This window comes from Rhinolophus sinicus, linkage group LG17 (assembly GCF_036562045.2).
Source record: "Rhinolophus sinicus isolate RSC01 linkage group LG17, ASM3656204v1, whole genome shotgun sequence".
NCBI classification, from domain to species: Eukaryota; Metazoa; Chordata; class Mammalia; order Chiroptera; family Rhinolophidae; genus Rhinolophus; species Rhinolophus sinicus.
The window spans coordinates 10167559-10229284 of record NC_133766.1 but is presented as its reverse complement, the minus strand read 5'-3'; the positions used below and the strand labels follow the sequence as shown (position 1 = coordinate 10229284).

The 61726-nt window shown below is 52.5% G+C and overlaps 1 protein-coding gene across 1 annotated transcript; it reads right to left on the bottom strand.

Annotated features, from left to right (window-relative positions):
• Window positions 1-18714: 18714 nt before the first annotated feature.
• QSOX1 (quiescin sulfhydryl oxidase 1) lies at window positions 18715-57198 on the bottom strand. The gene is made up of 12 exons (XM_019733137.2): window positions 56851-57198; window positions 47927-48027; window positions 39877-39922; window positions 39263-39365; window positions 37284-37374; window positions 34876-35021; window positions 33196-33330; window positions 31031-31160; window positions 27561-27683; window positions 26740-26887; window positions 22550-22729; window positions 18715-20620 (listed from the first exon to the last, which is right to left on the bottom strand). The coding sequence occupies exons 1-12, from the start codon at window positions 57110-57112 to the stop codon at window positions 19833-19835; spliced, it is 2253 nt and encodes a 750-aa protein (XP_019588696.2). The 5' UTR covers window positions 57113-57198; the 3' UTR covers window positions 18715-19832.
• Window positions 57199-61726: the final 4528 nt, after the last annotated feature.

Sequence of the window (61726 nt, the reverse complement as noted above, 5' to 3'; positions counted from 1 at the left end):
TATGTATCAAATCCATAAAATTTTCATACCCTTTAGCTCATGTAATTCCACTTTTGAGTGTCTATTCCACGGAAATAATAAAATTTGAAAAGAAAATCATACATGAAGATGCTATTACAGCATTACATTTTGGAGAAAAATAAATACTCAACAAAAGAAAAGTGGTTTAGTGAAGTATATTATATTTGCTTGGTAATATGTTATACAATTATTGAAACTATGAAATCAACAACATGGGAATGCTGGTGAAATACTAAATTTTTAAAAAGCAGGATGCAATATTATATGATTATAAGTAGTATGTAAAAATGTTAGTAAAAGATAAAAGCAGTGATAAGACCCATTGTTAGCTAGGGTGTTAGGAAACTACAAAACAATTTCCTGGTGGGAATGCAAAAAGGGACAATGTCTTCTGAGGGCATTTCAATAATATGTCTTACAGCCTAAAAATCTGACCCAATCCATATAGAAATTTAGCTACAGAAAATAATCAAGACTATTTATAAAAATGTAGTTACAAAGATGTTTAGAACATTTTAAAAAGATAATAACCTACATATCCAACAATAGGGGATTATTAAATAAATTAAATAAAATGGAATGTTATATAGTCATTAGAAAATACAACAAAGGATATTTAATAATGTAGAAAAGTGTTTGAGCTTTATTAGGAAGGGGGAAAAAGAGACTATGAAGCAATATGAACTTTAAGATAATAAAAAAAGAATAGAAAAATAATATGCTAAAATAAAAGTGGTTATCTGCATAGTGTATATTTTTATTTTCTTTTTGCTTTTTCTGGTTTTCTCAATAAGCACATTATTTTATAAAGCAGAGAAAAACTAATAAAAACGGTTTTGAAAAACATTGGGAAAAATCTGATGGAAAGCTATTCAAAAGTATGAAAGGGACAAAATATCTTAGGAAGATGTATTATGGAAATTTTTTCTTTTTTCTCTTTTCCAGATTTTCTGTAAAGTGGTTATATTTTTTCAGTAATATTATTAAAAGATAAAATATTTATATGCAGTGAAATGTAGAGCATATGTGGTAATTACTTTTATAATTTAAAATTATATTCAAAAAATGTTCTCTGCAGCTCCTGCTCCCCTGGTCCTCTTCCTACTGCACGTCACTAGCCTGTCACTGGGTGAGGGGCAGCACTGCTATGGTGGGGACTCGCCTGGGCCCAGCACTGATGCAGGAGATGCCATTTTCACTTCCATCCAATGGCAGAAGAGCCCTGGGAGGCCCACTTGGTCCTCTGTTCTTGAACTTATGAGCAACAGGTCAGCCAATAGATGCCCTTTCCACATTGCAAGACTTTCCTAGAGGCATTTGCCTCCTGGTAGGAACTGGGTGCTATTCCCAAGGTCTGCCACTGACACCTACATCGGCCAAGACATTTTACTTCCCGTCCAGGGGCCTCAGCTTTCCTATCTATGATGAAACCCCAATAAAAAGTTTTCCTTACATATATTTTTTTAGTGCCTACTGCTGCTGATAGTAATAATAACAATATAATAGCATACGGGGATAAAAAATCAACATTTTCTGAAAGTTTAAAACTATGCCAGGCCTCAAGATGAGTGCTTCTACCTGTGTAATTCTACCTAGCCCTCACAACAATTCAATAAGTGGTATTATTATACTTACTTGGTGTATGAAAAAAAAAACTGAGGCTAATGAAGCTAAGCTAGCCTCTCGCCCGCAGAGAATGGGAGACTGGCTGAATCCCACAGGAAGACCCCGGGTGGATTTGTTTGGACTTAAACCTCTGAACTGACTCAGCAGGTTTTTGTTTTTTTTTTGGGTTTTTTTTTCCACACCGAAGGATGCCCAGGGCTGGCAGGTGACCTCCCAGCAGCAACCTGACCTCAGACGTGTGACTTTTGGCTATAACTTGGTTGGCAGGTGGGCACCAGAGGATGGGCCAGTGGTGATGTGGCTTTCCCCAGGTCTATGCTCTGTCAGGGCAGGCAGTCAGTGGTCGGTAAGAGGGTTCAGTACTTTCTGAACATTTACACATTACATTTCTGGGAACCAAACCCAACATGTCAGTGGATCCAATTCTGAGGGAAGAATCTCCAGAAACCCAATTTAGGAAAATGATTATAGGTTGCATTTGTCTAGCACTTTACATTTTTCAAAGTTCCTCCTCATATTTTATTTCATTTGATCTTCATAATCATGCCTGGGCTTGGGGAGGATTATCGGGAAACAGAAAAATTAAGTGGTTTGCCTAAGGTCACACTGCTAATAAGTTGCAGAGCCAACTGGAAATTAAACCCAGCCTTTGACTCCCAATCTGGTGCTCTTTCTACTCCACACATCAGACACTCGTGTGTCTTCTAACCCTTACATTTTAGAAGCTTCACAGAGTGGGCAAGTTCACCCTCAGACGCCAGAAATCCTGAACCCTCACCTCTTTCTCCACTGAGGCACAAACTCTGCGCTCCTGCTCCCCCATCACCCCTTCTCCAATCATCTCCACCTTGGCCTCCTTCCTCTCCAACCCTCTTTCATCATTTGCATTTTGAAACTGTTTCCTTAATTATTCTCCTGCTGTTGGAAACCTGCTCTCCCCGTCTCTGTGGCATTCTTTGATTTATCTCTGTCTGGATAACAGCTCCCCGATTCTCCCTGGGGAATTCAATTTTCATTCATTTTTCTGCTGGGCTAGATTGATATAGACCCTCTGCCCCGGTCCATATTACTCATCCCAGCAGAGAGAGCCAAGGAGACCAACCCTCAGCACAGCCCCTGGGGAGCCACTGTCTTGTTCAGGGAACCACCAGGAGTTCTCCAATAAAAGGACAGGGGCCTTTGCTCTCCTCCATCGGTCCACCCAGTTCTTCCAGTCATTTGTCACAGGGCCCATTCGTGAGCCCACCACTTTGTCATTTGTCTCCTTCTCTTCCCAGAACCTTCCAGGGACCTCTCCCCCCTACGATGCTGATCAGAAAGCAGTTGCCGCTCATCTTAAACCTGCCCTGTATCCTTGACACAGGAATTTAAGGGACACAGGAAAGAGATAGTCCTTTACTTGGGCACCTAACTCTCAAGGTGAGATTCTGAGTCAGTCTCGAAGTGCTCCGTATAGATGAACTCATTTAATCCTCACAAAGCCTTCGAGGCAGGTATTATTATTATTATCCCCATTTTACAGATGAGGAAACTGAGGCACAGAGAGGTCAAGTGATGTGCCCAAAGTTGCACAGGTACTAACCAGTGGAACCAGGATATGGTCACAGGTAGTCTGGCTCTGTCTTTGCCAGCACCACCAGCATCATCAAATAACTCTTATTTGAAGGTTCCATAGCCAGGTGGTGGGTCCATATAGATGACATTACCTGACAAGGCCAAGTCCTCTGAGATCTATATGTGCAGCCATCACACCAATGGCCTGTGTGCATGGAGAACTGGGGAATAAATCAGGGAATTTCGTATTGTTCTAATCTCACGGTTTGTTCTCTTTGTTCCCCATTAAAAATCTATAGGATCTTAGGTCATTCCTTAATTCATGCATTCCCTGAGCATCTATTGTATGCCAGCACCTTGCTAGGCCCTGGAAGACAAGACCTGGCATGCCAAGTGCAGACAGTCTATAGCTTACTTGGCTCCAGGACTCCCAGCATTCCTCTGAAATAGTGTCAGCAAAGTGCCCCAGGTGCACCTGACTGCCTGGTGCTGGAGGGAGTAGAATGGGTTAGTGAACGCTTGGATCCTGGGCTCCCAGGACCTGCATTCAAATAGCAACTTGGAGGGCCGGCCCAGTGGCTCAGGCGGTTAGAGCTCCATGCTCCTAATTCCGAAGGCTGCCAGTTCGATTCCCACATGGGCCAGTGGGCTCTCAACCACAAGGTTGACAGTTCAACTCCTCGGATCCCGCAAGGGATGGTGGGCTGTGTCCCCTGAAACTAGAAATGGCAACTGGACCTGGAGCTGAGCTGTGCCCTCCACAACTAAGATTGAAAGGACAACAACTTGACTTGGAAAAAAGGCCTGGAAGTACACACTGTTCCCCAATAAAGTCCTGTTCCTGTTCCCCAATAAAATCTTTAAAAAAAAAAAAAAAAGATACCTATGAAAAAAATAGGAACTTGGACATACATTTGGCAGGTTCCTTCTCACTGGCTAAATGGGATAACAATCGTATGTACTCTCCTCATAGATGGTCCCCAGAATCACCGTATTATCCCGGGAAATGTCAGCTGGCATCATTAGGGTACCCCCACTAATATTTTGCCTGTTTTCTTTTTTTTGTTTTATACTGATGGAAGAAAGCAGGGGACATGAAATTCTCTTGGGTGTTTTCAAGCCAAGACTAGAGCTTGGGAGCTCTTCTTTCTCAAAAATGTTCATTGGGAAAGAGAGACACCCATGATCATGGGGCCATTTTGGTATTTTTCCCCTGGGGGGGTAGAGGAGACTTGCTCTTAACACATGGTCACAAGTGTTAAGGTGCCAAAACTGCTCCTTGGGTGAAGTTTTAGCTGTCATGTGAAGAGCTCTCACTCCATCATGGACACATGATGCGTGTACAAAGCAAAGGGGACAGGAAGGTACAGCAGAGTGGTGGCTTGGAGAGGGTTTCCCTGAGAAGAGGCTTCTGGTGTAATGAGTTGGACCATCAGGCTCAAACCCTGATACCTAGGGCAAGTTACTTAATCCTAGCAAATTCATTTTCCTCATCTGTAAAATGGGGATAACCCCCCTGCATTACAGGGTGCTTGTTGGATCAGAGATAATGTGTATCAACCCCCGAGTCCAGTGTGCAATGCACAGAAAGCACTCAAATGTCACTAGTGGTCGCGAATCACGGTGACCCATGATAGTAATCAGAGTCCAGCTCCTTCTGCCTGCTTCCCCAAACAGCCTTTCCTCGTCCCGCTGAAATACTCGATCCTGTACCTCCTCTTCCGACGCTACTCTGCCCACACAACCTGCAAGTATGCTCTTTGCTTTTGTTTGTTTTTAAAGTTGACTTGTTATCCAAGTTCATTTATAGAAAGTACTTGGACTCCAGAGGCGGCCCAGCTGATACCCTTGCTCCCTTCCCTACTTTCCCTCTTCCATCTCCAGGGCTTGGAGACACCTTGAATCCAAGAACGATGTTAGTCACCAACATTGTCACAGTGCTTTACCGTTGAAGGGCCTTCATGTACCTTCGTCCCCCCACGCCTCATGCGGTAGGTCAGGCACCTGACGACCGCGTTCCAGATGAGGAAACTGAAGGCAGGAAGGTGGAGCTGTCTGCACTCCACACCAGGGCTCGGTCCCAGAGCCTCTAAAGAGAAGGCTGTAAATGGAGAGGCATGGGGATGGAAAGCCCAGCTTGGCTCCATTTAAAAATAGCTGCAGGTGTCAAGGCTAATCACTAACAAACCACATCATCGTTTTGGCGAACGATTTTTACTGGAGGAGCTGAACTCAGCAGTTTCCTCTCAGGAACTGACTTACAACCCAAAAGCGTGGACGTGTTAGATGTGTGCAGAGGTGACCGGAGAAAGGCCCAGTCCTGGAGATTTGTGTGAGGAGAAGCATGAGGCAGGGGTCAGACTCCTGACTCTGGAACCAGAGGGACTTCAGTGTCAGTGCCGGCTGGGGTGTGACCCACTCTGAGCCCCCATTTACCGATTTGTATAGTGGGGACAGTAACAGTACCTGCCTGACAGGATTGTCACAGGAGGGCTACAGCTGTTAGCACAGTCCCCCTAAGTATCAGCTACCTTTAGTGGATAAGGACAGGAACTCGCACCATTTACATCTCTCACTTCCTGGTCTTCTCTCTTCACAGCTCTGGGTCACTAAGCAGGCGTTTGCTCTTAGTCACCAAAGCTTTCTGCTTGAAAACACTGGCCCACAGAGAAGGGACCAGGACACTGCGACTGTGGCCACTTTGGATGGTCAAAGAAGAAACACTGAGAGGTTTGGGGGTGGGGCGGGCAAAGGATTTGCCCAAGACCTCACCTGGGGAAGCATTCCATGGAAGACAAATCCTGGGTCTCTCTATACCTGAGTTTTGTGGCTGTGGGAATGTAAACTGTTCGCCTGTGTTAATTGGGTGTGGTAACCCTCAGATTATCCTCCTGAGAAGGAGGACCACATGAGATCCACCAGGAAAAGCTCCTAAGGCAAATGCTCCCTGAATGTCCATTCTATTCCCCTGCACCCAGCACCCGGCAGATTTATTATGCACGTCAATCTCCTGGGCAGGTGGTTTAAACACAGATTCTGATTCAGCAGGTCTGGGACCTGAGATTCTACATGTAGTCTAACAAGTCGCCAGGTGACACCGATGCTGCTGGCCTCTGAGCCACACTGCGTGTGGGAACGCTCCAGGCCTCCACTGACTACTATAGTACCCACTTGTCACAGGTGGCCACTGAGTACCAGAAATTAGATGTGCTATAAACCTAAGTTATATATTGGATGATGAGAACTTAGTACAAAGAAAAGAATGCAAAATATCTCGTTAAGGTTTTTTAAAACTTCTATTACAGGTTGAAATGATAGTATTTTGGATATATTGGGTTAAGTAAAATCTACTATTAATTTCACTGCTTTCTTCTGTTAGTATGGCTGCCAGAATATTTAACATTATGAAACTGGCTGGCATCATGTTTCTAGTAGACAATGCTTCTTCCAGGGTGTTTCAACTTGAGTGTCCTGAGCACACATGTACACACGTGCACACACCAGTCTCTTTTCCTCCTAGCACCTAGCACAGTTTCTGGCACCGAGTTAGAGTTTGCGGGGTGAATGAGGGGGGAGGATGTAGCCCCACAAGAAATAGGCCCCACACACGATGAGATCTCAGCTGCACAAGACAGTGGGCAGGGGCAGAGCAGGTGGCTGTGCCTGAAGAATGACCATCTCCCCCTTGCAGTTGACCCTGACCTGCCACCCATCCATTCTCCTTCATCCTCGGCCCCGCCCTCTGCTCTTTTCAAGGCCTTGATGGCCAAGAAAAAGGAATTCTAGTGCTCTCGCCCTAGGGCTGGCCAGAAAAAGAGGACAGTCATGGGACTGCCTGAAGTCCAGGGACCACTTTATGCCCTGGAGGCTTCCTGCCTTCCCTGAAAGCCACCTCAGCTAAAAGGTGGGGGGATCGGGAGGGGATGCCACCCCTTTCCTCTGCTCCCCTCCCCCAAGGTTCTCTTTGCGGTCTTTGCCCCATCTCTGCTGGGGGTGGGGTGAGGGGAAGCCCATGTCCCTGGGCACAGGCCAGGCATAGCCTGCACGGACCACCCTGAGCCCGGCACAGCCCCAGGGGGTCTCGGAAAACAAGATGGAAAGCAGCCTCTGAAGATGCTCCCCCGCTCCCACCCTGAAATTAGCAGAGAGGAAGAGAGGACAACTAAGCCCCAGATTCCCATATCTGATGCTCGCAGTGAGCAGAGTCAGGTTTCAAGGCACTGTAGTCTGGGATGTGGGAGTACGGGCTTCCCCAGGAGGGTCCCTAGGCTGCTCAGGAGCTGGGCTCTGCCCCAAACCACAGGGCTCGGGCTGGTTTCTACCCCCTCCATCGGGCCAAGTGTGTGTGCACCTGGGCCCATACCCTCCCCCTTCAATGCCTCCCACACCTTCCTCCGGACTACTTCCCCTCCAAGCCCCTGACACTAAGCTGGACAAAGAGAATTCTCGAAGCGTGAAGCACGTGAACTTACCAGAGGTCAGGGGAAGAATCTGCCTTCATGGTCAGGGTTTTGAGGCTGGGAACGGCTGTTGTCGCTGAGTGCAGGTAGCTCTAGAGGAAAGTCAGAGAGGGTCTGGGAGAGGAGCAGTGCCCCCATTTAGGGCAGGAGCTGGGGAAGGGGCGTGGTGGGTGGAGTGGGGGCTGTTCCAAAGGAATGGGTCTGGGACAGAGCCCAGTGGAGGCCCCTCTTCTCTTTTCTCTGAGAGAAGGTACTCTGCTCCCCCTTGGAAGCTGGGAAAATGAGGGTCTGTCTGGGGGAGGGTAGCAGAGGGGCTGGAGACCGCCTCAGAGAAAATTAAATTGCACTTGAGGGCAAATTCTATTAGGGAATAGAGCCTGTCTCTCAACAGCCTGCGTCCATTTAGGTGATTAGCTCAGCCCAGCACCTCTACCCCAGAGCCCGGCAAGCTCTGTCCCTCTGCTGGGGGAGCCAGGCTTGTGGCCTCTGGGGGCCCAGCCGCCTCTGCTGCCCTCTCCTGCCCCCCAGCTCACCCTGGGAGGACCCTTGTCTGACTACTCACAGCCCCCAGGCTCTTTCAAAGTCGCCAGGAGGGTATGATCACCCCCGCTGTTCACAGAGACAGATTTACCCTGCTTAAGTCTGGGGCTGGGATGAGGGAGGTCAGAGGTCAAATACGGGAGAGACCAGTGGGCACGGGGTGGTCAGCTGGCTGGAAGACCGGAAAGATCTGGTTAGGTGGAGAAGGGAGAAGAGAGAAAGCAATCTGGTGAGGGAAAAGGCAAAAATAAAAGTGAGGAGATGGATGGACAAGAGGCAAGGTTTGAATCTGCAGGATTTGGAAGCAGGGAGGAAGTGCAGAAAAAGACAAGTGGCTGACCTCTGGAGAATGTCAACGATAGCGATACATTAACATAATGTAATGGTTAAGTGGTAAAATACACTCATCTGTAAAATGGGCCCAATAAAAACATGTACCTTAAGGGGCTATTATGCTGCTGAGATGCACACACTAAGAGTTCCTCAGGTTGGGGGTTGTTATTAGCTATTGGTTGTTTTTTTCATACATTTGTGCTGTATCCAGGATTTGACAGAAGGGTCTAGATCTGAGGCCCTGTGAAGGCCCACTTATCAGCCCCCTATTTCCTAGCACCAATGGCACAAGTTCCCTGATTCGCAGGTTGGTCTTAATTGGCTGGCCCCTGCCCTGGACACTGCTGACCACCTGTCCCATGAAGAGACGGTCCCTCTTCTCCTCTAGACTGACCAGGGAAAGAGTTAGTTTGATTTCCCTCAGTTGCTGGACATACAATTACTTCATTTATTAAACAACACTTTTTGAAGCATCTGAAATGTATCCTGAAGAGAGCGGTGTGGTTTCCTGAACAAGGGGAAACATAAGTACATGCAACGCAAGAGGAGTGCTGAGAACACGTCCATGACGGTGTGTAAAGTATTGTCGCTGACTCGTGACATGAATTATTCTAGTGTAGGTGACCCCCCTCTCACAAGCTCTTCTCAAGCCACCAAGTGCCCTGGGGACACAGAATTTCAGCGTCTAGTGAGTGTCACCTTTAAAACAAGGGTGAGACAGTGTATTTACATGGCTGGCATGGTTGCACTTGCCCAAATAGCAAGGGGTTTGTGTTCTGTGGGGAGGACACAAGAAGGGGTGTTCAGAAAGGGAGTGTGTGGTGTGCTGGGGACAGGGATATTCCCGATTTCAAGGCTGCATGCAAGTTAATTGTGTTGTTTGTTTTGGCTGCAGGGAGAAGCCCAGGCCTCCTCTGCCCACGCCCCCCAGAGTCTCTCTCAGTGGGCTGCCCCTGGCCCTGGCCTCTGCCCAATGGTCAGGGCTCCGGTTTAGTATCTAAAGGTACTTGGTGAGTACTGGGAGCTGGCAGATAGCCTGCCTGCACCCCGGCCCCAATGGAGGCAGCTCATATCACCCAGGGTCCAGGTTTTCTGGCCTCAGACACACCAAATAGCCGCTGACAAGGCCCCTGCTTCCTGAGAACACCCTGCCCCCACCCACTCCCTTGGATAACAAGAGGCGGGTCCCTCCTTGGGGTTCCAGCCGTCATCATGACAAGAGCATCCCCGATAACACACACTTCTGTTCTTGACCGGACTTGGGTACCCCCACCTTGTTCCAGCCACCCTGTCACGGGGACCTCTCAGGCAGCTCTGAGAAGGCTCAAGATAAATCAGGGACGGTTGCTTCTCATTAGCTTCACTCTCCAAAGGCATCTTATTTACAAGAGGCCTCAGCACCAGAGACCTTGGGCAAGTTACTTAACCATAGGAAACGGAGAGTAACTCCTGCCTCTCAGGATGACACATGAAATCCTTGTTGTTCTATGCCTGGTCCTTCAGAGGCGCTCTGCAGACGGTGATAAACGTAGGCATGAAGTGCTCGCCCCTTTCTCTCCGCCTCTCCACTGACAGTAAAGAAGCTGTCTTGCTCACCATGACATTTCCAGTTCCAAGGACAGGGTCCAAGCCCTGTCCTAGGTAAATATTTGTTACATGAACGGATGAAGGCTGGAGAGAGTTTAGGAGAGAGCCACTGCTGCAGGGCACCCTCCCTGGGCAGTGCGGCTGCAGCGCTCCTGGAGTGGCCATCGGTGGCCCTGTCAGGCCTGGTTAGGCTGTCGGACCTGTTATTGGTGTGGTCACTGGCTGGATATTCATGGTTATGGCTGTCAGGGCCCCACTTCCTTCTTACTTCTAATGGTCCCTGGCTTTTTATGCACTTCCTGCTCTCCCATGGTACTCTGAGGACTTTATTACATAGGCCACGTGGTCCCTGCGATGAAAGCTCAAGAAGAAGGGGAAAGCCTGGGAGGATGACCCTGACAGGAAAAGCCACACCAGCCTCCTGCTTCAGCCGTTGTGGCTGTGGTGAGGCTGGGGGTCCCTGTCTGTGAGCCCTCAGCGTGTTGCCCCAGGCCTACGATGCTGCTTCTTCCCTCGTTCCCAAGTGCTGGCCCCTCCGAATCCCACCTTCGACACCTCTGACATCACACGACCAGAGCCTCAGACTGGAAGCTTCTAAGAGGACTTCCTAACCAGCCCCCATTCCTGCAGATTTATGTCTGTGAGCCCCTGCATGGCGGCTGGGCTCCTGGCCTCTGTGTGAACACAACTCACCAAAAAGGCCTCCCAACGCACAAGTTTTACGGTGCTTCTGAGACCTAAATATTTTGTTCAATCCTTTTGGGTATCTCTCCTCTCCCCAGGATGCAAAGTGCTGGGACAGGGAGGAGTTGAGTCCTAGCAAAGTCAGGAAGTGAGTTCGTTAATGGTGAGCCTGGAGGCAACGCTGTCATTCATCAGCCACTAACCGAGCAGCCAGAGTGACAGAGATACAGGGAAAAAACAGTGTTCGCTAGAGTGAGGGGAAATGAGATGTGTGTTATTGACTGCTGTGTTTGAAACAAGAATCCTTTCTTTTGCACCTTGAGCCCACGGCAGAGGGGTCACCTGGCTGTTGTCTCTTCCCCCATGTCCCTCGCTCCCACTGCAGTGCCAGGATTTAACCTGAGGCCTGGCACATGGTAGGTGATCAGTAGATACCTTTTGAATAAATGGGGGTACCTTCTAGGCTGTGCATCTCGCCAAGCACGTCGTTCTTTTCTTAATACTCTTTTCAGTGCTGCATGCAATGAGTCCTTTGAGCATCAAAGATGCTTAAAGATGTTAGGATGAGTGAATAACAAATTAGGGAGCAGCTACCACTATGGAAAAAAGGACATTTAAGGGTCCAGGAGACCTAAGTTTAAATCCTGCTGCTGCTCCTTACCAGGCACGTGACCTCGGCAAATGCTTCTCTGTGCCTGAGTTTCTTCTTCTGTAAAGAAGGGGTGGCTAACAGCACCCAGCACACAGCAGGCGGTCACTCTGTGTTATTATTAAAAGCACCAGCCTTCTCCCCTAATTGCCATGGGCCGGGCATTAGGATGTGGGGGGTTTCACTTTAAAGACCCAAGGACACCCAGGCAGCCAACACCTGTGGCCTCTGAGAGTGGTGTGAGCTGCTTCTGGCTACCGGGTGTTGCAAGTGGCCTGGCGTCCTGGGGAGACATGTGCCGCTCCAGAGAGGGGCTCAATACCAGTCCTCAAAGGCAGACCCACTATGTTTTCAAAGTCCTTTGTTCATGTCAAAGTCGTTTTGCATAGCGTGTTCTTTTAAAAACTTTTAATTTCACATATTGTTTTCAATAGGCAACACACGCTTAAGTATTCAAAAAAAAATCAAGAGGACATAGAATGAAAAGTCTTTCTCCCTGCTCTGTCTCCCCAGCCACTCAGGTCCCCTCCCTGGAAGCCAGAGTACTGCTAGTTTCTTGTGTATCCTTGGAGGCCTGTTTGATGCCTATACAAGGAAAGACACATCCTCTAAATACCATGTGGCACCACGTGTTTTGCACTTGACACCACACCTTGGAGACCCTTCCATTGATTGCTAAGTTAGTTTGGGGTGGGGGAAGAGCAAAGTAGGGGGCTTGAATTATGAGAATTCTTTTTTTTTAAGTGTGATTTTCCCGCACGAACAAATAAATAGACCCATGGATCATAATGAAAAGTTCCAAGGAAGATCCACGAGTATATGGAAATGTGAGATCTGATCCAGGTGGCATCGTAAATTGATGGGACAGTTGATGGTGATGGGGACACTGGCTTACTATATGGAGCAAAAGAAAATTGGACCTCTGCCTTGTACCAAAGATGGTCTCGCGATGGATGAAAAACCTAACCAGGCAAGATAAAAAATTATAAAACTAATAAAACATTGGAGAATACCAGCATTACAGTGAAGCGGTGGGATAGAGCTTCTTAAACAAGACCCCAAAAGCACAAACATCATAATGAATGAGTTTCTGTTCTATGGAGGATACTACAGGCAAGTAAGCAGACTGCAGACTGGGAACAGATATTTGCAATGTCTACAACTGCCCTCGTCATCATCAGTGCAGACCCAATGACAACCCTGGCGGGGAGGCCTGGCAGGAGATTCTCCTTGTCCCAATCAGGGAGGCACAGGGCTCTGAGGTGAATAGCTCGGATGGCACAGCAGGCAGGTGACTGTGCCAGGCCAGCAGCCAGGTGTGCCGGTCAGCAGGTCAGCTATCCAAGCCCTGCCCCAGCCAGGGCTGTGGGGTGCAGCACTTGATTTCTGAGACCAGTTTCATTCATGGCCAAACACAGGTCCGACTATGAGCACCAGCCCTGAAGTGTGTGTGGCAAAAGGGACAAATTACCCTGACGAGCTCCAATTTTCACCCTCCAGGAGCAATTCCCTGCAGGCCTATTGCAGAGTGACAAGTGTGAAATGTGGTCTTCATGGTGGATTACCAGCCTAAAGGAAGCTGTCACCTCCAGAGAGAGTGGGGCAAGTTCCCTTTCTCCCTGCGAGATTTCCTTTCTGTGTCTAGCCTGTGGCCCCAGCAACACTTCTTGTAACCACTGTCCTGTTTCTGCGACGGAATCAATGGTGTGTATATGCTTTGGGGGTGGGGTGATTTGCTACAGCAGGCCACAGTCACAGACACTTCAGACTGTGGGACAGGCAGCTTCCTGTGGAAGTGCTGGTCCTGACATTTTGTCCCCCTTCCGGAGTAAAGCTCTGGGGTGGAGCCTGAGGGACAGTAACATTCACAGCAAATGTTTATGTGAAGGAGCCCTGTCCTTAAGGAGCATGGAGTCGAGAAGGGGAGACCCACCTGTAAAGGGTTCCACTACAACTCAGCCTGGTAGAGGCCCCAGAGAATGGCCGGGGTGTTGCGGGGCTCCAAGCAGTCAGTGGGATAGACAAAAGCGGCACCTCTCACTTGGTTTTAATACTTTGGCCCATTATTTTCAATAGGGCTTTCGTGCTTTTCTTATTTACAATAGGACTTTAAAATCTTTTAATCCTGTTTACTTTCCTTGTCCTTTTTTTCTTTTCAAAAGAAATGTTTATTGCAAAAACTCAGAAACACACTTAAGTATGTAAGTCAAAGCCAGAACTAGGGTGAGGCTATGGAGGCACCTGGGCACCAAATTTAAGGAGACGCTCACCCTCAGGTGTTGACCTGCACTGGTGCGACCCTGGAGGTAAGTGTCTTTACATTGTGCACCCTAGGTACCTCCCTTGCCTCACCTTAGTCGCTGCCCTGATTTACTCTGAAGTCCACCCCACATGCCCTTTGCAGATATAACCACTGGTCATAGATTGGTGTATACTCTTCCAGACTTTTCCTAGACAAACATTAACACCATATATATATATACATACATACATATATATATCGTGCAAAAAAATGTACACACATTTTAAGAAAGGAAAAAAACTATTAAAATTATGCTGATGGTAACCACTTTGAGCACCTCTTGTAATTGCAGAAGTCAAACTTGCAGTGTCTTGTATTCATCTTTTCTTATCGGTATATATTGAGTGTTACAATTTTAATACAGTTTTTTTCTTTCTTAAAATGTGTATACATTTTTTGGCACCCTCTGTGTATACACACACACACACACATATACAGTGGACCCTTGAACAACACAGGTTTGAACTGTAAGGGTCGACTTATATTCGGATTTTTTTCAATAAATACTGTAAATATATTTTCTTTTCCTTATGATCTCCTTAATAACATTTTCTTTTCTCTAGCTTACTTTATTCTTTTCTCTAGCTTACTTTATTAAGTATGTAATACATATAACATACAAAATATGTGTTAACTGACTGTTTAAGTTATCAGAAAGGCTTCCAGGTAACAGTAGGCTGTTAGTAGTTAAGTTTCTGGAGGAGGCAGAAGTTCTATGACTGCATGGGGAGTCGACACCCCTAACACATGTGTTGTTCAAGGGTCAACTGTAGAACAGTGTTGTAAATTTTATTATTTATATATTTATATATGTTATTTATGTATGTTAATATATTACATTAATATATGTAAATATATTAATAATGCATGCTTAAAACATTTACATTAAATTACATTTAATAATCACATTCTTAAATGTATATTCAGTAATAAATAGTAATATTTATGTTTACAGATCTTGTATCAACTTGCAAACTGATCTCGTTTCAAGATCGCATATTTTGTAATAGTCATATCCCTTTATCATATTTATGGCTTATATTTTCCCAGGTTTTTAATATGTAGCTTGATTTTATTTTTAACTTATTTTTAAAAATTGGCGTTGTCAAGTAGATCAAACTCTTACCTTAGTAATAGTTTCCATTGTTCTGATGCTTACAAAAATAGTCAAGTATTCAGCTCTACTTTCCGATGCCTTATTTTTTACATCGCTGGGATTTATTTCAGTGTACGGTGTGAAGGCAGGATCCTTGCTGAATTTTTCCTAAATAATCAATATTCTCAACACCATTTGCTAAGCAATTCCTCCCTCTTCAAAGAAGTCTGACCATGGGAAGCGTTGAGGTTTGAGAACTTGACTGGGACACTGCAGGGCAGATTCAAGCTGGATAAGGTTTTTGGTCCCTCCCACCCCAAGCTGCAATTCTGTGATGACGAGGCTCCCAGCAGACACTGTGAGAGGCAGGTCATGCCACCATGGTGGCGGAGAAGGGGGTTGAACAGGCAGCACTGACGCCCACTTTCTTCTGGAAGAGGAGGAGCCCATAGCCCAGGGAAAGGCCTCTGCTCTCAGTATAGAGATGAGCAAGCCTTGCCAAAGAAGCACCTGGAGACTCGCCAGCCGTGCCAGGTAGATCTCACGCTAGAATCCACACAGACAGTCCTTCAGTCGTCCTCAGCACCCCCAAGTCCAGTGCCTCCATGGACGGTCTCCCTTAGCTTTATCTCCTCGTGTTGGCAGAAGCCCTCCCCCCATCTTTGCCTTGTGACTTCTAGACACTTTCCTCCCCGTGTGTGACTCATGCCTGCACACACACATCGGGCTGGGGTGAAAGCTAGCGGGAAGGGGCCGGGGAGGGTGAGCAGAGAGCCTGGGTGAGGATCCCCGGGCTCTCCAATGCCCCGCCTGGAGGCCATCACACCTGCTCACTGAGGCTACTGTCCTCCAGGGCAGAGAGCTAGGCTTTGAAAGGAGTCCTGGCTCCTCTGCGAGGAGCAGTCAGTCACCCAGGTTCCAGGAACTGGGATCCGGGGAGCTGGGAGCTAGCTCGTCCCTGGAGCCCAGTCAGAGGGCTAAGGCCCAGGGAAGGAGTGGGAGGAATGAGAGGGGCAGTTGTTTTCCCTCTGGGCTGTGAATGACCCCCCAGGGCAGCAGAGGAAGGGAGAAAGAAGGTGTCAGGGCCAGGCCAGGCTGGACAAGGAGAGAAGTCGGGACGGCACAGCTGCAGGACCAAGGAGGAGGCAAACCAGCCAGAAGCGGGTTGTTCTTCTTGGAGTTTGGTTTCATTCTTAAAGCTGAGTGTGAGTGTGCTGACGGAGGTGGGGGAATCCTCTCAACCTGTCCTCATAGGAAGTTGGCCGTGAAATGGGAGGTGAAGGGGGAGATGGGGATGCTAGGGAAGGGACGCGTGGGTTCTCCCTGGAGCACCCCTGGAAGCTGGAGGAGGCTCAGGGAGGCAGCCTTGGGGAGAATGAGGCCGTGCTGGGGCACAGGAGGCCTCCGCGTGCTGAATGAGCTTTCCCTTTCATCGTCATTCCATCAGTACACAAATCATAGGCTGTGATTTCCTTCAGTCAGTAGTCCTTTCTGGAAGGACCTGAAGGGACCACCCCTCACTGAGCTGACAGTAAAGCAGCTGGCATCACAGGAGGAGAGGTAAAGCCACCTTAGGCACCATGAAGCCCACCCTGTGGCCTTCATTTTACAGATGAGGAAACTGAGGCTCGAGAGGGGAACGGTTCACCCAAGTGTTACAATCCGCTGGTTAGTGGCCAGGCCAGGGAACCGAACCAGGTCTCCTCCTCCTCCAACTGCTAGGGACTTTCCTCCAGTGCCAAGGCGGTGAGGGTCCCCTGGAGCCCACTCCTCACCCCCCACCCAGAGGACGGGCTGCACCTGGGCTGCCCTACCCCCACCCTGTGCCAAGGCTGCTGGGGAGGAGTGAGGCCAAAGGGGGCCACCTCTCTGAGACCTCCTCAGCCTAGTGGCGGCTTCTAAATGAAGCCACCCTCAGACCGGTACTCCATCCTTGACCCCTCCCAGTCCAGGGCTTCTTATTCTTCAGGGCTGAGAGGCTGCCCCCAGCCCCCAGCCCCCCACCTCCCGCCCCCTGCTGAGCCCTGGGCTCCAGTACTTACTACAGTCTCAGTTCTTTCTCACGTTACCTCCAGAGTGTAAGCTCCATAATAGCATGGACCACGGGACCACATCTCTCTTCTCTGTTTATCCCCAAGCTTCTAGCCCAGTCCCATATTGAAAAAAATCCTTTAAAACATTTTTTAAAGTTTTTTGCTTAGAATTTCTTGTATTCAGTTTTTCTTTCCTGGACGTGGCACGTGCTTTCCCCTCTGCCTGCGATGCCTCTTTCTTCCTCATTTTCCTCACTAACACTCACCCATCTTTCAAACCCAGCTTAGCTGTCTCCTCCCTTAGGAAATCCTTCCTGATTGCTCACTAGATAACATCCCAGGCAGAGGCAAGGGTTTCTGTCCCTCCCCAAAGCAAGGCGTCTTTGCTGTGCAGGGCTCCCCTGAGGACCCTCTCCTGTGCGGGAGCTCTACAAAGTGCAGAGAACAACCTAGAACGGAGGTGGCAGGCGGTGTTCAAGTCACAGAAGCCCCAGCTCCCGGCTTGGCAGACCGGCTGGGGGAGGGGACCAGCTGGTGGGCGAAACAGGTTTATCGATGCTGCTGAGAGCCCTGGGGAAATCAAGGTGAAAGGCAGCAGTCCTGCTAAGGAGGAGACCCACCCCTTGTTTATCAATCAGAGGGGCTGCGACAGGGCAGAAAGATGCAGGAGGCAGCTGGGAGGAAGGAGACCCACCCCCACGGCCAAGCCCCCAAGTGAGGCCCTGCCTCCTGCCTCTGTGGGCAGACCCCTGGAGCTGGGGCTGCCCACTCAGCACTTCCAGCCTAGCCCTAAGTCTGAATACCCGAATATGCGGGCACTGGAGCGCTAAGGTCTGGAGGATAAAAATACTCTGCATTTGGCATCGTGTCAGGTACCAGGTAGTGGGGGAGAAGGCGTCCTCAAGTGGTCTTGGCCCATGGGAGTCCCTTTCACCCTCTTGTGGGCCAGGACCACATTGCCAACGGTGGGCTGGCCTGTCAGTCTCAGCCTCCCAGCCAGGGCCCGGTGGGGCACGGGCAGGTGAGCAGAGCAGGCCTAGGAGGTGGAGGGGGCAGGTAAATGACTAGGGCAGGGGACAAGAGGCCTGCAGAGAGGCCCCAGGCTGGGAGGAATCATGCAGCTAGAGAGGAACCATAGGGCAGACACAAGGAAGGGGGTTTGAGCCCCGCCAGTCCCCCCACCACAGCTTCCTAGGAGAGGGGGTGTGCTTGGCATCCCACACACTCCACCCAGAGCCAGGCCATCTGAGCAGAGTGAGCTCAAAAAGAAAACCCCAAATCGGATTGAGGCTCCTGCTCCCCCTTAATGAGGTTCATTATCAGCTGCTCTGATCCTTGTAAAGCCCAGCAGGCCGGATTAGGGGCAGGCCCTCTAATCGGACTGACTCCTCCCTGCTGAGCAGCCAGCCAAGGCCCCACTTACAAACAAGCCCCCTTCTCCCAAGGGAGCTGGAGCTGCAGGCCACCTGGCGGGGCGGGCCAGGCAGGTGTAGATGAAGGTACCTCCAGCAGAACTGAGAGCACCCAGGCAGGTGTTTCCTGGGGTGGTGGGGGAGCAGGACATGGCGGGACTGCACTGCCCCAGAGGCCTGTCCTGGTGCACGTGGAGACTGATGGGGCCTGCAGCCCAGAGACCTCTGTGGGCAGTGGGGGGCCCCGTCCAGGAGCAAGTGACTGTCACCAGGGCACCTTGTCTCCTGCAGGCCAGGAATGACAGAAGCCAGAGGAAATCACATCTGGCTGGATCCCAGGTAAGGCAGGAGCTTGCACATTCTGTCCGGACCTGAACACTAGCTCTCCAGGCAGCAAGTGAAAGGACACACGAGTGCTTGCCTTAACAAAAATAATTTATTCCATAGCCCTCCCAAGCAGTGAGCAGAGTGAAAATCAAGCATGTGTACAGCGTCACCCACCCCTCCACCCCTGTATGACAGGAGGACCCTCGGGACAGATGACCCTCCCATCACTCCAGCACCCCCACATTAAAAGATTAGCATCTATCTTGGAGACAAAAACCAAAAGACAAAGACCCAGCTCCAAGAGGGCTGAGCCCAAGGGGGAAGAGGCAAAGCACATTTGAAGCAACCCTCTTTTTCCTGAAACTTCACTCTGCCTCTCACAGCTAAGCCCAGAGCAAGGCACTATAGATCCCAACATCTTCCCTAAACCAGGTCCCCCCTAAATCAGCACCACCCTTCATCAGGGCCTGCTAAGCCAGACACCCCCCAGCCCAATGACCATCACCCACCCAGCTGGGCACAGCTGCATGAACCCCACCCTGCGCAGAGGTTTGGGAAGGAGCCAGCCAGAGGCTCTCCTCCCACAAACCTCATCTGGGAGGCCAGCACGACTTCCAGAAGCTTCCAGACTCTACCCTAGAGCCAAACCCTACCCAGGACGTCTGAGAGGCTGGAGGGTGGGCAGGCCACAGAGGGCCAGGAGCAGTCCTTCCTTCTCTGGTGTGACGGCCTCTTCATATCCAGAAGGGAGCAGGATGGACGGAGGCCTGGGATGCAGTGAAGAGTTCCACTCTAGCCCACTCAGCCTGGGGACCCCTCCTTTGGATGGGAGCCTTGGAAACTGGGGCTCACTTGTGCCAATTTAGGGCCAAAACCAAGCAGGAGACATTGCAGCTTCAGCAAAAATGAGGCAGGACTTCAAATAAGCTGAAAAAGAGGGATTTGGTGCTGAGAGATCAGAGACTGAGCCTCCCACCCTCGCTGCCCAAGGCTTTCGTCCCCGCGCTGTTAGATGGACCTGGACCCTGCGCATATCTTTGTGTCTGTAGAACACTCCTTCCAGAAGGCCCAAGGAGGTTCCCTGGAGCAGCTGGTTTTCCTGGATCTCCCTGGACAAGGAGTGGGGGGCGGGGGAGGGAGGGACAGAGGGCTGGAAGAGCCCCAGGGATAGCAGCTCCCTTTCCTGCCGCCCTCCCAAGGTGGACGGTTTAGGCTGCGGGGTGGCTGGCATGGCCCTTCAGCGCCCTCATCCTGGCCCGGAAGTAGGTGTACACGGCCAGCAGGCCCATGAAGGACAGGGAGTACAGCACCACACAGAGGCTGATGTCCAGGTGGGAGAAGTCCCCTTCCAGCACCTGCAGCCACTGGCCTCGGCCCCGCAGGGCCCCAGCCACTGGCTGCCCCTCAGGGACGCTGGGCAGCTGCTTGGAGCTGCGGCCCACTCGTCTCAGCTCTGCGAGGCCTCTGGGGAGGTTCTTCTCAGCCAGGAACTCAGCCAGGAATCCAGCAGCTCCTGTGTCTCGCTTGGTCAAAGGCCGCTGCCCTTTTGGCTGCTCCATCTTATCCCTCTGAAGCTGTGCTATGTGCTCGAGAGAGCCCCGGTCTAGCTCAGATCTGGTCATACCGAGGCCAGCCTGCATCTCCTGGGGGAGACTGTCCTCAAGGCCCTCGGCTGCAGCATCCAGGACGACAGTGCCGGGGGGCTTTGTCTCTGGGCCCACCACGACCTCAGCCTTCTCAGGACCCACAGTCAAATTTCCCGTCACTAGCTCCAGCTGTTGGGTGGCTGCCATCCTCTGTGCACCCCTCCGCGAGCCCGACCCATGTGAGGGATGGTCCAGGACAACATTGCTCCGGGAGAAGTGCGTCCGGAAGAAGCTGAGGGTGTTGCCCACGTCCCACACAGGCGACCCCCGGAGTTCATTGTGGCAGGCAGAACAGAGTTCACGGGGTGGCCACTGCACCTTGGGGAACTGGGGGTCCTCGCTGGGGTCACCTGGGGAGAAACGCACACAGGTGAGCTGTGATACACGGGGCCCACCCAGACCTCATTCTCCCACTCAGAACGCCAGCTTCCTCCTCTGCATAAAGGGCTCGCTGCTGCCTTTGGAAAGGACGAGAAGTATGAGGGAAGGCAGACAAAAATCTAGCTAGCACAGGGCGTGGCCCACAGCCAGCCCAACAGTGGTGCCTCTGGGTGAGGGGGCACTTCTACCGACCCCCACCCCCAGCGCTCCAGTTTCCCAGAGCAGTGAGAACAGCTCCCCTCCAGACACTTCCTCATATTAACCCACGTCTCCCTTTGTCAACTTCACTGCCAATTTGTGCCCTTGGACCAGACGCGAGAAGCCTCAGCTCTGTCTTGCAGTCTTTGGCTGGTCCGCTGGTATTTATCTTCTTTGCATTTTTCTAATATTTTCTGTTTTATACAGTGGAGATATATTACTTTTGTAATTAAAGGAAAAATGGTTTTTAAAATAAGAGTTCGTGGCACATGGTCATTCCACCACAGCCCTCTGGGGTAGGTAGGAATTAGTGGAATTTCCCTCCCAGACGGGCTCCAAGGGGTGGTTGTGGGGCAGCCTGGGGCCTGGACAGGGGAAGAGGACACTCAGGAGAGTCAGGAAGTTGCCCTGACCACCAGGCTGCTGGGACCCCATGCGGGCGGCACTGGGGGCAGAGCCCAGGCTGAACCCCAGAGGGCCTGCAGGCTACTGGCCCCTCGCCCAATGTGGCCAGAGAATGCAAATCAGCCCATCTTTCTTGCAGGAGGCACCTCTCCTAAAGAGTTTAATAGGAAAAAAACAGTTGCTGGCCAGAATGAAGCAGAGCAAGTGATGTAGAAGTCAGAATGGTCATTTTGGGGAGGAGTCAACAAGTAGATTCCAAGGGTCCGGTGAGAAGCGAGTGAGCAGGCCTTGCAAAGTGAGCACTCAGTTTGTACCTGCTCATTATTGTGATTAGTTTGCTCTGAAAGGCCCCCACCAGAGAGGGTCGAGTGCCGCCTTCCTTTAGGTCCCTGGGAGAGAGGCCTTGGCTCCTGGCGCAACGGTGGCAGCTGGGCCTGGAGGAAAGCTGGGAGCCCACTGAGGTCAGAGGGCTAGAGGGTCAAATGGAGCATTTGGTGGCAGGGGTAGGGCAGGGAGGGAAGTGGTGGGAGGACAGACAGGCACATGCTTTCTTTTCAAAGTCCACCAAGAGGCCCCAGGAGACCCAGACCACCTGCTCCGTTCAGCTCCTTTAACCTCGCCTGCCCCGGGCCTTCCCCCCACCTCCTACCCCTGGGAGGTCCATCCCAGACACGCGCACTCCTCTCTCCCCACAGACAAGCCCAGGCTCTTGTCCACAGATGGCTCCCTCCCCACCCACCAGCTCTGGTCACCACTGCTTTCGCCTGTTGGACCCATCAGAGCCCTGTGCCCAGGGAACACAGACAATGAGGGGAACTCAGAAGACAAGGCCTCCCCGTGGGAGTAGTCCCTGGTATTTCTTTGCCAGCACATTTTATCATTAGACCCCTCCCTCCCAGGGGGTGGAAAAGCCCAGCCGTCTCCTCCTTATTGGTTTGAGTAAGGGGCCAATAGCCAGAAGGCAGAACAGGGGAGGCAGGAAAGGGACCCCAACAGGCCACAGGGAGGGGCCCTGGTGCAGGGGAAAGAGAGCAAGAGCACTGGAAGACCAGGATGTTAGAGTGTCACAGCCTCAGTTTCCTCATCTGAAAAATGGGACTAACGATACAGACATACATCACAGGGCTGGTAAGGCATGTGAAAGGACTGTGTGTGCTGTGAAATGCTGCAATACACGGGGTGTTACCCGGGGGACAATGAGTGTCCCCTCTCCTACCTCTGGTCCAAGACTCCCAAGTTCCCCCCCCATCCTCCCTCTGCAGATGACTCCAGCCGTGGAGGTGGCCCTTCCTTACCTGCGAGGCGAGCATTGACCTTGTTGTGGCTAGACCAGAGCCAGAGAACAGCATCGTCCAAGCTCTGCACCCGGTGCATGGAGGCAGCAGCCATCTGCTCAAAGTGGCCGGCGCAGTCTCGGCAGCCAAAGAAGTAGCGGACGTAGCCCCGGATGGCCTGGAGGACTTCCTGAGCCTTGGCTACAGGGAGAGGAGACGTGGTCACAGGGGCCCTCAGACTGCCTGCCTCCCCTCTGCGGGCCCCCTCCAAAGCCCCCCACAGGCCGCCATGGTCACCTCTGCACTGGGGCCCCACACACCTGCCCGTGCAAGGAGGGGCCCAGGGTCTCCTTGGTCTACTTTTCCACCTTCCAGCTGACTTCACCTCCCCTCAAACTCCTAAACCCCAACTTCCCTTCTTTGCCACTCATTCAGGCCCTTGTCACTTACTGACACTCCAGATAAAGTCCAACCTTGTCAGCAAGACACTCAGGCTCCTGGAGACGTGGCTGGAAAGGGAGGCAGGGGCCAGAGTCCCACCACCCAACCCCCGGGCCCCTCCGCGGCCCCATCTTCTTTAGGCTTCCTGCTCGCACTGGCTCCCCATCAGGCCTCCTTCCTCGAGCACTGCAGCAGGAGTCCGTGCTGATCTGCCCTGCACATCCTCTCATTCGTCTCCATCTCCCCCGCCCATCCCCTCCCACTGGGCCCTCTGGACTGGTCAGCGATGACCTCTGAGCACTCCCCCCACTTTCCCGCTCTGACTGATATGGGGCTCCTCCCTGAAGACGCTACCCCCCTAGGCTCCTCTCAAACCCTTTTGTCTCACACACTCCATGTACGTCAGGGCTGGAGGTGGTGGAAATATCCTCGTGCTTGTTGTTTCCAAACTCTCTCTTTCCTGCTGCAAAACCTCCAGCCCTTTAAAAGCCAATCTCCTGGTCTCAGCCCTCTCCACCCACTATGACACCAGCAGCCTGTGCTGTCCCGTTGACCACCACGCCCCATGCCATCGTTCCTGGCAATTTCGGCGCCCACACCAACCCGTGCCTTGCCTCTCACGTCCTCAGCCCCCTCAGCTGCACTTCTCCTGCATCCACCCCAATCGCCCGCCTGCCCACCACCTGCTCTGCCGCTGTCCTGGCCTCCTCTGCCTGCCCTCCGGCTCTGGCCCTCACCCCTTCTCGCCCCCTCCAGGATTTTACCCCTGTAAATGTTTTCTTTTGTCATTACATCACCCATTTCTCCCTTACTATGGGATCATACTGACTGGTAATATCTGCAATAACGAAATCCCTTCTCTGACCTGTTATACCCCAGTGACTTTCCCATTATCTCCAGTTTCTTCCCTGCTCTTCTCTCTTCAGCCCAATCCAACCAGGCCGTTCTCACCACTAATTCACAGACACGGCTCTTGCCAGAGAGGTCCCCAGCTAAAGCAGCACAGCAGCACCCATTCGGCCAACTACGTCCTCCTCCTTGAAATGCTCTATTGGGGGGGGTGGCTCTTGAGATCGCAATGGCTGCTCCTTCTGAGTCTCCTTTGCTGGCCCTGCTCCTCCAGCAGAGGTCCAAATACTGCAGAGCCCAGGGCTCAGGCCTCAGCACTCTTCTCTGCCCACCCACTCATGGGCCCATCAGAGCCAAGGTTTGATCTGTCATCTCGGTGCCAATGAGATACCACAGGATGTGTATCTCTATCCCGGACTGCTCCCCGGAACTCCAGATTCAACCGTCTACCTCTCCATCACCAGGTGCTCAGGCCCAACAACCCCGGGGTCCACCCCGAGCCTCGATCCTGCAGACTCTTCATCCATTCTATCACCGAGTCCTGTCAGCTCTACCTTCAAACTGTCCCCCAAATCCGACCGCTTCTCCCACGTGCACACCTCCAGCTCTAGTCCGGGCTCCGCCGCCTCTCCTGGACTGACTAGTTCCACAGCTTCCAGCTGGCTGCCCTGCCTCCACCCTCCCCGCCGAAGCCCGCCCTCCACCCGGTAATCTTTCTAAAGCATTCATCATTTGCATCATGCCTCTGCTTCGACCCTCCATTGGAATCTCAGCGCTGAAACAGAAACTCAAACCCCTCGCTCACCTCCTCTCCCGCCTCCCGCCTCCCAGGCCCTGACACATGGGCCTCCTTTGGTGCCACACGCACTCCAGACCTGCTCTCTGCACTGGCTAGTCTCTGACCTGTGTTACGGGCTGAAATGTGTCCTCTACAATTCATACTAAATTTCATGTGGAAGTCCTAAGCCCCAGGACCTCAGGATGTGACTGCCCTTGGACCACAGGGTCTTTAAAGAGGTCGTGAGTTAAAATGAGGTGAGGGTGTGTCCTAATCCAATCTGACTGGTGTCCTCCCCAGAAGAGGGTATTTGGTCACAGGAATGACCGTGTGAAGACACCAGGAGAAGAAGGTCATCTATAAACCAGGGAGAGGCCTCAGCAGAAGACAACCCTGCTGACACCTTCATCTTCTACTTTCAGGCTCCAGAAGGTGAGAAAATAAAATCCTGTTGTTTAGGCCGCCCAGCGCATAGCACTTGGTCATGGCAAACCTATTGAAAGCAAACCGATTCAGCCTGGACGGCTGTCTTCCGAGGTGTCTCACAGCTGCTTCGCTCTCACCATCCACGTCTCAGCCCAGTGTCAGCTCCTCAGAGAAGCCGCCCCAGCCCCCTCTCTAAACACAGCACCACCCCCCAGGTCCTCTTACAGCACACTTTGCTCTGTCTTCTTCACAACATTTATCACCATTCCTGAAATGATGTGTTTACTGTCTGTCTCTTGCCACTGAAACACTGTCCCCTTGAGGCAGGGACTTCTTGGCTCGTTTTACTGTACGTGCCACAACCCTAGAGCAGGGCCTGGCACTTTGGAGATGCTTCACTGGCTGTGGCTGACACAGTGACTGGCAGACTATCCCCACACCCAGCAGCTCCCCTCATTCCCTCTGCCTCTGGGGGCCTTCCCTCTGTCAGGGATGGGACGCTCTTCTCTCCTAGCTCAACTCCTGCTCTTCCAACCACTCTCAACTGTAAAAAATAACTACAAAACAAAATAAATGGAGCTACTTTAAAATGGAGTCGGCGCTGCCATCCCAGAGGACCTGCCTTGCACGTCTTCTGCCTCAAACCTCTGGGATGATAAAATAGGGCAAAATCACCTTTGGACTGGGCTTAGGGCACCATTAGGTCCCAAAGAACTGGGCAAAGATGACAGAGAGGCAGTGAGTATGACCACTGGACTGACGGCTATCAGACTGAAAATTAAAAACACTGTTTGGAATTAACATCACTATGTTAGCTCACCTGCACCAACAGAAGTGCCTTCCGTCTACAGGTGTCATTGTTCCCCTTCCCTTTCTCATAAATTCCCTTTACCTTTGTGTCCTAATCAGAACACTGTTTGGGTTTCTGCCTGAATCAGTGCTTCCCCAACAGCTATCCTTTTTTTTTTCCTTTCATCTCAAATGAATGCTTGTTGCCTCTCACTTTGGCCTTTTATTTTTAGGTTAACACGACTCACGTCCTCTTGCCCTTCCCAACAGCATGGAGCATTCCCTCTTTTACTGGACATCCTTCTCTCCCCCTTGGCTCTGGGCCCTGGGGCACCGCAGGGCAGCCCTGCACCCATCCCCCAGCCCACTGAGAGCAGGGACTGTCTCTCTTTCTCCCCTGTCTCCTGCACACTGAGCAGGGCCTGATATACCCCTGATCCCTCAGTAAACATGGCCTGAACTGACTGCCCACCCTTTCGGTCATTAAGCGAAGGTGAGGCAGTGTGGGTCGTGGAGAGCGGCCAGGGCAGGAGGGGCGAGGTGTTTCCCCAGGCTTGCCCTAGAAAACGATTTTTCAGTGGGAAACAATAAAATTGTTCAACGTACTGGGATCGGCCATCCATGTAAACCGTGTACCTGACACCGTTGTTTTCTTTATAGAAGTACAAAATACGGAACCACACATTTTTCATGAAGACTACAAAGCAAGCTTGTGGCCCCGAGAAAGCCAGGGAGAAGAGACTCACACGCCCGAGTTTGTGGGGCACCACCCTGACAGGGTGTAGGAGTGGGTGGCTTCTCCAGGTCCCCCCCTTCTGAATAATGCTGGTCGTGTGTGGCTAGTGGCAAACACAGAACCCCCTCAAGACGGGCCTGCAGCAGGGAGCCAAAGGAGGCAGGAAGGGCTGGGCTGAGGCCTCGGACTCACCCGTTTCTTGCATGTGGTCTACATTTCGCCCAGCTGCCTGCACAGTCAGGAAGTGAAAGAGGACCCACAGGGAGCAGGGAAAGCCCCGAAAGTGTGGCTCGCTCCCCTGGCAGCCGACCCAGCTCACCTTCTTGGCAATCACAGCGCCCTAAGGGACACAGATGAGCGTGAGTGCATATATGTAGAAGAGAAAGAATGGGAGGCGAGGTGACTCCAAGGTCTGCACACGGTCCTAAGACAAATGAGGTCCCTCTCACGTTATCACTTCGAAGGTGGTATTTCCCTTCCTCTGGCTGCACCCACCAAAGAGCACCAGACCTGTCCTCACTCTGGCCTCGACTTCCCAATTTAGACAATGAGGGGCTGATCCCTGAGGTTCCTTCCAGCTCGGATATCCATGAGTTATGGCTTTGTGCCTCTGCGGGCTGCAGTGGCCCACCTTTGCAAATGGCGGGAGCCGAAAGGCACCCTGGGAGAGGGCCAGAGAAGTGACGCTGAGCGCCACGATGTACTTGGAAGCAACAGAGAGCAGTAGTTAAACACCCTCTCACAGGTGGTGTCTGACAATCGGCTTTACATCCCAGCCCAACCACTTACTGGCTTAGACAAGTTACTTAAACTCAGTTTCTTCATCTGCTCAATGGGGATAATATCCACCTTCCACTAGTGTGGAGGGGATTAAATGAGATATGCACGTAGAGAGCTCATAAATAGTGACTGGTGAATTATTACTAGAAGGACCCAACCATCCTGGTCAGTCAGCTCAGTGTTAACCCCTTCACTCCCACAGTCACTGAGATGGGAGAGGCTGCCAGACTCACCTCATTCCTGCTTTCCAGAGCAGTCTGAAAGAAACCGTAGGGAATTTTCTTTCTCTGCTGCTTCTTGAGCCAGTCATTCATGGAGTGCAGGAAGTTCTGGACTAAGGGCTGGCCAGGGAAGTACTATGGGGAGGAACAAGTTCAAGTTGGAGTGAGAAACAAATCCCTCAGAGGCCCCCAGCCCCTGGGATGTGAAGGGGCAGGGCAGACAGGGGGCCAAGGCAGGAAAATCTTCCACCTAAGACACAAATGTGGGTTCCTCACTATCTTGGCTCTGGGACACCTGGCGAGGCGAGGGGAGGGATGGGGAGAGGAGGGAGGTGCTAAGGGGGGCCGGGCAGGGCTCCTGTGTTTGCCAGACCACACGCTGCCATGGGGAGGGGAGCTGACCACCTACCTGGTCACTTCCCAGAGCTGCTGGGAACCCTGGGCCACACAGAACTCTCTACAGCTGATCTTTTGACAGAGCAGCTGATTTGCTGACTAACTGACTGGCTGGGCTAGGCTGGCAAACAGCCTTTCATTTGTATTCCATGTGCTGCCAGTGGGGATAGGCAACCCGGGGGCTTCTAGCCAAGATCCCAATCTTGATGGTAAATCCCAGTACTCTCGGAGGAACATGAAAAGCTACTCTGACAATAAGTCAGCTCAAATCTGATTAGTATCAGCACTTTAAAACCACAAGGACTCCCGGGAGGAAGACAGATATATGCGTGTGTGCACGTGTGCGAGTGCACAAAAACACCAGGGGCTCGGGGCAGGAGGAAGAGGGAGGGAGGGAGGCAGCAGCAGAGCTGGTGAGGGGTTGACACTGAGAAACTTGGGGAAGAAAAAGAGCAAAGAAAACCATTTAACAGAAGAAGGGTTCCGGAGATGGAAATGATCTCTAAGGAGAAAAACCTGCCAAGGATCCAGTCCTCTGGGAAAGCCATTACCTAATTTTATCAAACGTCCTGGGCTGCACACCATCCCCCAGGGGGAGAAGTGGCCAGAAAGAATCTTGGGCTTTGACACGCTACCTCTTGGTCAGCTCACACGGGCCTCTGGGCTCTCAACACAGATTTACAGCTTCCGGTCAGCATTTCTCACTGACCTTTGGCCGTCATCCGGACTTGGAACCGTCTGCCTTCTGAGGCCACGGTGTCAGAAGGATGAGTTAAGGAGCTCTGCACTACAGGAGTCACCCTCCTGGTAGGAGCAGGGAAACACTGGTGACCACACGCCACCCAGTGGCCAGTCCTGAGAGCCACTCATGTGAGGGAGCGAGACAGCAGGGAGTCCCCGCTAGGTGGGTGGGGACAGGCAGGGTTGGGAGATCGCCCGCAGGACACGCAATGCCTCCCAACGGGCACAGCAGGGGCTGACAGGTCCTCAGGGCAGAGAGGCAGAGTGAGCCCCATCACCTTTCAGGCTCCCAGTGGCCCAGGCACATGTGCGTGAGGACATGGCTTAGAAGAGACGTGGGAGCAAGTCTCAGCTCGGCCACCCGCTGGCTGGAGGGCCAGGACAAGGAGCCTCCATTTCCTCTCCGTGTGACAGGATATTGCTCTATGCACCCCGTGGAGTTTGTGATGAAAAAAACGATAGGCTCGTACACAACGAGCACTTTGCAGAGTCTGGCACCCTGTCAGAGCCCAAGAAATGGTGGCTGCTACTATTATTCCCACCCAGGAAGAAGCTGCCCAAACAAGGGCAGGGCCAAGATACTCCGCAGTCTCCAGGGGATGAGGCAAGGCTCAAACAGGCCCTCCGAGCCCGTGCCCTCTGCTCCTAGTCTTGTGTTTGCCTGGCTTCCCTGTGTCCTCTGTCCCGAGGCCAGCCCTGTCCTCCGAGGGGCCTGGCTTCTGGCACAAAGGCCTCCTCCCCAAACTCACTTTCAGCACCTGCTGAGGGTGGGCGCTCAGCTGGTACCACCACGAGGGTGCTGCTTAAGCCTCTGCCAGATTGGCCATTTCCTGGGTCTCATTCTTCTCCTCACATTGGCTGCAAACCGTCCCACTGGCAGCCAAACCGAAAGCGGCTCTGAGTCTGGCTGAGAGATGCAAGCAGCTCACAAGAAACAATTTCCCGGGAGATTCCTTCGCAGTGGGCTGCACTGGGAGGCAGGGTGTCCTTCTCTTCTCCTTCTGAGGGACGCCTGGGAAGCACTCTGGGTGTCAGGCGTGTGTCAGCAGGAAGACAGAACACAGAACTGCTCAAAGACTTTCTCCCTGTGATTCTCTGGGCCAGCCACCCCAGACCTCAGCGACTTGGGGACAAAGTGGCTCACAGGGCCTCAGAGGAAAGGCCTCTATCATCAGGGGCTCAGTCTGGTGGGACCCCCGGGATGGGCCGAAGGCTGTCTTGCCTTACATGGTAACAGCACTCTGTGACACCTCACAGGGTCCTCTCGGTGTAATCATACACGCACGTGACTAAGCCAAGTGGGCCAGAGGGCCAGGCTGGTGAGAGGGCAGAGGGACTAGGCTGACAGGCAGTTCCTGAGGCAGAGGCGCACGTCACCCCAGGGTTACGCCCAGCTGCCCACAGACCTGCTCCCAGAAGCTCAGACCTGGCACCCAGGGCTGTGGGTGGCTGAGTCAGCAGTGAGGTTCTAAGAGGACCAGAGCCCGGATCTGAGTCAGCATCCTCAGCAGCCAGAGCCTAGGCTTTTAAGTAGAGCAGCAGATCTAGAACCAGAGGGAAGGACGCAGGGACAGGGCAGGAGGCAGGTGTACAAGGAGAAGGCGGCCCGCATCCCACCTCCAGAGATGAGGAAGGAGCATGGCGGGGAAAGGGGCACAGGCTCTGGAGCCTGAGACCTCAGGTCAAATCTCCATTGCACCCACGAGGGAGGTTAGAGGCCTCAGGCACATGCTCTGAGCCTCCTGACCTCTGAAATGGGGGTAATACTCGCCACCCTGCAGTGAAGTTAGGAGGATTAAATGGCTGACACACTCCAGGACCTAGGTATGGAGCAGCTACACTTCATGAAGTAGCCACGTGGGCAGGAAACTACAACGGCATAAGGACGGCCTGGCCAGGGCCAGGGACCTAGGTCAAACTCTGCTCAGTGTGTGGGACGGGAGAGAGCAGATTCCGAAAAGGCTTCTTTCCTTCTTCACTGTGGCGTCTATGGGTCCTACTTTCCTAATGACCACACGAGGAGTGAGAGGCCACGCTCCAGGCTCATTCTGAGGTGGACTCCAGCAGGCAAAGTCACAGTCACTGATCAGCTGGGACTATCCCTGGGGCATCTGGCCCCGGCCCCACCCACGCCCCACACAGGGTTGTCCCTGGCATTGCAGGGCTGGCAGGGGGCATGGCTGAGGCTGGAGGGTAGCAGCCCATGGAGGCCTGGGACAGTTGTGGGGCCAGATGTCCAGCCAGACCACGAGCTCCCGGAAGAGGGCCGGGGCTGACTGCTGCAGGCAGGGGTGTACATGACACCCCAGAATTGCATGGACGAGGGAGGCCAGGGGCCTGCTCACCTGGGCCAGCACTGCCATAAACTTTTTCAGGGCCACCAGGCGCTGCCCCTCCAGGACAGAAAACTTGCCCACTTCTACCCGCAGGATGTAGTGCAGCGCAGATTCCAGGTCGGCCATGTAGATCTTAGAGCTGAGGAGCCAGACAAAGGCAGAGAGAGAAAGGGTATTAACCACGGGGCAGGGCTGGGGAGGAGTGCCCAGGGCCGAAGGGAGAGAAGAGGATGGCCCCTGCGGGCCGGCCCAGAGTCCTGTAAGTTGGCACTTGGCTCTGTAACTAGCTGTGTGACCTTGGATATATTAACTTCTCTGAGCCTCATCTGTAAGATGGGCATAATAATAAATTGCTCACAGGTAGGTGGCTGAGAAAATTAAACAAAAGCACACATGTACACACCCCTCAGCAGCTCCTGGCATAGAGCAGGGGTTCCCCCTCTGCAGGCCCAGGGCCAGGCCCTCCCGTAACTCACTAAAGGTGCTTTAATCAGGCTACTAGTGGAAGGTTGAGCTTCATTCTCTGTTCTGACCAAAGACCCATAGGGACAAACAGACCAACAGGTGTACCCACACCTCATGGCTCTGGAAAAACGGGACCCTCTTTGAAAGACCAAGGGTTTGGCTGCTCACTAAGCTGGGCGTGGCGGGGTCAGGCAGGAAGGAAAGTGGTATGTGTGTTTATTTGGGGGCTGACGTTCTCGGCTGCCACACCTCGGGTGTGAGGCGGGGCTCCATCTCACATCTCCTGGGCTGACCTAGCCCCGGAGGAAGGGCTGCAGGCTCTAGATGCCCCCTTGGGGCCTGGGCTCTGGGCTCTCATGGGAAGGACCCCCCAGGTTCTGGCTGCTTCTCCAGCTGCCTCCTGAGACCTGAGTTCTGGCCTCAGATCTACAGGGAGCTGGTGCTGGGAGCTGGGCCAACTCAATCTATCTCTTTGGGCCTCAGTGACATCCCTGTAAACTGACAACTCCTGTCCCACCTACCTTTTAAGATTGGGGGGAGTCAAAGAGGTCAGCTAAAGGGATGGGCACTGTGACCACCCGGCAACAGCCTCCCTCTGCTCCACTCTGGTAGCCCTGGGCCTCATTTACCTCTCCATTCTTGTGTTCTGCCTGAAGGAGTGCCCTCATGACTAAGAGATAATATATGAACGGTACCCAGCACAGAGTTTGGCACATACGGTCAGTAAGTGTCAGCTATTATAATAATTTGAATGATCTGAATAATCATAATTTGAATGATCATAATGACCATTTCCAACGCTTAGTCTCTTTCCTTCTCCCCTGATTGACTAAAAATCTCTCCATTACCACCTTCCACCCTTCAAGTCTGGGATGCAAATTCCTTCTGGAAATCAAATGACCTTTCCCCCAATTCTCTGTGCAGCCCCCTCTAGAGGCTGCCTTCCCGATGCAGCTCTGAGCTCTCAGGTCAGCCAGTTCCACTTGGTACACCGCTGGGTGCCAGCACAGGAGGGCTATGACCTTATCTCCTGGCCTCCCAAAAGCAGGAATTCTACCATGAAGGCAGAGCCTCGGAGCCGCAGAGAAGAGTAGCTTTTTCATGCTCACAAAAGTGCACAAAGGTACAGGCTACTTCAAAACATAGTGAGCCCCTCAGACACAGCCAAGTGAGGTCGGGTGCCCTCCTAGAAGGCACGCTGTGAATGGACTGTAATCTGTGTGTGGGTAGGGACTCCTCTGCCCTGCACAATCTGCATTCCTGGTGCCTCGCACGTAGTAGGCACGCACAACTACTTGCTGAAGAAATCATTGTTTGGGTGGGAAGCTGGTTTGGAGGCCACAGATTATCTTCCCCAAGTTGATGCTACTTGTTTATGAATAGAGTTAAGCTTAAGGAACATGGGCACTGGAAGGCATTCATTCCATCATGAAGGATACAAGTAAATGTTGTGTGGCGTCACCGACAGTCAGCAGACACTGGGGAGGCCACCAGTTGGCTGCGGCTACTGCCACACGTGTAGGACTCTCCCATGCATGGCCAGCAGCTGGAAGGGCCCCCAAAAGCCAAGGCCAGCCCTCAGGGGGTCTGGGCTCAGGATGGCACATGCTAAGCCCATGACAGGGAACAGAGTGGTATGAAGGTCGGATTCTGTGAACAGAGGAAAAGCTGGGGTGGGGAAGGGACGAGGAGAACTGGCACGGGCTTACCGATCTGCAACCTTCCACACAGTGGGAGCTATCGTGTTAGGAGTGGTTGGCGCGACCGTGGTCTGGGCAGCCTCCCGGGTGGCCCCGGCGAACCTCTGCAGGTAAGCAGTGTAGAAGGACCTGGATTCCACAAGCCTGCGAGGGAAGTGAGCCACGGAGGAGAGGCAGTGAGTATGGAGAAAACAGCCGCAGAACTAAATATTTGAACTTGGTTCTGTCTTATCCTCACGAGGTCAAAATCGGGGTCCTCGTGCCTCACGTTAACCTTTCTAGTCACTGCTCAAGCTGTGGAAAGGCTCTCTGGCACCAGTCTGATATGACAATCCCATCTGGAAAAGCAGCTAACCTGCCCTGGAGGGGCTATGGGACAGCACCTCTGGCGACACTGCTAGCTCTGCCCGTGGACAGGATGGCTGGGTCTGACCACCTTCCCCAGAGACCAAAGCACACAGTGGCAGCTGATTTCAAGGAGGCTGCCTGCTCATAAGCTTGCGCTGAGATACCAGAGGGGACATTAGTCCCCAAGGAAATCAAGGGGGTTTGATAAGTGATTTTTTAAAAACAGCAACAACAACAACAAAAAAAACCCTAAAATTCTCAAATCCTTTTACAATCCTTTTGGTTTCTTCCTCTCTTCTGACAGAGAGGAGTCCTCAAGGGCGGGAGGCGTCTCCTGGTCAGGGCCCTGGGGAGGGAGGGAGGTGAGGACGAGCAGCAGTGTGATGGCCACCCCAGGGGGACTGACTCTGGGAAGCAGTGCTTTCCACTCGGCTGTCCTGGCCTGATGTTTATCGATGAGCAGATGGCTCAGAAGCAGCATCGTCACAAACAATTTTCCCCTCCACCAACTCCAAGTGAGGAAAACAATGCCACCTCTCCCCACCAGGACTGTCCTTTCTGGGCCTGCACAGAGAGTGAGTCCCTCCCGCCCCCCCTCCGGCCATCATGCTACCTCCCCAGCAGAACCCTCTGATAAGGCTCAGCACTGCCTGGAGATGGGGCTGGTCAGGGCAGGTGGCTGCCCTGCTCAGCCTCACTGCAGGATGGCACGGATGGCCCTGGGCATGGCGGCAAGCCTTCGTCTCCCTGTCCTGCTTGCAGGGCCAGGCTGACATCAATCACATGCCCGGGGAGGGCACCGAGGCACCATCTGGCCCCATTTAACGGGCCATTCAGCAGCAGGGGCCTGACAGAGGGGCTGCGGCTGGCCTGATTGTTTTCTCTTGGCATTTTGGAAATGGCTATTGTCTGGCTTCTAATGAACTTTTCTGCAATTAGAAAACCAAAGGGAGGGAGGGTCAGGCACATAAGTGTGTGCCAGGCCCGCAGCCTGCCAACTAGTCTGTGAACACAGGCAGACCGGGAACAGGGCCAGGGCTGCGGTGCGGACAGTGCAGACCCGCCAACGCTGGTGCACCAGGAGGCAGGACTCCTGCGCTGGGCTTGGGGCTGGGGGCAGCGTTCTGGGCCCCGTCTCCTGGCTCCTGTCCCACACCCCACAGGCACACATCTGCTTCTCCTGCAGAGGGTGCTCCTCATCTGCCCATGGATGCCTCCCTTAGAGGAACTGTGGGAGAAAGAACTTGTCAGCCCCTGTGAAAGGCTGGCAGCCTCTCTAGGCAGAAGAAAGGATGGGAGCCTAGGGAGGGAAGAGACGGAGCAGAGAGACACAGCACTCACACGGGAACCCGGGAGACAGAGCCATTCCGAAACAGCAGGTAGCAAGACGGGAAGTCGGTGACACCGAACTTGCTCACCACGTCGCCCTCCGTGTTCAGGACCCTGCGTGCCGCAAGGCCTTGGCGCTGGGACAGGTCCAGAGTCACCTGCAGAGACAGCAGACATCTGGGGACCAAGCCACTGGGCAGCGGGAGCCCTGGGAAGACACCTGGGTGGCAGCTGTGCTCCATCCACTCGAAACTGTTCAAAGAACACACTATTGCGATGAGTGAGAGTCTCATGCCACCAACCATATCTTACCCCACAGGGAACAAGAGGCTAACACTGCCCCGAAGGGGGGGCCATGGAACTGTGCACCCCACAACATGAATCTGCTAGGAGAGCCCCAACTCAATACGATTTTCTTTCCGATGGAAGCAATTTGTAAAAGACATAATAAAATGTGGATTCACTTTCGTTCTTATATTCATCTATAAGACTTTTTATTTCTAGTCCAAATCAGAGATAACATACTGAGTCAGACATGACGATTTTATTTTTAGAATGAAATGGAAAAGGGAGAAAGGATATTAGCTAACATTTATTATGCATAATTAATATGTGCTACAAAAAGATTGCTTCATTTAATCTTCAGAATAACACTATGAAACAGGAACTATCATTAGGAAACCAGGTGAGGGGGCCCAGTTTACTAGGACTGCCTGGGTTTGAATCCTGGCCCCACCGGCTTAAACCTCTCCCTGACCCATTTTCCTTACTTGCAAAATTGTAGTGATAATACCAACCTCAGAGGATTAAATGGGTTAATTTTTAAAAAGAGCTCATAACTATGACCTATTGAAGGTACACGTATGCATTCACTTAAAAAATAAAAACTCTTATTGTAGATGAAGAAACAGAGGCTTAGAAGTGAAACCATGTGTCCAGGTCACACAGCTAGCAAGTGCCTGAATTGGGCTGTATCAATCCAGTTCAGTCCGGCTGCAGAGCCTGGGCTCTTGGCCACAGTGCCCCCCCCCCCCCCATCGCCTCTCACTAACCATCCCTGAGCACCTCTATATGGACACAGTCTACAGGGGCCCCTGTCCTTTACTCAGGTGACTCGGGGTTGGGGTAAGGGCAGGGAGGGGAGCTCTGATTCCAATGAACATTTACCCCTCACTTCTATGTGAGGGGCATGACCCCGAGGCCTGGGCTGGGACACCGGAGGGGTCAGGGAGCTGCAGCAAAGCTCTGCCTCCTCCCCAGCTCCCTGAGCTTCCCTTCTCAGGGCTGAGAACCTGGAGACAGGGCAGAGCTCTCCACTGTGCTTGAGGAGTTTCAGGAGGAAAACCATTCAGAGCTAGCAGTGGTGTTTAATTTCATCCCCTCTCTCACGTCTCATCTGTCCCCTTGCACTGCCTTGGAACGACTCCCATGCACTGGCCCGTCCCACCTTTGTGTCTGGGAAAAGCCCGCACATGGTCTGGAGAAGTCCGTGAGCCAGTGGTGGAACAGTCAGCTCTCTGCACCAGGCCACGGCAATGGATCTTTATAAAGCACCCACTCTGTGCCAGTTACTAATTCAGGGCCTTGACCAAAATCGCCTCCTTTGACTTTCTCAACAATACGCTGAAGGAAGGTAATTATCACTATTTTACAGACAGGGAAATGAAGCTCAAAAAGTTGAGTAACTTGATCAGGACATATCATGTAAGTGATAGAGCGGAAATTCAAACCTGCCTGGTTCTGTTATCTGCCTCACCTGGCAAGGGAACCCATTTCCTCATGAGGGAATGGATGATCTCTGATGTTATCTCCCTCCCATTTCTTTTTATTCCAATTCTAGGGGGGCTGGAGGGGGGCCAGAGTGGAAACACCATGGGCTCTGGAGGCAGACAGACCTGGTTCAAACCCCTGCTCTATGAAGTCACTGGCTGTGGGATCTTGGACATGTTACCTGGTCATCTTCGTTCATTGCGAAGATTAGCCACTATGCGTGCTAGCAATCTAATCCAATGCTCAATAAACAGCAGGTGTTATCATATTTGGTTTCGATGAGGGAGATAAAAACAGATACAGGACATGTAATGCACAACACAGTCAGGAACAGTGTATCACGTAACTCTGTACACTGACAGGTGGCAACCAGACATACTGTGGTGAGCAATGTATACAAACGTCTACCTGAAACTAAGACAGTACTGTATGCCAATTACATGTCAATAAAAAAATATACACAAAGGTTTTAAACAGAAAGGTCTAGCTCCTACACTTCCCGATTCTCCCAGCAGGGGTCAGGCCAGTGCTGGGCTCCAAAGGGCACACGGCAGAGACCCGAGAATTTGCCGGAACAGGCCTGCTCCTGAACTGGCTAGGGTGTCTCTCAAGGGCTACCCAGGAGTTGCAGGGACCCGAGGGAGGCTCACCTCTCTACCCAGGTAGGAGCCTTCCTTTTCAAAGATCAGGGCCAGGTACTCTTCATCGTTTCTTGCAAAGAACCCATTAATCTCCTCCAGCCTGCAAGAGACAATGCTGGCAGTCACTCTCCATCCACAGTTGATGGGAATGAAGCAAAACTGCTGGTGACACCAGATGTGGCTGACACCGTGCTACGAGCACATCCACACAAACCTCTTCTGTTTCCACACAAGGCTTCATGGAAGTCACCCTCCTCCTGCCCTCCAGTGGGAGTAAACCAAACCCTAAGTCTCAAAGAATAGTCCCCCTTAGCCAATCCTGGTTCATCTCACCCACCTAGTTGATTTGCTTTTTCATACTGTTTCTTTTAAGAGTCAGGAATGAGTAGGACGTGGTCTGGGGAGGAAGACTGGGAAGGGACACTCTGAGGCCATTTGTGTCTGTGTTCTGGGTAAGGCCCAGGCTTAGTGAATATGGATTTCATTGGTCCCCTAAGAGACTGGCGATCAGTACCCACCAGATACACAAGCCTCGATCTGTGGCAAGTCATTACCAACTGGGAGGTTTCCTTTTTCCTCTCCTGGAGCAGGCATATACAAGGAATTAAAAAATCAAAGTCCTGGGTACAGGAGACCTTAGAAGCCCTCTCATTCAGCCTCCTTATTTCAAGATGAGGAAACTTGAGGCCCAGAGCATAGGTAGAAATTAAGAAGGTGGCACATTTTATTATCCCCCCAAACCAGAGAATTAGGCTACCAATTGTTTTCATAACTCGAAATTTCAACAGAAAATAACTGCATGATACAAAAATGATCTGCTTCCTTACTCTATCTAATTAAACCCAAAACATCACAAATGCTTAAGAGGCCAGCAGGGGAGATGGCATTAAGGAACTGCTTCTTCCTTTTATCCCCCACCTGAGGACCTAGTTCCCTCTACGGGGTCCAGTGACGTGGCGGTGGTCACCTCGAAACAGAAGATGCAACATGGGGCCCGTACTAGGGTGCAGCCCAATGACAGCACGATGGAGATGCCAGAGAGGTGGGGGCCAGAGCGTACCCGTCAGTGGATGAAAAGAGGTGTGCACTCTGGCCCCCATCTCCCTAGCATATCCGTTTGTGCTGTCCTCGACTGGGCTCCAGTACTGGCCCCATGTTTCATGGTGTCATGCCCTAATTCTCCCACAGAGGGGGACATGTGGATGAAAACTGCACTGATGAATCCAACTCACAATGACTCTTTTATCATTTTTCCTAATTCTCCATCCTCCAGAGGGCCTCACAGAGACCCTGGACCCAGCCTGTAGTCTCGGTGTGGTTTGGGGGTTCCACAACCAGACGCAGGAAACACCCATGCCAACCTGTACCCTGCTCCTTACTTCTTCCATTTCTCAATGACTGTGTCTCTGTCTTGTTTGCTTACATCTCTCATGGTGCATTTTCAGCACCTCATTTTCCTGGAAAAGAGGTAATCCTGGAGGCGAATATAGGACACCAGCCACTGTGTCTGACGCTCTGCGGCTTGGGGAGCAGCGTCACAGCCCCGTCCCCCAGCCACAGCCATGGCTCAGGAAAATGACCACCCTCATTCTACAGAGACAGGGCTTTCCTCTTCTCAGTCCCCTGCCCCCTTTGTTTCTAAATGGTACTTGATCTCCTTTTCCGCTCCATGCCCACTCTTCCCAGTGAGCATTTCCAGTGAAATTCTGCTGTATCTCCAAACGTTCCTGGGAAGCAGCAGCAGGCATGACCTGAAGAACTCCGGTCCCTTTTCCTTCCCACACGGCGGGGCAGGTCAGCCCCAGGAAGACAGGGCACCTGGGTAGGCCCTCCAGTAACAGGAGGGCCTCTGACCCACTGAGATGTCTGCCCCAAAGGCAACAGGAAGAACCAACCTGGGTCCCCTTTCCTGCTGCCCCCACCGCCCGCTTGCCTCCAGGTCTGTGATTGCGGCCCATGCGGCACAAGCCTGCCCCAGCCCCCAATACCTGGCAGGCTCCAGTGGAGGACAGGCAGGGGGCCACGTGTCACTATGAGACTCCAGTGCATCAATGAGCCTCTCCCGCAGCGTCTGCACATCAGCACCAGCCACTGCAAATGAAGACACAGGGAGGGAGGTGAGGAGAGCAGAAGGAACCCAGTGCTCCTGTCAGCGTCACACATAAGAAATAAAGGGCCCAGGGCCACTGGTTCTGAGAGAAACAGGGCATGGTCAGTCCACTGCACTGGGGGAGGGGGGGGCGTATAATGCCCTACTCTATGCAAGGGGACCCAATGCTTGGCGGGAGGGCAGTAGAGTCCCCCAGACCTGGGCCTGTGAGGCTCCCAGGAGCTGTCTGGCATGGCTCTCTGGATGCCAGGCCTACTGTGACATGATGGGCTATTCTGGTAACATGGCGACACTCCCCGCTCCCAAGACCCTGGATGGGCCACAAGGAAAGGGCCTGTCAGCCTCGTTTCCTTAAGGCGTCTTCCAGTCTGGCTGGGAAGTACAGTTAGGAAAACATACTCAGCTTTCAGTGGGGAACGGGTGGGGCTTTCACCCCAGTAGAAACCCAGGTAAAAGAGGCAGGGCGAGGACCATGGGAGCCAAGAAACCCACCTGGCAGTGTTGTCCCTGAGCCATTCTTGGAAAAGGCCTTGAAGAACTGGAAGTAAACACACAGGCAAGAGTCAGTGACGGGGGAGGGGGCGCTGAGAACACAGCACCTGCATCTGACACCCAGCTGCTTCCTTAATGGGCTGACTCTGGGCAAACCACTTAAGTTTTGTGAACCTTAGTTTCTTCATGTGTAAAATGAGAACAGGGAGGTTTTGGTTCTTGTTGCTGGATGCTGCTTCCTTCCCCCACTGTCCTGGCATATAATCCCTCACCCCACAGCCGGGAGGAACCACACTGTGGCAGCTAATCCACTTTACTACAGGTGGGCTGTTGCTACAAAGCACCAGAACCCAGCACAACTGGAAACCATACAGTGTATGAATGAAACTGGAAGACCACTGCTGTTTTTCCTTGTAGATACATCTGAAAATATAAAGTGAAGTCACTTCATATGCCTCCTGGGAAATGCTAGCTGCTCCCTGGGGCAATCTGTCCTTGTTCCTCATCTTGGAAAAGGGGCTTGGAGGGTGTTGTCTCTGTCCACTCAGAACACCCAGCCTGGCCCAACAGACACCCCATGAAGGGAGGGGTCACCAGGTTGGTCCTATTAAAGGGTGGGCCTGAGCCTCTGAAGAAGCAAGTCTTGTTACAGACAGGCTCATTTAACTCATAGCTTTGTTCTTTTCCCAGTTACGTGACACTCCAGGCCCAGTCTGTCACTGCTGGGGTGAGAGAACAGAGGACAGACAACTCCTTGTTATCTGGGCTTCTGTCTAAGTAGACAGGCAGCTACCAGAGCTCAGGAGGGTACAGAGTGCAGCTGTCCTGACAGACAGCCACTTCACTGCCTGGGGAAGAGGCTGCAGGCTGGGAAGAGGCCTCTTCCTGAGCTCTCTAACCTTGGGACCACTTGTATCTGCCTACCTTTGGCCCCCGCCTCCAACACCACGGCCATCTGGCCTTATCCCAAGCTGGTGGTTGAGTGAGGGCCCTGGGGTCTGCCAGACCTGGGTTCATGGCCTGACGCTGCTACACTTGGGCTGTGTGACCTCGGGCAATCATTAATTTCTCCGAACCATCTCTTTAAAACGAGGATGACACCATCTCCCTGGAACAACTGCTACGAGGAGTCCATGACAACACATCTAAAGTGCTTAGCGTGGTGCTGGTCCATACAGTACATACAGGAGGGATCACTAAACGTTCATCCCCTTGTTCCTACATTTTAAATGCTAGGAAACACCGATTACCTGGCACTTGTTTGTTCCAGGCATCTGTGGGCACCAAACTCAAACCCAGGGGCCACCTGCCCCCATCTCCCACCGGAGGAACAAAGATGCAAAGAAGCCACCTGTCTCTCCCCACCTGCAATCTTCTGCTGCCTTGGTCCTCACCTGGACCCTAATTCTGCTCACTGCTTTATTCTCTCTCTTTTTAGAGCATTAATATAAACATTTATTCTGGGTGAAAACCATCCACTGATACACCTTTGTTTGCAGTGATTGGACATATCTGGAATTAATGAAATCATATGTTAGCCTCATACTTGTGAAAACGATCACGTGTCCTGGATCGTGACATGAGATCAAGCAGCTACAGCGGGTTAAGGCATTTATGCACTGACACTGTTTCTCAGACACAAGATTCAAAATGGCAGCTACTTGGGGTTTGGTTTGCTCACAAATAATGGCCCAGAGGATGATCGTCATGGCGGCGACTGGCCTCAGCGAAGGCGCCTGTTTATGGACAGTCAGAAGTGACCTCAACGTGTTTCTACAGACTTAAACCCTCCTGACGTCACCAAGCCTTACCCTGTGTGGCTTTCCCATAGCTATGGCTGTCATTTTCAGTTACTGAAAAGTAACACAGGAATTTTTTTCTTCGTCAACCATCAAGTTACCCAGATAGACACTTATTAAAAGAGGCTGGCATTACCTCCATCAAAAGGCAGCCCCAATTGTAACGCTGTGTACCTGAAACTTATATGCTATTATACACCAATATTACCCATATAAAAAAAAATAAGGTGGCATCCCTGGACCACAGCTGAGCCTTCTGAAGGCCCCAGCCACGCAGCGTGGAGTCAGACAGGAGCCTCAGTTAGCAAGAGTGACCCAGGGGCATGCAGAGCCCCCACACCCCGACCCCCCACCATGAGGTGTTGGGCCACAGGGTGCCGGGCCCACCTCCTTCCGACAACCTCTGGGCTGTCACACAGCCTTCCCTTCTGTCCTCAGAAGCTTCCCATCTACCTTCTAGAATAAGTCAGCACCTGGGCTCTGGCTCCCACACCTCATGGTCTTGAGGAACCTTTTCCTATCAATTAATCTCTTTTTTCCTGTTTCCCCCTTTCTGCCAGCTTCTTCCCTATGCCCGCCAATAGATTCAAACCCTCCTAATCAAAATTGAAAAAAAGAAAAGGACGAGAAGCAAAAGGCGACGGGAATAGAATAGAGAGAGGCCCCCACTTCCTTCCCCAGTTACTGCATTTCCCGGTCCCCTGCAGGGCCACATTTCTCCAAACAGAATCTCCTTCACTGCCCCCGACGCCCCTGTCTCTTCACTCCCATGAGCCGCCTGTTGTGGCTCATGCTCCCACCACTCAGCTGACCTGCTCTTCGGCCAATCCAATGACCTTCCCTGCCCCTCTTGCTTCCGAGCAGTGTCTGGGTATTATCACTGCCTGCTTCCCCTCCGGCCAGGGAGTGTCATTTTTTGTGCCACATTTCCCTGACACTCTCTCTCTGCCTTCATGTCACCACCCTCCCCTGGTTTGCCTGACACTGACCAGGCCTTCCTGGCCACCTTCACAGGCTTCCCTTGGCCCTTGACTCGTCTCCTCTGTCCGCAGCCCTCGCCGTCTCCGGCCTGCAGCCTCTCTCTCCTACAACCACACAGCAGATCATGACACTCTTCTGTTTACACAGCCCTGGAAGGCGGTGTCAAAACAGGGGCTCAGTCTGCGCTTTTGAAGGGAAGAGTGAATGAGGGAAGGAACAAACAGACCTATTGTCGTCTCCCTGGCTCATGCCACCTCCTCTGCCTAAATAATTTGCAATCTGATCCTTCTGTCCCAGACTCTTTCTTCCTGGTACCCTCCACACTGTAGGTGTCACCCCAAGACTGAGTCACCCCTCCCCCAACCTGTTTCTCCACCTTGGTCCTTATTGCACCCGTGATCCTCCTTCTCCCTGTCACCCAGACCAGCACGGTTCTCACCCTCAGCCCCATCATCCAGTCAGTTGACAAACTCTGTGAATTTGACCTTGGTGACCCTTCTTCAGCTGTCCTCTAGACTTGTCCTCTGGAGCCTTGTCTAGACCAGGGCCAAGCACCCATTTCCTGGCCTAGTGCACAGTCCTTACCTGCTGTCCCTTCGCGCCCTCAGAAATGTTAACATGCTCAATCTTTTCATTCTCCAACCACTGTCCTCACTGCCACTTTGCTTGGTGACCTGAGGCACAGTTCCGGTCTGAGGTCGCCCCTCGGGTCTCCTCCATGACTCCCCACTACCAGCGAATCATGTCCACGCTCACGGCATCCGAGGCCTTCCGGGATCTGACCCCAAACTCACCTCCCACTGCCGCCCATTCCCTACACTTCAGCGTCACTTTCCACCCACCTCCGTGACTTGGGGGGCAGGACTCGAGCTTTTCCATCTCTGCCAGCCCCACCGTGCCTGGCCCAGTGTCTAGGACACGGAAGTACTCAAAAGACATCTGTGCAGTTAGCCTGAGAATCTCGGCCCTTTGATCATCTTGGAAGCTCATGTAAAAATCACAGTAAAATCTAGTCACGGCACATTTTTGTCCTCTTGTTAAAAGGCATCTGTATTAAGTCAGCTGTAGGAGGCGTGTGCCCTTCTCAAGGGAAACCAACACAACGCCCTGGAAACGGGCGATTAAGACTTCTCGTTACTGCAGTAACTGCAGGGAGCTTTCTTTTCTCCGGGAGCAGTAAGCACCTGGTCCCTTTCCTTTCGTCACTTTGCACAGGAGCTTCTGCCTCCCCCAATTTTGGAGCCCCCAAAAGCAGGAGACCAGAGGACATCAGGCAGGTCTTTACCACCCTAACCAGGAGTAACCACCTTTTGGGGGGCAGGTAAGGGTGAATGGAAAGCACTTTCCAGGGCTGGCCATCAATAGCACTGAAGCCAAGCTTTCAGGAAAATGACCTGGTCTCCAAATATCTAATGGTGAGCCCATGAGGATCCCCAAATGTAACCATTCCTACACTGTGCACTGTCAGCGGAGAAGGTGGCCGGATGACAGCAGGCGACTGCTGAGAGGGGGGCCCATCTTATTTCAGAGAGGTGCAGGAGACATCTTTCTGAGTCCTGCCCCCCTCCTTGACATCTCACCCTCTAGCAAGAGACCAGTCTCTGTACCCCCACAGGGGGTCCACACTCCCTGCCTTGAATTCAAGGACCCGCCATTACTGGGCTCCCTCCTTCCCAGCCCTGTCTCAACCCTGCACTTGAGCCTCTGCTCCAGCCAGACCAGTCCTCTCAGCACAACACCACACAGCTCTCCCCACACACGGCCTTTGCTCTCACCTCCTCCCTGCCCACGCTCCTTTCCTCTCCTAGCCAAACCCCATCCATCCTTCAACACCAAGCAGAAGTCCCCTCCCACACAAAGTCTTCTCTGACGCATGAGGGAAAAGCTCACTGAGCCCAGCAAACCTCCCAGCGTTCACTGGTACAGATCTCTCACTGCCTGTCGACTAGCTGCTGAGGTCTGAGTGTCCCGTAGACGGGACCTCTGTGTCTGGCCTCTCATGTTTCTGGCCATGTCTGACCTCTCTGGCCTCTCCCACAATGGTGAGTACAGGGCTGTGTACCCAGCAAACATTCTCTCCGTAGCTGCTGGCGGGCGACACGAGCCCCGTGGGGCAATGGGAAGGAAGACAAGTAACATTTAGTGAACGCCAAGTAACACCACACAGCATCCTGGCACTTTCACACGTAAGACCTCATTTCAAACTTGGCAACAATCCATCATGTAGATATTATCATCCCATTTTTATAGACAGGGAAACGGAGGCCTGTGGCTGGGGCACTGTTAAGTGACTTCCCGAGTCACATACAGTAAGCAGGGGAGCCAGGATTTGAACCCACATCAATTTTATCGCCTCAGAATCCTGCAAAGAGGAGATTTCTGCCCCCTCCTAGCCCAATGCTGCTGTTCCCTGGAAACTTGGGCCACCAAAGTTTGGTGGCCTTGGGCCACCAAAGGTTCTGGTCCATTACCTGTTGAGGGGCACCCCGGTGGGCCATGGCAAAGCCCTTCCCCCAGAAGTTCCAGCCTCTAGGTCCCCAAGCACCACCCAGAACCTGCTGCAAACCAGTCCCTCCCCTGCACTTTTGTTTTCTTTCAGTTGGGCTCCAGTTCCAGTCTGATGGGGACTTGACACAGCCGGCCCGCCCTGCAGGGCAGGGTGTTTGCTAAACAGGCTGAGCTGGTGGAGGCTCCCTGTTTGCTTACAGTGACAAAGGGCAGGAGGCAGAGGAAAGGGACAATGACATATTTCACTGGGGGTAGCCAGACTCTTGTGTGAGCCTGTCTCATCACACCAGCAACACTCTCTCATCCCCTACTCAACACGTGTCCTCATCTTAGAGCTGTCACATCCCCTGTGGGTAGGAACGAGGACAGGCTCCAGTCCCCAGGTGGCAGCAGACAGGGCAATCTCTGGCTGGCTGGCAGCCAGGCCAAACTCTAGGGTCTGCTTTCAAGGGCATATAGCCACGCTGCCCACAGGCACACTAGGCTCTCAACGGGCCAGAATCTCTGCAGATCTGGAATCTGAGTTGTGTTTTCCAAATACTAGAAGCAATTAGCAGTAAAATCAATTTAGTGAATCACAGCACTTTTTTTCTAAATAAACAGAACAGAAAATATCAGTATGGATAGCACTTAGTATGAATACTGTTTTATGAAACTTCTGTGTTAGTGGTTACAGATACAAACCGACTTCTGGATCTCACTGTGCGTGTACACTCCGCACGGCGGGTGCACTGGGCCTAAGAGCAGAGACCCGCCCGTCGCTTGGACCTCTGGGCTGTGCACGAGAGTCCTCAGGACAGGGCACCTAGTACTCTCCCTGCTGCAACTGAACTGCGGGCTCCTAGGGAGAGGCAGGGAGGTCACAACACAGGTCTCTGGGGCTCTTAAGAAATGGACAGATGACTGCTGGCCTGGCCCAACCAGGTGCTGCCCAGGTGGAGGCAAGGGAAGGTCAAGACCAGCTTCGGGCCCTCCCAGCTCCTCTCCCACAGCCAGCTGGGCAGTGACGGAGATGATTCAGCACCTGAGGCATTCAGACTGCGTGTGCTGCGTGACGGGTCGGCCCTGAGGAGCCTCGGGATGTCCCGACTGTCTGGGCCACCTCCTTCTCACCTGAGCTCCAGCCTCTCCCAGGCAGAAACAGAAAGGCCCCGGTGGCAGGCCCCACAGAATCCCCACAGGATGTCCTGACCTGGCCATGGCACCAACGCCAACCCCTTTCCCAGGGCCTGGCCAGTGGCTGGACCCCTGTGCTGAGTCCCCACTCAGAGAAAAACAACAGCCTGTGAACTAGGACTCCTGCTACCACACTCGTTTTTCCCACAGCTTTCCACTCAGGGCTGCTCACCCAGCTCAGCAGAAGGAACAGAGTGCCCCGTCCTCCCCTGCAGAGTCGTTTTAAATATTATCAGTTACATACCTTGAGGCCAAGGATAGGGCAATGGCCCTGCCAGGGAGGTCTTTTAACTTGGAAGAGATGATTTATAAGCAATGTCTCTGCTGCCATCTCTACATGACATGGCAGGAGCCACTGGCTCACCATGGCCTCAGCTGACCTTGGGGCTGGGCCCTGACCCGAAGTCGTAACAGGAGAGTAAAAGGGAGCTCTACTGGGCTGTAGAAACCCTGAGCCCAGCAGGACTTCACTGGGCACGAGGAACAGAGAGGTCACATGGAGTTAGAGCTGAACGTTGCTGGAGGCAGGGGCCCGGTCTTCCCAGCTCAAGGTCCTGCCTGGAACTTGAAGCAGCTGAGCTCAGAGACACTTTTCTCCAAGGACAATGTGTGGCTTTTCCGTTTTCAGGGCATTTCCTGATCATCTTAGTGGCTACAGAGCAAACTGCTTTTCTAGAAGCCATTCTGGTGGGAGGAGGCTAAGTACTGAGCACTGGAGTTAGAGACGGGTTTGGGTTTGGGTTTGGGTTTGGGTTTGGCCGAGCCCTGGGGAGGGTGCTAAGTAGACCTGCACAGCCTTCTGCTTCGGGCTTTCCGGGGCCTCCTATTTGGAGCCTCGGCAGTTGTTCAGAAGATAATTAAGTTTTCATGCCCCACGGTGGGCAGTTTGGCAGGCAAGGCCTCTGTGACCTTTAGCCAGAGTTGGGGTGACGGTGCCCTCATGAGCTGGGTGTGCCACCTCCCGTGATGTGACGTGATGTGATGGAGATCCCTGCCACCTAAGGCATTTTGGCATTTTGACCGTGGGGTGAGGCTATCCTGACAGGTCGCTTCCAAACTTCCTGGGTTCAAGGCACTTGCCTGAAGAGGGTGAAGCTTGCCAGTGTCTCTGGGGTTCTATTCTGGGGGACCATTGGGCCCCTGAGTCTGAATCTGCCATGGACAGGTCAGAGCCTAACCCCTGGTTTTATAGGTTTTATGAGGTTTAGATCAGATCGCTAAGGTAGGCAGTCAGGAGGGAGAGAAATTGGGAAGAGGCCCCCAGGAGCTCTCAGCAGCCCAGGTGATGATTTCTTCAGCTGAAATCTACCCGTCCAATACACCCACACGCAGCCCCCTCCCCTTATAGAGGGGAGCATTTGCCAGACCGAGGGGACCTCTTTCTTCTCTGCCTCCCAAGTCACACCCCTTTCTGCCTCTACAACAGGTGTCTCATCGAGCATAGTGGCAGCGTTCCAAGGCTGGGACTTAAACGGATATAGCCCAGGAGCATCAGAGAAGCCCGCAGAGCTGGGCAGACCTGGGCAGACCAGGGAAGCAGGCAGCAGCTGGCCCCGCCCCAGGCCCCGCCCCCTCCTGTCACACACCCTCACAGTTGGGAAGCCCTGGATGTTGAAGTCTCTGCAGACCGCGCTGTTGGTCTCCTCAGCACAGTCCAGGGCGGCGAGAGTCAGCGCTGGCCTCCAGTCTGAAAGGACAAAAAACCCGAGGTAAGGAAGAAGGGCTGGCACCTCTGCCTGCTCACTTCCCCCATGCAACATCCCACCCCCACCAACCCCTCCCACACCTGCCCCAAAGCTCTCATGAGAAAGGTGCCCCCTTCCTCAGAAAAGGACCTCTGAGACAGTGTGGTCATTCTGCATTTAGCTGATGCTTCGGACACAATTAAACAGCAAACAGCACAAGCGATGCTGTCCTGTAATGGCATCTGTGTCCCCACTTATTCTGTCAGGGAGAGGGGCTGGCGGGGCTGAAGAGAGATGGGAGACGAGCCTGGGCCTCCAGGAAAAGCCCTGACACTGCCTCTGTTCCTGTGCCCTCTCAAGAGGATCAGCTCCAGGGCAGCCGGATGGCGCGGTTTGTTAGTGTGAGCGCTGAACAACAGGGTTGCCGGTTCAATTCCCACATGGGATGGTGGGCTGCACCCCCTGCAGCTAAGACTGAAAATGGTGACTGGACTTGTAGCTGAGCTGCGCCCTCCACAACTAGATTGAAGGACAACGACTTGGAGCTGATGGGCCCTGGAGAAACACACTGTTCCCCAATATTCTCCAATAAAAATTAAAAAAGAAAAGGATCAGCTCCAGAAGGGTGGAGAACATGTGTCTGGAGGTTTGCAATTCCTCGGGGTACCCTCAGTGATGGTTTCTGCAGCTGGGTGCTGGAGTCAGCATAGGGTGAGGGGGACTGGCTCCCCAGCCAGAGACCAGCCAGAGATGGAGGCAGGAAATCCAGGGAGGAGGGGAGGCATCTGGAATCTAGGAGCCACAGGGAAAGAGCCCTGGGGCCAGAGTCTGGAAGGAGATTGGCAGCTCCCAGCATCAGGCCTCAGGCTCAAGTCCTCCCTCTGCGGTCACTTATTGGCAGAGAGAATAACGAACGGCACCGTGCTGAGCCACAGCCCAGGATACGGGAAACAGAAAACAAACTCATCTACCAGACAGGCCTCCTGAGCTCTGATTCAAAGTCAAGGTGGCCCGTGAACACCCACCAAAGGTCCTCGTTACTATGAGGCTGCTCTCGCTGGAAGGCAAGATACACACACGTGAAACCACAGGAATGGGGAGGTGACGATGGACTGGTACCACACCATGTGACACAGAGCACTCAAGAAGTTTGGACACAGGACAGACCAGCCCTGGGGACTCGGCATGGGCCTGGCAGGACAGGTGGAAATTGAGTGGAACCTGGAGAGTCCGTCGAGTTGATGGAAACTGTGTGAGGCACTCGGGGGGAGAAGCAGCTGGCTGTGCGGGGCTCTGCCGACCAGGGAGGAGGCTGTGCCGGGAGGCAGGTGGGGGCCCCATGTGAGCGCTTGCCTGCAGGGGTCTGGGCTGACTCGGCAGCACCCCGGAGCCACTGGCTTTTCTGGGCAGAGGAGTGAAGGAGGATGCCTGCCTGGTGGCATGCGAGCTCCACACAGGGCCCTACACCTTCCCACGTCGCACACGGCGTGGTGGGGGTGGAGGGGATTTTCACAGGCAGCCCACCCGCTAAGGGCAGAATACTAACAACTGAGTAACATCCCTGAGAAGCACGGCTTTGCCAAGGCCTCTGACCTCGCCCTGAACCTGTTCCTTATGATGTCTGAAAACACCACTATTTCAGGAGGCATCAGCGCTGCCAAGATCATTTTATGCCCAGGAAGGAGTGTTACCCTTCCTTCCACAAGACAGATGCAGAAAGAGATAGACACCTCCCAGGCAACTACTGTCCATCCCTCACAGGAAAAGCCTAGAGCAACTAAGCTGCTCCTTCTTGGGGTGACACGAGGGAGGGGGCCTGGGACTGTGAGGCAGGCCTAACAGCACCACTCCCTCCTGGTCCTTCCTCCCCTCTCTTCCTTTCTTACTTGCAGTCCACACTTGGCACTGAAGCCTCTGGAATCCTAGCAGGAGGGTGTGAGTGGGGTGGGGGAGGGGGAAGAGGGACAGGAAGCGGAAGGAAGTGTTTAGCACAGACAGGTGGGCGGCACCCTACCATGCCATTTCCCCATCTTGCCAAACCCCTTTTGGGGAGCTCTCTCGGCTCCCCTGGCACACAAGGGCGGCAGTGTGAGCTTATCCAAGAATCTGTGAGCTGGCATGCATCCTTTGGCTTTAAATCTCACTTGCACAAACTGTGGCTGTGGTCAGGTTCTCCTCCGTGCCAGGCTCAGGACAGCTTCCCTCCTGCTGTTCCAGACACTACTCAACCGTCACCAGCACGCCCAGGGTTGGCACCACTTGGTGGGGGCAGAGTCGGGCAGCCTGTCCACACAGATCCACTAATCCCAACCAGCCTCCAAATCCTGTCCACCCACTCTCCCAAGTCTCGCCTCCCACGTCTCCTCCCCTCTCCTCTAATGAGCTAACGCAGGGTTTCTTAGGGCAGCTCTTCTGCAGAAAGTGATCCTTTCTACCTGTGGATGTGATTGTATCACCCTCTACTCAGTATTCTCTGGTGGCTCCCATTGCCTTTAGAAGAAAACCTACAGCCGTAAGGCCATTCTAGGTCTGGCCCCTGCCTACCCACCCAGCCTCCTGTTCCCACTTCCCCAAATTCTGCTGCAGGAAGGCTGAGGCTTGCCCTCTCTCAGGTCTCCAGTCCACTCTTATAGGCACCCTCCCCTTCCCTATAAACTCCCATTTGTCAGGCACAACTCAGTTTGAACATGATTTTTCCATCCAGGAAGAGCTGCCTTGGAAGCGCAAGGCTCAGGGCCCTGCTTGTGTCTCTACCAACAACGACAAGCCTATCCATCCCTAAATGTCTTTTCATTTTGGCATCCTCGCTGCCTAGCTTCCCCATTATCTAGCACATAGTAGGTGCTCAGTGACTGATGACTGAATTATACAACCGACCCAGGCCAGGGGCTGGCTCTCAGTAGCTCCAGTTCTGGAACAGCTGCTCTCAGCCTCAATGTCTTCTCAGGGCCAGGTAGGGAGTGAGGTTAACGTCAGTCACCTGCAAATGCAGGAGATCAGAGCCGCCCAGGTACAGGGTTTGCCCTGGCTGATAGGCAACGGCACCCAGGCCTCCTTTCTGTGGCAACTCCCGCACCTGAGCCAGGCCCAGGAGAGGGAGGGAAGCACAGGTCACCCCGACAGCCATCTGACACCCTCTAGGCTTGGTTCCTTGCAGTCTGCATCTACGGCTCTGGTCACCTTGTTCAGGGAGACCCACAGGAGAGGCCCGGCTGTCTCAGGAAGTCAGTTAGTTATCAGGGGAGAAGAGAGGCAATTTCACATCCTTCCACCAGTGAGGGGCCCTGGCAGGGTGACCAAGGACCGCAGGCCTCAACTGCTTCTCTCCTCTCCGAGAGGGCAGGCCACCGGCCCTCGGGGACGGTCAGTGCCTGCTGCTCACTGGGGCACCAAGACTCTGAAGGGACAGGGAGGGAACAGAAGAGAAAGCTAGCATTCAATGAGCACGCGGGGGCAGTCTAGGTGATCTCTCTTCACCACCATGGGTGTCATTTCTGTGCTTTACAAATGAAGACAGGGACCAAGAGGCCTCCAGGTTGTCCACGGGCTCCCAAGTTTATGTCACCAGGGACAGGAAGCCACCTTTCTACATTCTCTGTTTGCTCCAATCACAACCCTCCCCACGAGAGACAGAATGGTAGAAACAGCTTTGTCTTCTGGTTCCGTACCACTCTCAGTAACTCACAAACTCAGCTCTCAGAGAGGATGAATTCCTACGGCCGGAGAGTTTATCAGGTGCCTTACAGATCTAATTTAATGCTCACAGCTACCCTATGAGGAAAGTAAGGTGCTTATCCCGAGATCTGCTTTCCTCGACTGTAAAACAGAGATTAGAATACTGTGCCCGAAGCTCACAACCAATCAGCGGTGAGCCTGGGATCTGAACCCAGAATTTGAGCCTCACTGCTAGTCTCCAGGGGGCCCGGGATAGAACAGAGAGCTGCTCTGTTGGCTTTGCAACCAGGAGGCTCAGGGCGGGCGGGGTGTTAGGACAAGAGGAAAGGTGATGCCGGGGAGTCCCCAGCCCCTTACTCCTGGGCGGTCTCGGACGCCTTCTCTTTCTGCCTGATTCCCTGTACCTCCAAGAAATGGAACCAGGGCCTCTTCCTACCTGTCCCAGCCCCGGGGGTTTGGGGGGCATGTGGAGGGGGAGGCTGGGGCCAGTCAGGTGCTGGGAGAGTCCTGACTGAGGAATGTTTCTCAGGAATATCAATGTCAATACCTTCATGAGCCATCGTGACATAATGATCTGGTTTGCAGGCATCACTGTGGGCCTGACTATGCACCACTCGAGTAACAGCACAGGACTAGAGAGGATCCTTACCTGGGTGCTTCCTGGGTGAGGCAAAGCACACTGCTGTCGGAACCCACTGGGTGAGGGAGGCTTTTTAAAGTGTCAGCTGACTCAGATACTACATTTTGCGGGCCTGACACCGAAAGGATCAGCAGTATCCCTTCAGGCCTGCTCTTGGGGACAAAAATATTTCCTGGTGCAATTACTGCCCTTGGAGTCATTTCTCCACTAACAACAGAGTAAATGAGCAAATGGACAGGGGTAGGGTGGGGAGATAACAGCGTAGTGTTTACGAGGACAGCTGTGGACTTTGGCGTGGTGGCTGAGGGGACACCCTGTGGTAAGGGGGTGATGGGCTATTTCTAGAGTCACAGTGTCTTGGCCCCCACTCACAAGTTCAGGAGGGGCACTGGACTTGCTATGTAACAAGTCACAGACTTGCTATAACTGGCCAAAGCATCGTGAGCTCTCCATGTCTCCTCTCTGGACCTGTTTCCTCATGGGTCAAACGAAGGCCAGGGTGGATGACCTCTCATGTCCTTTCCAGCTCTGACAACCGTGCAGGTGTCGGATGGCACAGTTGGCAAGAAAAATGGCCATGAGGCCTCTGGGTGTTAAGCAAAGCTGGGCCATGATCAAGGCAGAGGCCAGACCCACCCCACTCACCAAGAGCCAGTCAGGTGGAGTGGTCAGAACCACAGCTCCACCAAAGTCTCCAGGAGCTGTCCTGCTACAGGGAGTTAGCCAGTACCATGAGGTCACCACCTCGTCCCTCCCTCCACGTTGCAGCCTTATAGGCAGTGAGGTCATGGGATGGACAAAATACCTTCCCTACCCCTCACACCTTGACTCGACCCCAGGTCTGAGTCAAAAGGAACCACAGCACCAGCAGAAGGCTCGGTCACTCGCATTCTCTCCTGAGTCCTGTGAGGCTCATGCTATTGGCCTGCGTGAGTGGGCATACCCACTCATACCCCGTGCCAGGCTCTGCACTAGGCATCATAAGGGTACAAGTAGGAAGGGTGGTGTTCACCCAGGAAGAGAAAGAGAGGCACACTAACACTGCTCGCTGTCACCCCGACATGTGCCTTACAAATCTCACCTCCATGTCCCCACCTGGAGTACCCTTCCTCCTCCACCCACCTCTCCCCCTGCCTGGGCTCTGGAGAGTCAAAAAGAGCTGGGTTTGAGAACCTCCTTTAGAATCTGTATTGTCTTGGGCAAGTTACTTGAAGATAATATCTATTGCTCAGATATTTTCCATAAAGGTCATATATGTAGTGGCCTGTGAAGGCCCTTGGCAAAGTGCCTGGCATAAGGCAAGTGTATAATAAATACTGTGTTTCCCCAAAAATAAGACCTAACCAGAAAAGAAGCCCTAGCATGATTTTTCAGGATGATATCCCCTGAACATAAGCCCTAATGCGTCTTTTGGAGCAAACCTTAATATAAGACCAGGTTTTATTTTTGGGGAAACATGGTCACTGCTTGAATGAAGGCCTTTGGTGACCAGATATCCCTGTGACTTTCCCCTTCCCAGAATTACTACAACAAGAAATGACAGCCTGCCCATTGACCCTTTTCAAACACAGCGTCTTCCTGTTGCCAATTTTCCTGCTGTGTGTAGCTCATTTCCTTGAACTGCACACAGAGGTCACTCAACAAATATTTACTGACTGATTAGCGAAGAGTAATGAAGGTCTAAAATGAACCCAATCGATTTCCCAAACATATGGTGAAACAGTAAGAGTTGCTCTGGAATACCGTGTTTCCCCAAACATAACACCTAGCTGGACAATCAGCTCTAATGTGTCTTTTGGAGCAAAAATTGATGTAAGATCTGGAGATGTTATGTTATGTTATATTATATTATACCCAGTCTTATATTATAGTAAAATAAGACCGGGTCTTATATTAATTTTTGCTCCAAAAGACGCATTAGAGCTGCTTGTCTAGCTAGGTCTTATTTTGGGGGAAACACAGTAGAAAGAGATGAGCCAGGTCCTTAAAAACAACTGCTCTGCCCCACGGCAACCAGTGCCCCAAAGAACCTATCGCACAAGTCACTGAAGAAACGAGCCCTAGCCAGTCAGATGAAATGCGTGAGGCCAGCCGGGCAGGGTTGCAAGTTCTTCTCTCCCCCCCATGACCTTCCACAGTTTTGCTGCTCCTACCCAAGATACTCATACAGTCGGCACGGGGCAGGGCCACGCTCTTGTGGCCCAGGGTGGTGTGAGAAAGGCCCTTTGCTGGTCCACAACCAAACTTTCTCAAGGAACCTCAGAACAGAGATGATGGGAGAGCAGCCTGGCTTCTCAGCAGGGCCTCACCAGGAAACACCCCCTCGGTTTGGAGTGGGGCACCCTTCACCATTGCAGGCCCACACCAGATTCAGCCAGTGCCCTCCGAGGACATGATCTTGCTCAGGGGCCTGACTTACCCACCGCTCATGGGAGAGCTCCAATTTCCCCCTAAATCTCTCACCTCCCATTGACTACGGTTCATCTCCACAGACTTTGATGCTTCCATTTTCCTTTCTGAAGTTGTTTTGCTTTTTGGGGGGGCAGGGAGGGGGAAGACTGTCACTCCATGCACTGGGGAAGAAAAGGAAAAGACTCCTTTTGGAAATGGCAACCTTCATCCAGGAGTAGGCTGGGTCAGTATCTGGCTATTCCATTCAGTGGAAACTCTGGGTTGCAAGAGGCCAAACACATGAGTCAGCTGGAAGCTAAGCCTTCCCTCCAGCCCTCTCATAAGACATAAGAATCTCCTAGGTTGAGTTGATCTGGGGCCGTTCAAGAACTCTTATAGCCTCAAAGTGGAAAATGATCACAGGATTTTTATGATGTTTAGGCCCACAATGTCCCCTGAACACCTGATGTCCCCTTAGACGTTCCAATTCCATGTTCATCATTCTTCCTCCCTCCTGCCGTGACCAGAGATGCTGACAGCACTGAAATAGTGTGAATAGCTGCTGAGAAATGGCACATTCAGCTGATGGGACCAGAAAGGCACGCAGACAAGTGTCTACATGTAAATTGGAGGTAAAATGGTTTAGCAGTTTTGTTTAAAAATAACTTTCCAGCACCATATGGCTAACAGATGTATACATCTTTCCATCCAGCCACTTGGGTAACCACTGTGCAAGCTACTCAAGGGAAGAGGGAGCCTGAGTTTGAAAACCGACATCTAATGTGCTAATCTACCACACACAGTTGAGTTCTAGAAATATCAACAACACGGGGGGAGAATAATGGTTCCAGTTCTCCTCCCTCCAGAAAGAGGCCTATTTCCTAAGATGCCAGCAGTCCTCATTCAGACACCAGTTCAGATCAGGAGTTCTGCTGGGGACCTGGCACCACAATCAGGAAGTACCTCCATTCAGAGGCAGCAAATCACTACCACCACGCCACTCCTGGCCCCCAATATGCCCACCACCTGGGCTAGGCAGAGGTGGGACACCACAGGGTCCTTTAAATTGTGGAAACTCTGAGATAATGTATGTCAAGTACTTAGTCAGGAAGGTGACATACAGTAAGCACTCAGTAAATATTAATTACTATTATTACCATATTCCTCAGCTCTAAGACTTAAGGTTTTCAAAGATGTTCACGTTTCTGTAATAGAGGACACCTTTCAATCACTACATTTAGTGGTCGTCTTATCCCTCTACCCTTCAGGCTGTTAGTAAATAAACGGTGTCTCACACAGAAGACGGGTCTCTTAGAATCAAGGCAATATGGTTACAGTGGTCAGGCCAGTGGATGGGAACGTGGAGCAAGGGTCAGACACACACCAAGAGGCTGCCTTCAGTCAGGCCTCCGGGTTCAAGGGTTAAAACAGAATTCTCGGTCTAAGAGGGTGTACGGACAAGGGGAAGAGCAGGATGTGGCCCAGAAGCTAAGGAGCCTGAGGCAGCAGGTCGGGAGAGGCCTGGAACTGAGACAGAAAAACTCAGGCTCAAAGGTATAGCTGAGAAAGGAAGTCTATGTACCAGCTGGGTCGACCAGCCGCGGGGGTTGGGGGCGACAGAGTGAGTGTCAGTTCCTGTCCTCCCCAGCACTGATCCCACAGCAGCTGGTCAACCTGGCAAGAAGCCCACACGGGTCCCTGAGCGACAGGGAGGGGACTGTCACAAGGCTGGGCTGGAGGAAGCCCTAAGGTGTCAGACGAGGAAGAACAAAGGAGACCCCGTCGCGGGGATGGGGACAGTACGTCGGCAGAGGTCCAACGGGAAAGCAGAGCAGTCTGGGGAACCAGGCCGCGGGAAGGGGAGAGAGGCTCGGGACAGGGGCCAAGGGGAAAAGACAGGGAGGGGCGGGGGCAAACATGGAGTTGAGGGATGTGAACCTGGGGGAAGTGGGAGGGGCAGAGAGGAAGAGGAGGGCGAAGGTGATGGGCAGGGGGAAGCAGGCCGCGTGGGAGGGCCTCTCGGTCGGGCAGGTGGGTGAGGAGGGCGGTCCGGGTGGGGCGAGGGGAACGGGCCTGCCCTCCTGCCCCCTCTCCCCCCCCCCACACCCCGGCTTCTCACCTTTGACGTCGTTGGCCAGCGCCTTCCACGTCGGGGCGAAGGCGATGCAGTGGCCGCACCAGGAGGCGAAGAACTCCACGGCCCAGGCGCTGCGGGAGCCCAGCACGGCGCCACGCACGGTGTCCTCCTGTAGCAGCGTCAGCGGGTCGGAGGACGAGTAGAGCGCCGAGCGCGGGGCCGCGCCAACGCCGGGCAGCGCCAGCAGCAGCAGCAGCATCAGCAGCGACGGCAGCGGCCCAGAGCAGCGGCCGCACCACCCCATCCTACGCGGCTGCGCCCACCACTGCGCTCAAGTTTCGGATGAGTTGGTGTGCGGCGGCGCCGCGGCACCTCCTGCCTCCGCCCGAGAGGAGGGGCCACGCGGCCACGCCCACTCAGGGCCCGCCCACTCCAGACAGCCAGTTTCCTCCGATGCCCCGCCCACCGCGGCCCGGCACCACCCGTTGTCCCGCCCCGCCGGCTGGCCAGTGGGCGGGAGACCTGGCCGTAGTACCCCGTTAGCTGTCTGCTGAGGCCTCAGAGCCGTGCTAGATGTGCTCCCCACCTCTAACCTCAGGAGGCGGGGAGCGCAGCCCAAGCCCTGGAGCCCGCACTCCCCAAATGAAAGGAGAGGGGCGTCTGGGGGTAGAGCCCGGGACCCCCGTTCTGGTCTCTGCTTGAGACTTGGGGAGGTCATTTGGCTTCTCACGGGCCCCGTAGCCAAAGGAAAGGAAGGCTGTTGGTATACATTGGACCAATTTATGCTCTTCAGGAAAATTTGGGGGATCCCACCAAGCAATAAAACGTTGTGAATTAGAAGCAGGTGGGAGAAAACAGGAACGGGTGGTAGGACGGTCTCTGAGTCTTTGACCACAATGAGCCCACAGGGATCAGATGTGCCCACACCCCCTCAGACCGTGACCATCTAAGGGAAACATTATTGGATGTCTTCCTTATCATGGACAACAAGCCCCCTCCCCACCTTAGGCTGCGTTGGATTGGCGTGGCCTTTGCGGTGGAACCGGGATTCCCCAGCACACAGGTCTGGCCACACTCATAAGGTTGTTAGGGCGAGTCCTCCAATTGGGGCTCCCAGCAGCCCAGGTCCCCCACATCTAAACCTCCAGCCTCCTCGCAGCGCCACGTACTCACTTAAAAGCCCCTCTCACAAGTAACCTGATAATTAATCTTGCATTCATGTCTACTAAGTTGTTAATGGTTAATTTTTCCTGGTCACCTTTCCATAGCTCCAATGCTAAGTGAGTTATTTTTAAGGGGAGAAGGCGCTCCTCAGAGGGTTGTCACAAATGATCTTTATCCTTTGTGTTTGCTGGGTTAGCCCACCTCACCAATATGCCATCTGAGACTCGATTTGTTCTTCATTCAACATTTACTGCATGGTTTCTTTGTGCCAGGCACTGTACTAGATACTGCGAATGAGGCAGTTCAAAAACCAAGACTCTGTAGTCATGGAACTTACCTGCTAGCGGTAATAGAGATAGAGAGATGATACATAAGTAAGTGCAAATCTGATGGTGGCAAATACTGTTTAGAAATATACAATCCAGTAAGAATAGAGTGACAGAAGAAGTGCTATTTTTTTTTTTTAAGACAGGGTGGTCAGGGATAGGCCCAGCCCTAATATTTGCAGGGCCCCAGTCAATAGTACAAATGGAGGCCCACATATCATATGTCTACATATTTAAAAATTATAAACCAAGTTAAGCTGTTACGTAAAATTCCTATCCTTTCATCTTGACAAGGCTACCTTTGTAATAATCTGCAAGGCCAAATATAAGTTTCGAATTCTTAGACTTCCGCAAGATGTGCACTGGAATGGATGATATAGGCGGTAACTGGTCCCTAGCCTGCGACCTCCCTACTACTCTTTGTACTCTGGCTTGTATACCCGCACCTATAACATCCATATCTGCACATCTGAGACCCGTCCACACCTCCTGCAAACAGCCACTCTTTGGCTCCTCAAGAGGATGGAACTTGGGGAAAAAGCTGATGCAGTCTCTGGAGGCTGGCCTGGTACTACTGGGGCAGTGAGTCCTAGGGTCTTCATAGTATGATCTACGAAGGAGTGAGGAGCAGGAGCTTTGGGTGGGCACTACCCCTTGGCCCATGGGCTTCTTGCTCTGTGGAAAGGGGCGTTGCTGGAAGAGGGCCAGAGAGCTCAGAACCTAGGGTAGGGGTTCCTCTCGCCCCAGTCTTAAGGCAGTTCTAATGAGGTAACCTTTGAGCCAAAGACCCAAGTAAAGTATGGGAGGAAGCATTGCAGCATAGTAATCTGGGATAAGCATATTGCAGGGAGAGATCCACAGGTTGAGGCTTTTGCTGTCTTCTTGTGTTCTTATTCTCTGTGCCCAAAGTCTTGAACTGCATGAAGAAATTATATGTTGACCAGTCAGAGAGTTAGGACCTCCCCAACTTCCCCAGCTCACTCCAGATACTGGGTACTCCTCCCTGGGAATCAGACCTGTACAACTTCTGCTACTTCACTCCTAGCAGCCCCTGGGACCAGGCCTGACCCAGGGTCATCAGGATAGATGGCTCCCTGATAGCCTTGGATTCCAGGGGTTGGAAGTACTCCAGGGCTGGATCAGGTGCCAATAAAAGTCAAGTGCCTTCAAAGGTCTTCTTTGTTGTAGTTATCTTCCTCTTCCCCTGGGCCCTGGGAATTAAGGAGACAACGTGTGCTGAACATGCAGACGTGGGAAAGACACCCCAGACGGTACACAAAGATTTGTTTGTTCCTTTATCTGTTTCAGAGCGTCAGAAATGGAAAAGAATACAAACTCTTTGAATAGAGTAGAGAAAGTTCCTTGGCAATGGGACCAAAGAAAATAAGACTGAGAGGTATAAACTCTGGGGCTTCAATATCTCAGAACAGAGATTTTTTTCAACTTTTTTAAAGACTTGGAAGCCTTTGTTCCAAGGAAGCCTAAACAGATAAAAGAAAGCTGAAGGGTGTGACCCACTTTCTGTGAACTTTGGGGCTTCCTGGGAACCCCAGGGATCCCCAGGGCACCACTTGAATACTATTGGTCTACTGAGAGCAGAAAACATAAGAATCACAACTTGCCCTTCCAGAAGCTCCCTGGGATGAAAGATGGCAGAGAAGGAAATCTACTCAGGAATGGGGTATGGAGGGGGAAGTGGTGCTGAGGAAAGCATTGAAAGGGGGGGACTTAGGCATTCCTGCTTCCCCTCCCTACATACGAGCTGTAGTAAAGTGAGCCAAGATGGGTCAAAAAATAATAATACTATTAGCTAATACTTTGCACCAGCTGTTCTAAGCATGTACAGATATTACTCATTTAATCCTCATACCAACTCTATGAGGATGATGATGGTATTACTATCCCATTTTACAGATGAGGAGACTGAGGTAGAAGGAGCCCTGTTGACTTTCCCACTTGAGTGACTCACTCCTGTGTTATGCATGAATAACAGAGGGAATTCAGGAGCCTGTCCACCAAAAAATGAGATAGATGGTGAGAGGAGTGCAGCTTATACACAAATGCAGACGACTATGGTGAGCAACAGAATAGTGTTTGGTAAAACGTCATCCGGTAGCAGAGCATTAGATGACTTGCCACTTACTCCTTTGCACTGAGGATCAGAGAGGTGTGCAGCTGGAAGGCAAGTGCCCAGCAACAGAGAAGGGGCCTGCGCCTTGTCCCTTCAAAAGTCTCCTCTAGGTCTTGAGCAGATGTATCTTTTCACAGCTGAGGTCAGTGAGACTACAAGTTCTGAAATTTGGAGGAGAGGTAGTCAGAGTCTGTATGGGGGCGACAGGAAAGGGAAGGCACGTTCAAAGGGTTTGCTGAAGAGGGTTTACTGGAACGACTATTTACAGAGTTGTGTGCTGGGTAAGGGGAATTGACAAGGGGTGGGAGGTCCCTAGCACCTGACAACAGCAAAAAGTCCTTCCCGCACTCCTCCACTGGAGGAGCTAAGGGGAGGGAACTTGGATGAAAACCAGTGGGAGCTGCTGTCTAGGAAGAGGGGCCACCCAGCTGGCGTGGTAACCGCAAAATGTCACCACTGCCAGGAACACAGGGAAGCAGGGAGGCACCAGGAAGTTCTCACTTTCACCTCTTTGTCCTCTGTCCTCTGATGTCTTGCCAGTGTCTCCCACTGGCCAAACCCTATCAAAGCCAGAGTGTGGCCTGATTTTAGTCCATAGAAGTTGGCTTCCAAGGCAAAGGGTGGCTTAGAGGAGGCTGGCGAGTGGAGACTACAGTATCTAGTACAGGGTCCCTACACGTGGGCCCTCCAAGGTCTTAGAAATGAGAATGGACAATATGAAAATCTCTAAACGTCTTTCTGTGAGTCTCTTGGGTAGGAGTGGGAGCTAGAAATCGACCCCACCAGCAGAGAGGAAAAGCCCGCGGACGAGGCCGCTAAGCAATTCCTTCCCAGCTCCTCCGCCTTTCCTGTTCACGCTTGGTCCAATTGCCTTATCCTTGATCTAGAGGGGAGGCTGAGGCCCAGAAAATAAAGGGTCTTGCACACAGAGGTAATGGTAGGGTCCATTTTTGTCAGGCTTTCCAACATGACTGTTGGACATCTGTGAAAGAGACATTTGGGGCAGAACCCTATGTTCAGGTAGAGGTTCCCTGGTTCAGGATTGAGAGGGGGAGATACATGTGTGGGCACAGTGGGCATATGAGAACTCTCTGTATGCAAAGAGAATAGGTACCCCCTCCTTTCACCCCCTCTCCCCTACCACACACACAAAAGACAAGCTAATTATTTAAAGTGGAATGACTTTGGCCCTTGCTCTCTCCTTTGGTGGAAGTAGGCGGGGCAAGCAGGATTAAGAGGGTGGGGCTGAAGAAACTGAGGTTCAGGCAGACTAAATTACTCTGGGTTATATGACTAG

What these genes read in the sequence shown, in the direction of transcription:
- QSOX1 (XM_019733137.2), bottom strand. Translation starts at nt 57,112, where the DNA reads ATGGGGTGGTGCGGCCGCTGCTCTGGGCCGCTGCCGTCGCTGCTGATG. An exon ending in GCTGGCCAACGACGTCAAAG is followed by an intron (nt 48,028 to 56,850) that starts GTGAGAAGCCGG and finishes TTGTCCTTTCAG; the next exon opens with ACTGGAGGCCAGCGCTGACT. An exon ending in CTCTGGAAAGCAGGAATGAG is followed by an intron (nt 26,888 to 27,560) that starts GTGAGTCTGGCA and finishes TGTGTCCCTTAG; the next exon opens with GGCGCTGTGATTGCCAAGAA.